Source organism: Mus musculus, chromosome 15, assembly GCF_000001635.26.
Source record: "Mus musculus strain C57BL/6J chromosome 15, GRCm38.p6 C57BL/6J".
In the NCBI taxonomy this organism is placed as follows: Eukaryota; Metazoa; Chordata; class Mammalia; order Rodentia; family Muridae; genus Mus; species Mus musculus.
The window spans coordinates 99,495,451-99,566,420 of NC_000081.6; the positions used below are offsets into that span (position 1 = coordinate 99,495,451).

At 50.8% G+C, this 70,970-nt stretch overlaps 1 protein-coding gene and 1 pseudogene across 3 annotated transcripts; both read right to left on the reverse strand.

Moving 5' to 3' along the window:
• Positions 1-1,554: 1,554 nt before the first annotated feature.
• Faim2 (Fas apoptotic inhibitory molecule 2) lies at positions 1,555-39,430 on the reverse strand. 3 transcript variants are annotated; one of them, XM_006521449.4, is made up of 13 exons: positions 39,176-39,430; positions 32,130-32,347; positions 29,251-29,449; positions 25,719-25,822; positions 25,259-25,323; positions 24,852-24,905; positions 18,950-19,000; positions 18,467-18,506; positions 17,899-17,936; positions 17,331-17,418; positions 17,046-17,141; positions 15,132-15,185; positions 1,560-4,847 (listed from the first exon to the last, which is right to left on the reverse strand). In XM_006521449.4, the coding sequence occupies exons 2-13, from the start codon at positions 32,142-32,144 to the stop codon at positions 4,698-4,700; spliced, it is 954 nt and encodes a 317-aa protein (XP_006521512.1). In that variant the 5' UTR covers positions 32,145-32,347; positions 39,176-39,430; the 3' UTR covers positions 1,560-4,697. The 3 variants fall into 3 exon arrangements, with proteins under 3 accessions (NP_001033747.1, NP_082500.2, XP_006521512.1); NM_001038658.2 differs by lacking the exon at positions 39,176-39,430 and having other exon boundaries at positions 1,555-4,847; positions 25,719-25,786; positions 32,130-32,715; NM_028224.4 differs by lacking the exon at positions 39,176-39,430 and having other exon boundaries at positions 1,555-4,847; positions 32,130-32,715.
• A 20,656-nt stretch (positions 39,431-60,086) lies between these two features.
• Gm5808 lies at positions 60,087-60,745 on the reverse strand (annotated as a pseudogene).
• Positions 60,746-70,970: the final 10,225 nt, after the last annotated feature.

Genomic DNA, 70,970 nt, shown 5'->3' on the forward strand with positions numbered 1-70,970 from the left:
GCTTCTTGGTCATGATGTTTTGTGCAGGAATAGAAACCCTGACTAAGACACCTCTCCTCAACTTAGACTCTTTATCCATTTCTTCTCTGCCAGAGGTCTTCTGGTCCCATGCCATAGCTCAGCACTGCCTCCTTCTCAGGTTCCATTAATGAACCAAGCAGGGTGGCACATGCATATAATCCTAGCTCAAGGCAAGACTGTGAGTTTGAAGCCAGCCTGGGCTACATGGGGAGTCTGTCTCAAACAAAACAAATAAGCAAAAAAATAGGGAGGAAAGAAGAGAGGGTGGAGCATCTACTTAGGCCCTGAGGCTAAATGTTCTTAGCTGCTGTTTCCTTCTGCTGCTTCGTGGCTGTGGCATGCTCCTATACACTGGGAGCTTTTGCTAAAATAATAATAAATAATAATAATAATCCCCTCCCGTGTGATCATGTCCCTTTCCTACACACCCACACACCAGGACACCCACATGTCTTAGGGTTACTATAGCTATGATAAAACACCATGACCATGTTGGGGAGGAAAGGGTTTATTTGGCTTACATTTCCACATTGCTGTTGATCATCGAAGGAAGTCAGGACAGGAACTCACACAGGGTAGGAACCTGGAGGCAGAAGCTGATGCAGATGCCATGGATGGGTGCTGCTTACTGACTTCCTCTGCATGGCCTGGTCAGCCTGCTTTTAAATAGAACCTAGGACCATCAGCCCTGAGGTGGAACCACCCACAATGGGCAGCGCCTTAAATGCCCTACAGGCTTGCCTACAGCATGATCTTTTGTTTTGTTTTCCAAGACAGAGTTTCTCTGTGTATCCCTGGCTATCCTGGAACTCACTCTGTAGACCAGGCTGGCCGTGAACTCAGAAATCTGCCTGCCTTTGCCTCCCAAGTGCTGGGACTAAAGGCGTGCGCCACCACTGCCCCGCCTCAGCTTGATTTTAAGGAGGCATTTTCTTAACTTCTCAGATGACTCCAGTTTGTGTCAAGTTGACATAAAACTACCCAGTACACCACGGAAATCTAATGACATCATCATTAACTGATTTGTCCTTTGATCCCATTCTGTCAGTAATTTATGCATAAGCTTGGACTGGTCGCTGAAACTTTTGCTTCTAAGTTTCCTCCTATGTAAAATAAAACAGTTGGAGTAGATCCCTCCCTCTCTCCACCCCCTCCCTTCCTCCCTCCTCTTAAATGATGCTTTTGCCCATGTGCTGTAAGTTTTGTAGCTCTGGGATGCACAAGATAGTCCCACGAAATTCTCATTGTATAGGTTCAAACCTACTGCTTTGCGAAATGTCCGGGCTCTCCATCTTAAGGAAACACCTTTGTTCAAAAAAGACTCTTCTGCCAGTAGGGCCCGGAAAAGAGCAGGTTCCCATGGACCAATAAGATTTGGTCAGTGTGAAGAATGCTCCCAGGCAAAGGTGTCCTGAGCAGGAGGACCCCTCACCTTTTCCCAGGAAAGCAAAGATGGGGATTTTACGTAGTTCCTGCAAGAAAGCCACCCTACAGCTCACTCCACAAAGCCAGTTGAGGCCACAAGCAAACAGTCCAGGTGTCTTCGTAATTGCTTTTATTATTTCCAATCAGTCACAGATCTTGGGCAGGTGAGGCCGGAGACAGGCACACGGAAGAGATAGGGAACTTGAAGAGCTGATGCCAAAAGGGCAGGCCCGTCTGGGTGTGTAGCAGGCAAGTCCTTGTGCCTGGTGCTATATCTCCATTCTCTGACACTCAGAGCAGGGGACTGAATAGAGATGGGTTTGTGCAAAGCCAGACTCTGCTTTTCCTCTAACAGCCAGAAGGGGGCAGCAAAGTCCTTGTGTAAAATTCCCAACTTGACACGCCCCCACCCCCCACCCTGGCCTATTGGAATAAGGGTACTTAAGGGATCCTGCAGGCTAACACAGAAGAAAGGGTATGGAATGGAAGAACCATACCACACCCAAGGATGTCTTGTGGCTTCCTTGGGCTATACTGAAAAAGCTGTGCATGGACCCAGGAATTGGTGTGGGGAGTGAGGGACTTAATGCCCCTACTTGGTCCCATCTTGAGCCTCGGAGGGGACATCCTGGTCTGTCACGGTTTCTCAGAGAGCTTTGAGCCTCACATCAGATATTCCTGGCTCCCTCAAGCCTTATGAAATCTAATCTACCCCGTCATAGGTCTGGCTACACCCAAGCTAAAAATGCGGGGGGCCAGGAGGCGTCAGTCCTTCCTCCTACACAGCTTGCCGCACCTGCCCAGTTTAGGTTTCTCATAATCCCGCATTCCTCATAATCCTGCATTCTTGTTTCTCCGCCCTTCCTCCTGCCAAGACCCACCCAGGTGTCCCTGGGACTCCTCACTGCCCCACCAGGGGTCAACATCAAGGCTTTCTCTGGCCCTGGAGCCAGTTCAGCCGCCGTGCCTCCCCACCGTCACCAGCCATCTTTGAGATCACTGTGACTTGTGCCCTGGTCACATTATTTATGGCTGAGGGCTTGCCCCTCCCCCAATGGTTTTTGGAACTTAGCCTTGGAAAATTTTTCTCAATCCTCGCTCTCTGCATAAATTGTCTCAGAAGAGGACTTGGACAAGTGGATTCTGGGAAACTGGCCAGTGTGAGGGTGACATGTCAGTGGGGGTGGGGGAGGGACTCTAAACCTTTCTAGAACTGAAGCTGGAGATTAGGAAAGGCACTCAAAGGGGAACAAGCAGAGGAGGAAGTCAGCCAAGTGTCTTGGTGCCTCTCTCCCTGCCCCACTGGCACCGGTTGGGGACTTCCATCTTGCAGATAGGAAAACAGAGTCACAGAGAGTAATAAGTCTGTTGGCAGTGGGGTCAGAACCAGAAGCCAAGAACCCTGCTTCCCAGCTGACCTCCAGGGAGGGAAAAGCTAAGAGTTTGGCATCCGCAGGCTGGGTGACAGTGGCAGGTGGGGGTGTCACAACTCCCCGGAGATGTCAGTGCTTGTCTACCCACACACCTATGGGCTACACAAGTCTCAATCCAGCCCAGACTCAGACTGGAGGAAGTAGCTGTGGGCTGTCCCTCAGGTTTATTAGACGACAGTGGGTTTATCCAAGCCTTCCGGAGCTACTTGGCTTTGCTTCTGAAATGGGGATATGCCGATAACCCTGCAGGACCAGTCTGGACTGCTGCAAGTAGGCTCATTTGAACCAGCACCCACCCCAACTGTCCCTCCATACCACCCTCCCTCCTCAAATATCCAAGATGGAACAAAATTTCAAATGCTTCTGTAATATTTCTCAAAGGCTGGAGTAGGCAGGGTGGGAAAGGGTAGGGGTGGGAATGGATGGGCTACCTAGTCCCCTTTCCTGGGGCAGACAGGGTCCCCTGCATCCACTCAGGGCCTTGTAGCCTTCACCCAGTAACTTTCCACTGGACTAGAGCTGGCCGGGTGCATGTGTCGCCCACATGCTGCCCCAGGTGTGGGCCCCTGGTCCCCTCTCCAACAGGCAGTCAGCCAGGGCAGGGTGGCTGACGCACACTCTGCCTGAGATCCCAGCAGCCTGGAGGTTGATAAGGAGCTCTGGCCTCATCGCAAGGGATAGGCTCAAGGGACTGGCCCTGGCTGTGACCATTAGCTGGACAGCTTCCAAATTACAGAGATGTGGAGATAAGGGGGCAAGGGCCCAGGGACTCTGGGCTGAGTGGCCAGGGAAGCTGGGGGGAGGGAAATGGATGCCTCTACTCTTCAGGCTGCAGGTAAGACAGAGTGCAGCAGAATACAGGGGAAGACCCAGGAAATGCATGTAGAAGCGCCTGAAGGACAGCCCCTGGTAAGGGCTAGTCCAGCAGACAGAACCACTTCCACACCAGGCCCTCTACCCCACCTCCCCTTCAGGCCTGTGGGAATGGCACTGAGTGGAAGAGAGAGAGAGAGAGAGAGAGAGAGAGAGAGAGAGAGAGAGAGAGAAAGAGAGAGAGAGAGATGGGGTTCTAGCCCTATGGTCATATGTGCCTTTCCAGTGGATGCAATTTGATTGACAGCCCCCAGTTCAGCCCTCCCAGCTTCCCCTGGGAGCTCAGGCTATGCTTAGCACATCTTGCCCCCACCCCCCTGTTCTATGACCTGGATGACCCAGGAGGGGAAACTGAGGCAAGTAACGAAACCAGTGGCTTCCTATTCTCATTCTATTCCCAGGTCCCTAGAACAAGCAACTGGCCTTCAGCTAAGCGAGTGACAGCTGGGGACAGCTTCACCCTACGCCACAGAGCCCTGACTTCATGCTCTAGCCATGCCCCCTTGGCTATTTTTTTCTTACGAAGCATGGTTGTTTGATCTGAAAGAGAAAATGGAGCCCTAGAAGACTTGGTGGGGGTCACAGTCACAGCCAGGTTTCCTGGGGTCTCCTCCCCACCTCTGAGATCCTGCCGGGCTCCTCCTGCTCATTCCTTGGGTCTGCAAACCCAGAGGTGCCCTCAGCCTTGACTGTGCCATTTGGAAGATGCAGTTGGGTGCCAGGGGCACCGCAGGGGATGGTATGGCCTCAGATCTGCAGGGCCCCAAGCATGGCATATGTACAAGCTGCAGAAGGACACCGTGAGGGCTGGCTGCAGGAGGGAGCAAGCGGCTGCTCACAAGCTGGCTGCAGCGAGTTTATGTCTGGTCTCACAGGAGCACGGAGAGGGTCACAGGACAGGGAAGGGACATTCTCTGGAGGAGGGGTGGGGGCGGGGATGGCTCCTCATTCCCGGTTGGTGCCAAAAAGCTGCAGGAAGAAGGTGAAGATATAGATAATGTCTAAGTAGATGTTGAGGGCTCCAAAAATATACTCCTCGGGGCTCAGCGAGTGTCGACGGTTACCCATCAGCAACTGGGTATCAAAGGCCAGGAACTGGAAAAGAGGGAAGAACGAGAGGTCAGATGTTCAGTCTGTGACACTGAGGGGCTAAGCTGCTGGTTTACTACCGGGCTGTCAAGCGTCCCTGCTGCAACAGCCAGATCTTTCCCAACACCTTCCTCCCCGATTACATCCACCCCACACCCACCCTGTTTACTGAGCACTTATTTTGTTCCGGACAGAAATACTGCAGAGAGGCAGGATCTCTCCGCTCTGGGGAGGGGGAGGTGGGGGAGGAGGTGTTAGTGACACAAGAGTAACCCCAGAGTGTTACAAAGTGCCCTCACCTCTCATCTCCACAGTGCTGAGGGTTAAGCCCTGGGTGGGTGTGGCTGCAGTTAGGGAGAGCTTCTGAGGCAGGGAGCTTTCTAGATGTAACAGTCTTTGTGCTGTTGTTCTGGGCCCTGCTACTTTTTTGGGGGGGGGCGGGGAGGGGGAATGCACGCCTCAGGTAACCCAGGGGCTGGGGGTTGTTATACGGTTATACACTTTATAGACACAAGCTCCTTGGACTAGAACTGTCAGCACTAGAGGAAACTGGGGCCAGAGATGTTCAACATTTATCTCAGTTTACTCACGTGGGGAAATAACAAATCCAGGCTTTGAGCAGGCTAGCCATGTCCACCCCACTCTGTCACCCTCTGTAGCACCCAGGGTCATCTGCTCTCCCAGGGGAACCTTCTGGGCCTAACAGATGACTCTTCAGAGATTCCCTTAGCCACAGTTCCTCTCTGTTCCCCTGCCACCCCTGTCAGCCCTTCCCTCTGGCCACAGACACCCCCCCCCACCCCAGCTTTCCTCTGGGTTCCAGGTCTTGGCTGCAGAAGCCCCTTGCATGCCACACATGCAATCAGGCAGGCAGGGGCATCCTTCAGAGGATGGCGGTCCCAGAGTCTCCCAGGGTTTACAAGGGGTGATCAACCTGCACACGTGAGATCTCTTCAGATTCATCCCCGTTTTATGCCTAGCTGCTCCACCACACGTATGCAGAAGGCCTGTGTCTCTGGGCCCCTCACACACATGTGGCAGGCCAGGGACTGAGTTGGAACCGATAAAGGACACAAGTCTGTGTGTTCGGCTAGGCCCACTGCCTAAGGGGGGAGGGAGAACTTTCAGACGATTATGAGAAAGCTGGGTCTATGTTATAATTAAGGCTGTGGAGTGGGAGCTCTTGATTGTTCAAGGGGAAGGTGTGCTTAGGAGGGGTGACATTTTTCCTGCGGTGTCAAGGAGGTGTGGGCCTTGGATAGACCAGGCAGCCCTTTGGAAGCCCTGGGGACCTGCTGGATCATTGCAAACAGTGAAGAATTACGTGCGTGGGAGAAAGGGGAGCATTGTGGGAAGGGAGGGGACAGAGGGACAAGGTCAGATAGCTGACCTTGAAGCTTCTGTTTGGCTGGAGCGAGGCTGAAGGATGCCCCAATCCCTTTCTCTCACCCCCTCCATGACTGAGGACCCAGACTCCCTGGAGTTGTGTTAGATGTAGCCCACTGAGAACCCCGGGAGGATCCCTGCCCTTTGTGCCAATGCCACAAAACATAGGGACCAGAGACTCCAACAAAGGGCGAGTCTAGCAGATGCTGCATGAGGAGGGTGACTCTGAGCTCAGCCTGATGCCACCTCACTTGGATACTCTGTCCTGCCACCCACGCAGCTGGGAGAATGAGCAAGGCTCGGACTCTCTTCTCGGCCTGTGACTCCCTGGCGCTGAGCGGAGATGAGGGTGCCTGTCTCCTGAGGCTGTTCCGAGACCGTGATAACCATACTGTGCACAGGACACCTGGCACGCAGCCGACGCCTAATGAATGGTGCTGTTACTGGGGTTTCACTGAGGCATCTGGGGGAGCTGTATCCTCCCAGGAATAGGCAGACACTGCTAATGAGACCCAGGTGGCTCCCACATCATGTCGGGGAGGCAGAGAGATTCTGAGGGGAATCTGCATGGCCATAACAGAAGGAAAATGGCGAGCTGTGGTAAGGGTTGAGGGGGCCTTGCATGCATGGATCAGGCCTCTGGTCTCAGCAACATTAAGGGCTGGACCCCCTGGAACACAGAAGGCCAAGGGTCAAGTTAACATAATCACGTGACCTCAGAGCCCTCGCTTCACAGAGCAGGAGAGCACTGACGGTCACACCATCCCTGGCCATCCCTGGCTCTCATTATTCTAGACTATCATTTTACTCCGTCGTACTCAGCAAAGAGATCTGGCTTTCTAAGTGAAATTTCCTCTGCAAAGAGAACAAGCACGCAGAGAGAGGGGCCGGCTCCAATGCTGCGGGCTGTTTAACAGGCGCAGCTGCCAAGCATAAGTTAATAAATTGCTGAGCTGGCTTATCAATCAGCAGTGCCTGGTTGCTTTCCCAGAGCCTGGTCACCCCTGGGTGAGCTCATGAAACCGAATCCTTCAACCTAGAAGGCTTGGAACTGATCGGGTCTGGGGGTGCCCCTCCAAGGAGCACCCACCCAGTGGCCTCCCAGAACAGCTAGCTGGCTGCAAACAAGAGTGGACCCACTGCGGCCCAGGCCCTTGGCTCCTGGCCCCGGATTCTCCTCCAAGTGCTGCTAGCTAGGGACGGCCATCCCAAAGGGGCTACCACCCACCGCTGCAGCCTCATTCCAGAGAGCCAGCTGGGAGCTTTCTACTTATTTGTGCGCACTCATATTTAATGAGCACCTACTGTGTGCTGCCCCCAAAGAACTGAGCACCTCCCGTGTTCCAGGGGACTTGACTGTGAAGAACTGACAGTTTAACGAGGGCCACAAACATCATCAGAATTCTATTATAAGGTCCAGCGGGGTGGCTGGGCAGATTGGGGTGCTACCAAGCCTGAGGGGCGGTGTGAATTTGATTCCCAGCACCTGCTCGATGGAGACAACTGACTTCTAGAAGTTGCCCTCTAATCTTCACGAGCACACACACACACACACACACACACACACACACACACACGAGCACAGCACAGTTAGATGTAAAATAAAATTTAAAACCCCACCGTAAACATGAATTGCAAGGGAAAAGCAACCGGCTAGTATCCCCCCCTAGGCAATGGAAAGCATTGAGGACATCCTGAGCTGACAGGAGATTATAGTTAACACGCTAGTTGCAGGCTAAGGGCAGCTGTTGACACCTGGAAGGGTGATCCTTGGCTGAGTTCGAGGCCAGCTGGACACAGGACTCTGCATGAGTGTGTGGGATGGGGTCAGAGGCAGTGCAGGACCAGAGCAGGAGTTACACATGCTGAATGTATAAACAGTCCTTGTGTGTGCTATCACGTCTTCCCAGCTCACTGTCTGTGTGCACCCTGAGGTTGGTATGCCACTTTTTAGCCTGTAAGGTCAGGGGTCTTAGAGAGGAAAGTGGCTTGCTGATGGTCTCTTATCTAGTGCTGGAACCTGACCCTTGCCCCTTATTTGGTGGGACAGGAGCAGAGTAGGCTTACAAGGGGACTAAGAGGGACCTGCACAGGGCAGAGAGCTGAGGGTGTCTGTTCTAGTCCACCACACAGTAGGGCTGCACCTATACCATTGGCTCTCAACCTTCCTAATGCTTCCACCCTTGAATACAGTTCCTTAAGTCATGGTTACCCCCAACCACAAAAATTATTTCGCTGTTACTTCATAGCTGTAAGTTTGCTGCTGCTATACATCATAATGTAAGCATCTGGTGTGCACGATACCTGATATGTGACCCCTGAGAAACGATCATCTGACCTCCCCCTGCCTCCCCAAATGGATTGCCACCCACAGGCTGAGAACTGGCAAGCTACATAGACTCTGGTCGAAGGGTTGGCCTGGCCTTGCTACACTGGGAATCAAGCTTGTATCTGTTGTGTGTCCCTCCCTCCAACTTGGCCTCAGAGATGAAGCTGAGGCACTGTGGGAGAGCCACAGTATGGAGAGGCCATGGGCAGACAAGGGTTGAATATAAAAAGCTGGGGCTGCAATGTGTGGAGCCACCATGGAAAGGAGCCTGTGATCTGAGTCCGTCCTACAGAAACAGCAGCGTGGTGCAGGAGCTGTGAGCCCTGGGCCGCTCTCTCTCACAGGGCAGGTTCTAACAGAGCTTTACCGGAAACCACCCAGCCTGTCAACAGGGGCCAGTTAGCTAAACTGATGCAGAACGGAGTCGGGAACCTGATATCTGCTACCAGGAGAAGAAAGCGACCTGCGGAAAGGACCTTATCACACACCTGCACGGAAGTGCTTTTGTGACTCAGGAGCCTATACACAAATGTGTCCATAGAACAGTCTAGGAAGACGGCAGCTGCCCATTACGGTCACCACGGGGACAGCCAAGGAGTGCGCTCAAAATGTTTGCTTCATCCATAGTTAAGATTCTTGAAAGCCAAGACCCACAAATAGATGTATTCATATATTACAAAGTACAACTTATAAACACAAGGATTAATGTAACAGAGTCTTGTGACTGTTTTTAAATACCCACTTTAGCCTCTGTGACAAATGTCACATTACTGTTCCCATCATTTGTTGATGTAACTAAGGCACAGACAGTATAATCAACTTGCCCTCATCACACAGCCAAGAGGATGGCTGTCCCCAGATGCCTAGAGAAGCAAGGTGGGGTGCATGTGTGATGGCATGTGTGTGTGTGTGTGCTATAAGAGTGAGATAAGAAGAAATGAAAACACAACACTTTGCTTAGAAAAAACACAGGCTTCCAAGTTGGTGGGAGCCCAGAACTGGGCCCATCTGGTGCCCTGTTCCCTCTTGTATAACTGGAGGGTGACTTTGGCCTTTGGGATGGCTCCTCCCACTTAGCCTTCTGTGGGTTAGCGACACAATGGGACCCTTTCTCTTCACTGCAGTCAGACAAAACACGGACACTCAGCACAGCCTTGACTTGACTACTCCCCATCAGCAATGTTCAAGGAAGGGATAACAGGAAGTGTTGGATGAGGCCCTGGACCCTCCCTGGCAAGTTCCCTATTCCCACCAGCCTGGGCTTTACAGACACCGAGAAGAATATCCAGAGCCTCTGTCCTAGAACTCTCAGCTCTAACCCCGAGAGCTTCTTCCATCTTTCAGGGTAGGGACCCCCGTCATGGAAGCCGAGGCCTCTTGGGGTGCTGATCCAGCCTTGAGAAGCAGCCCCCTCCTACGTCTGTCTCTCCCACACTCAGCCTTGGCGCAGTGTCAGGAAGCCTTGAGTTTGCAGCTTGACCCCTACCCCCTTGCTGGATGCCAGAACTGAAATGCTAGTAAGTGGGTGAGTCAGCTCAAAGGTGTCGGCTCCGAGCGGCTCTCCCCTCCTCTCCCCACTTGGGTGCTTTCTTGGGAGGTAAATTCACAGGCCAGGCTGTAGGGCTGGGCAGAAACTGTGCAGGGTGGTGCCAAGGGCCGGTCTACCTCTAGCAACACTTGAGGCTTTACGTTTCCTTGCCTGGGAACAATGCTTTAACCTTGCCGGACCTTCTTCGGAGTAGCTTAAGACACAGGGCTCTTACATGTGTCATGGCATGCAAGGGCCTGTCTTCCCATCTCTAAGCAAAAGGGCCCACCCATGGACGCTCTCAACTATTCTTTATGTAACTTTCAAGATGATCCCAACCAAGACTTTTTGGTGCACTAATTGAATGAGACATTTGGGGGTCACTGGGCACCAAAGTGCCTCCTCCCTGTGACTCACAGGAGGCAGCGGGGACAGTGCACACTCAGCTCTGAGACTGGCCATCCCAGCACCTCAGATCCCTGCCCCCACTCACTCCTCGGGCATCCATTCACCCCACAAGCCCCCAGGGGTGTCTGCTGTGTATGAGGTTGTTCTGGGAGCCGGGGCTACATCAACGCACAAGCCAGAGTGGTTGGTGAGCCTCGCCCTCAGGGAGTTAACTTCCCCTTGAGTCGGAAAACCAAACAGATCAGAAAAACCCAGAGGAAGAGATAGGGTCTCCAGAGCTAGGACTCCGGGGAGGAGGGAGCAGCCACTCAGCGGTGGGCGAAGGAAAACAAAGCACAGAAGGAAGAGAAGGAAAAGCTGGGAGGGTCTCAGGACGGAGGAGCAGATCCTTGCGTGATCCTGGGTGTGGAAGGAGCCACTCAGCCTAGGCAACAAGGGGTGCAGCAGAGTTGGAGAGAGGAGTTCAAAGGGGGTCTGTGGGGAGCAACCACCTGCTGGATGTGAAGCAGGGGATCCCCACCCCTGCCTGCTGTCTGGACCAGAGACAGGGGGCACAGCAGGGGAAGCTGCAGGGAGCATCACAACAAGCCAGGTGGCATGGGGAAAGAAGGGCCACAAAGCTTAGCAGGGCGCTTAGGCTCTAGAGCAGAGGTAGAGCCATGAGACCTGCTGCCGAATGAGTCTGACGTGTAGGGTGTCGGGAAGGGAGAGGCTGCCGAGGAATTTGCCTTGAGTGGGGAACTCCGAGAGAAGCCGTGGGAAGGACACAGAGTCAGAGGGACCCAGGCAAAAGAAGTGGCTTGCACGTTAGTGAGGGTAAAGGGTCAGTCAGATTTCAAATGGGCGCACTGACGACACAACTGGACATTCTAGTCTGGAACTCAGACACTAGGGCCGGAGACATAAATCCACAGTCATCAGCATGAAGCATAAAATCCAAAGCATTAGCCAGGCAGTGGTGGCGCAAGCCTTTAATCCTAGCACTTGGGAGGCAGAGGCAGGTGGATTTCTGAGTTCGAGGCCAGCCTGGTCTACAAAGTGAGTTCCAGGACAGCCAGGGCCACACAGAGAAACCCTGTCTCAAAAAACCAAAAACCAAACCAAACCAAACCAAACCAAAACAAACCAAAACAAAACAAAAAAAACCCCAAAGCATTGGGCCCGACTGGGGTCCTGAGGGAAGACGATGGAAAGACTCAGGGACCCAGGCAAGCCACCATGGGGCCGTCTAACCAAAACCCAGGAGCCAGAGGCCTAGGGGGTGCTTCTGCTGAGTTAGGCCAAGGAGGGCTCAGACTGCCTGCTGGGTTTGTCCCCATGGAGGTTACTGGTGAACTGAATAGCACTGCATTCTGCAGAGTTCTCGGTGGACTGGGGATGAAGCTCCATAGCAGAGCTCACACTCTGCGTGCACAGAGCCCTGGCTGCATGGAAAAGGCACACAAGAGAGTATGGGAACAGACAACTGGGGGGAGGGGGCACTGGGGTGGGGTGGGGCATTGTGGGAAATGAACAGAGATTCCTAAGGAAGTTTTTTGTTTTGTTTTTTTTTTTTTTTTTTTTTTTTTGCTATATCTGGGCAAGAGCTTTAGGGAGATGTGGGTTAAGAGTATTTTGTGGGCTTTATGTTCCTTTAGATGGGAGAAATCACAGTATGTTTCCATGCTGACACAAGAATCTAGCAGAGAAGTCAACACATGAAACACATGATGATGAAGATGGTGGTTGTTGGTGATGACGATGGTGGTGGTGGTGATGAAGAGGACAGAGGAGGTTTATCCTCTCCCCAGGTGACCACAGAGGCACTGGACACCAGTTTCAGGACACCTTGGCCCTGGGTCACCTGGGCCTGGACCTGTGCTTAACTGGCTGCGAGACTTTACCAAATTCACAATTTAACACCCAAGGCCTCGAGTGTGCAAGGCAGTTCTTAGAACAATGTCAGCCTTGCCTCCTTCCCTGTGTTGTAGTAAGACGTAACGAAGCAATAAGCATGAAAATGTTATACAGAGAGCTATGGGTGGGACAGGCGGCCGGGATTATTCTTATTATTCTAATAACACGAGGGATTATTGAACAGATTCAAAGGCTTAGCATCCAGCCAACCCTACCTGCCTTCACGCTTGCTGCAACCTGACCCTCAGGAAGCAAAGTGCACGCCCTGGTCCTCCACAGGCTGTCTTCCAACTCCACCGGCTTCCCTTGCTCGGGCCTGCCTCTTCTGCTCCCTGCCATGGCTGCTCTCTGCAGCCTCCTGATACTACTGCCCGGGGCTGGTGGCCCTGATTTCTGCTCTCTTCCTTTCTCCCATGCCGATCCCCCTCCAATTCTCTGAGATTGCTCTTTTGCTTGAGAAAATATGACGTGGAAGGAGGAACACTGGTCCAGGAGTCAGGAGAAGTGGGTATCCTGGGGTAAGTGGGTATCCTGGGGTAAACAGCCATCTCACTTTATTTAGGACGTAGGGTTCCCAAGAAGTGGGGTTCCCCACTGACACAGGGAATGTGTAACCTGGCAGCCGAGTCTTGAGCCATACTTGTTGACTTGCGGGGAACCTTACACCAGTGGTTCTCAGCCTTTCGAATGCTGCGGCCCTTTACTGCAGTTCCTTCTGTGATTGTAACCCCCTACCCCAACACAAAATTATTTCCATTGCTACTTCATAACTGTAACCTTGCTACTGTTTTGAATCATGATGTAAGTATCTGATACACAGGAAATCTCTTATAGTTGACCCTCATTAAAGGGTCGTTCAACCCCCAAAGGGCCCGTGACCCACAGGTTGAGAACCACTGTCTCAGCCTATTCGTCTGATCTATCTAGATGTTGGTTTTCACACCCGTAAGAGGGGGTTTGCTGTGTCTAGCTCTTCTGGTCCTTATGTTCCTTGACTAGGTGGCCTTGGGCCATTTAACAATATTCACCCAGTGCTTCTGGTAATCATGAAGAGACCCACAGGGAGCCGCCACAGACCTGACATATTCACCCAAACACTGTTCTTCCTCCACCCAAACAGGGCTCTTAGTTCTGACCAAGACTTCTGGGCAGGTAGCAAAGCACTTCACACATAGTAGATGCTCAATAAAGACCCATGAATGATGAGCCCCTAAGCCCAGCACAGCTCTACCCTGCCTTGACCCTTGTCTGACCTCACTTCTCTCACCTGTCATGTTCCCCTTGATACCTGACAGAGAGGATGACTGGATGGCTCTGCCCATCCTCTGCCCAAGTCCCAGCCAGGAGAAGTTCCTTCTCTCTTAGGGACCTCAGGGACTGGAAATGGCACCAAATAGGCACAGTGCAACTGAGGCTTGGTCCCAGATCTGACCGTTACTGACAACTCTGTAACCCTAGGGCTTCCGATGAAGAAGGTGCTTGGCTTTGCTTACTTTCAGACAGGGTCCCCTGTGGCCTCAAACTCTCTTAAGTAGCCAAGAATGACTCTGAACTTCTAATCCTCCTGCCTCCTCTTCCCAGATGCTAGTTTTATGGGTGAGTACCGCCATGGTGGGTGGGTGGAGAATGGATGAGGCAATTCTTACATCAGCGCTGTCTACCTCACGGGATACGTTGGACATTCTTTGAGTCTCTGGAATTTGTGATAAACCTGGGACTGTAGCTACTTAGTGTAGTTGAGCAAACGAAGAGAGAAAGAGAGAGAGAGAGAGAGAGAGAGAGAGAGAGAGAGAGAGAGAGAGATCCAGCCATTGATTCACTGGCAAGAGATATCTCTTTGCATGGCTTCCCATGATGTCATGGACACCTGGCGTGTCTCTTGGGTGTTCCTGAGGCACATATTCAGGTGCTTGGGGTCCACCTGACTCAAGGATATGTGGGGCTGCCTTGGGCAGGCATCTGTCCATCTTTGGCCACGTAGCCTGGGTATCTGCTTCTAGGCACTTTCCACCCGGCCTCTGGAACCAGATATCCAAGTTCCCAGCTTGATCCTACCATGTCCTAAAATGACCTCAATACGTTATCTGACATCTCTGGACTTCCTCTTCACTGTGATCGCAGAAGAGTGGGACCTATCTGCTAGGTGTGGTGTGTGAATTAAGAACAAAAGAGAGCCGGCTGAGGGACAGTGAGTGCTGGATAAATATTAGCTGAGCCCCAGGTGTGGTGCATGCCTATAATACCAGGCTCTAGACACTGAGGTGGGAGGATCGAAAGTTCAAGGCCACTTTGTTTATAAAAGACAAATAAGTATATACGTACGTAAAGAAGTGAATTAGCTATCACTGTTAACTGAATTTGGTAAGAACAGCAAAGAAAGAGGTCCTTCTGATGGAGACTTTCGCCAGGTATGGGAATCTTCCCAGACTGCTCTAGGATTTACTAATTTGGTCCCCACAGCCAGATATCCCTGTGCTCTGCCAGAATGACCCGTCTTCTTAGTCCTGGTCACCTAATCCCCTCTGGCCACCAGCTTCTACCCTGATGTTCTCCTGATGTTGCCCTGCTCAGAGAGTCTATCTTGGACACAAGACAGAATTCCCTGCCTGAGCACGGCACCAGCCCTACCCTAGGATGCTGCCGAAAGGTTCCATAGAGACCATAAGGAAGACACAGGGTGGAAGGGTCTGAGGAGAGAATCACAAAGCTGAGATGGTGGCCCCAGGAGCTGGGCCAAACTCACCAACGTGAACACACCCGCTCCCAGTACAGCATAGACCGCGTGGAGCCAGGGGACCTGTGGGAGAGGAAAGATTGGCTTAGCACACAGCTGGCTGGCGGAGGTGCCAGAAGTTGGGGCAGGGCTCAGTCCTGAGAATGGAAGAACAGGGGTAGCTCCTCTCTAAGAAGGCCGGGTCTGAGAGAGGCTGTGATTCTTGGGGAGCTCCCAGTGGTTCCCACAGGGGCTTCCCACAGACCTGACATGTCTTTCCTTGGAGCACAGCCCCAGGCTCAGGCTGGCCAAGTGCGACTCATCCTGTTTGCCAGTCATTCCCTCAGCCTGGGTCTGGCTCTAGGCTCCTCCTCAGGTTGCCAAATCATCCCTGCTCTATCTGGGGTCTGTCTGTTCCTCACAGAGAGCTCTCTGTCTCTGCCTTGGAAGCAAGAGCTCAGGTGGAGGGGCTGGAGAGACGGACGGCTCAGTGGTTGAGAGCACTGACTGCTCTTCCGAAGGTCCTGAGTTCAAATCCCAGCTCACAACCATCTGTAATGAGCTGTCTTCAGACACACCCCTCTTCTGGTGTGTCTGAAGACAGCTACAGTGTACTTACATAAAATAAATATATTATTTGTGTAATATAATATTTATAATATAATAAAACATTTGTATAATATAATAATAAATAAATCTTTGGCCCGGAGAGAGCAGGGCTGGAGTGAGCAGAGGTCCTGAATTCAATTCCCAGCAATCACATGATGGCTCACAATGGTATGCTCATAAACATAAAATAAAAATAAATTTTGGGAAAAAAAAAGAGCTCAGGTGGAAAAAGTCAGCCAGGGTGGGTATGGAAGTGGAGGCATCTGGAGTCTCTGCCAGAGGGCCATGATGGCCCTGCCTCTGGAGGCCAGAGCAGCACCTTTCCGGCCTGTGCTCACCCCCACTGTGAACGCAAACAGTCACAAGTATAAGGTGCATTACCCTTTGTGGATCCCTTCCAGAAACCTTTCTAGAAGGTTCCTGGAAACAAAGGCATCCCATCAGCTCAACGTGGGTCAATAAAGGGTGCTTTGAAGTTCTAGGACTCCTTCCTGTAGCCCCCTCCCATCCTAGAGACACAGAGGCCCCCAGGCCAGCTCTGGCCCCTCCCTTCGTCAACAGGATCCTGGGAAGAGCCAAGGAGTCAATCTAGACATCCTAGACTTGATGCCAACTGCCCAGAGGCTGGGGCTGGGCAGCATGGAAGTGTGTTAGAGGGGATAAGGAATACCCTCCAACCCTGGCAGACAAGAGGCCATGGGAGACCAGCTACCGGATGTGGCCGGAGAGAATATTGTTGAGTCCCTAATAGATCCAACTAGTTCTTTCCTGTGTTCTTAGGATTTGAACCACCTGTCACGTCTCCAATCTGTTCCCCAGCATTGGTGGCTTCAGCTCCTACCCAGTAGGCACTCCTTTGGGCAGGCAGGATGCCAATCGGAGTCCCTGGAAGAGCCCTCCGGTGGGTGGGCATTTGTGAGATGGGGTGGGGAATCTGCTCCTACGCCGCCGTGGTCAATTCCCCTCCTGCACGGCTAGCCAAATTCTGCCTCTTTGGACTTAGCTGGTCCCCCAGGAGTGCCCCTGAGCCTGCAGGACCCTGGAGCCACATTGTATCTTTCTCAGCTACAGTCCCCCTCCCCCATCCTCCACCTGCAGGAGATGGCCGGGAAAGTGAAGCCGGATGCGGCTCATGGAGCTGGGCAGGTGCCCAGGCCTGCCAAGAAAAGCCTCCTTGTTTGCTTGCCCATGCTGCTAACACACCCGGGGGCAGGTGCCAGGAGGGCCAGGGTGGCAGGCCATGAGGCTTTGGCCCTGGGTGGCCCTGCTGGGGTAGGAGAGCATGCACCTTGGGTTATCTCCACCTCCCTCAAGGACTGGTAGGCTGAGACTCACGTATTGGAAGGGCAGGAGGACAGCGAGGAGGAGTCCACTGAAGAAGAGGGTCATGAGCAGCACAAACAGCACACCCTGACAGGAGGTGAAGTCAAACTGCGGGGACACAGGGGATCGTCAGCACCGGGCCTCAGCAGAGACCCGCAAATTCTGCACTCACCCCCATAACCCAATGTAACCCCAATGTAGCATCCCCAGACCCAACTCAGGCCTCTGCCTCTCCTCGGCCCCACATAGACCCTCTGGCCCCCGTGCCCTTCCCTGCCTACAGGCTCCAGGGCTGACCTTGGTCTGGAAACTGAAGATGGTGACCGAGAGGCAGACGAGAGCCGTGATGACCAGGCACAGCAGCACAGATGTGGTGTTGTAGTAACTGGAGACAGGCAGGCGTTCATCAGTAGGATTCCTTCTCCCCATCCCTCCTTTCAGGGGACAGCCCTTTCCTGCCGGGAAGCTGACCTCATGACCCACGTTCCCAGGGCTTCCAGCTTCCAGGGCTTCTCTGTCACTCACTACTGGGGTGAAGCTCCCCAATAGGCAGAGCGGGATGAGTTTATGGTGGTGTATGAGGGCAGTCTACACCACAAGGAGCCCAGGGCTTTAAAGTCACTTCCTGGATGACATCATCTTCCTCGACACCATCCCTTACCCCAACCCCAACAGTCCGCTTGGGTCTCGGAGCCACTGGCCCTGTAGTGCCTAAGGAGGAGACATCGAAGCCAAGGCAGCCTGTCTATTTGGGTCCCTCCCCCATCCAAGAGCTCCCTGAAAAAATGGGGTTCATGGAGAGCTTCCCTTAGATGTGACCAGACCCTGGCCGCATGCCTACCTAGGCCACTCCTGTCCCATTTACCTGGACAGCATCCCAGTGAGGTAGGCCATGGACAGGGTCTGCAGGGAGATCAGGGGGCTCATGTTACCTCATGTGGACTCGGGGGCCCCAGGCACACTCAAGTTCTAGCCTGGGCCTCCCCCCCCATGCATATACATTATACATACACACACACACACACACACACACACACACACACACACACACACACACACACACATTCCCGACCGAGGCCAGCTAAGCAATGTCTCCCTAGCCAGCCTGCAGGCTCCTCAGGCTAGCTGTGCCTTTATCTCCTAGGCAGCCTTGTTCTCCCAGGGAGAGCCTTCTCTTCATTACCCTGCTTCTGGCTGAGACTCCCACACAACCTCCCAAGGACAAGAGACTGGAAACACAGGGTTGGGGGGGCTTCATCCCACTGAGGGAGGGAGGATAAGATGCTATGGCAGAAGAAGGGTCAACCCCCTGCTCCACAGGGGCCCTCACATTGAATGTCTCCTGTTTAGACTCTCTGGTCCTCAAAACCTGTGCTGCCTCTGTCCCGCCCCCTATCCCCGAGCAGAATCTGTCACCCTGGTCGGTCACTTACAAAGATGGTCAGCAGAATCAGGTTCCAAGGGAAATGTCTCCTGAAAGGCAAGCCACAGGCTTCAGAGAGGATAGATACTCCGTAGAGCCTCTCTCATCATTGAAAACCCTCTTATGTGCCCACCCGCCCATCTGCCTCAGGTGCAAAGTGAAGGGCAGACGAGCTGGCCCATTTGACTCCAGTTCAGAGAGGGATGAGGCCCTCTCAGGGCTGCACAGCACCCTGATGGAAGGCATGGCTCAGAGCAGATTTTTTTTTTTTTTTTTTTTTTTTGAGACAAGGTTTCTCTGTATAGCCCTGGCTGTCCTGGAACTCGCTTTGTAGACCAGGCTGGCCTCGAACTCAGAAATCTGCCTGCCTCTGCCTCCAGAGTGCTGGGATTAAAGGCATGCACCACCACGCCTGGCCAGAGAAGATTTTTAAGATCCTACTAATAGTCCCGGGGGCAGCCTACCCCCACCTCCCTCCAAGTCACGATCTTACCTGGGTCCAGAACAGCAAGCCAGAGTCAGGTAAGTTGCAAAGAACACGGCACTGTGAGAGAGATGGGTGGGCGAGTCAGAGGGTCTTTCCTGAGCCTGTCTACCTAGCAGCTGGTCCTATGCTGCCACCCCTACCCAAACTGCACCAGGCAGGATGCCAATAGGCAGGATGGTGGTCCAACTCCAAAAAACGGAAGGTGAGGTTGGGTGGGACAAGCATATTAAATCTTAGGAGCTACGGCTTCCTGATCTTATCACTCAACTCAAGCGGCCTCAGAGACCTGTGCTGTCATTAGTGTGTTTGGTTTGAGAAGCACCGTCTCACTACATAGTCCAGGCTAGCCTTGAATTCTCAGTGAGCTTCCCTCTTTAGCCTCCTGTGTCCTGAGACTGCAGACTTCATCACCCCACTCGGCTAAGAGACCTTAGTTAAAAAGCTCAGTCGCACCCACGGGCTCGGGATGTAACTCAGAGGGAGAAGCAAGTGGCCAACAAGGATGAGGGACCTGCCTTCAGTCCCCAGAACTCACGTGGAAAGCTGGGCATGGTGGCATGCTCTTGGAGACCCAGCTCTTAGAGAGTAATAGACAGGAAGAGGGCTCTTGGGGGAGGGGGCTCAGCTTGATGGCCAGCCCGCCTAGCCTCACCGGGGAGCTCCAGGCTAATGGGACACTGTTTCAAAGGAGGTGGGTGGCTTTCCTGCGGATGACGCCCCAAACTGGCCTCCATAGACACAGGCACACATGTACACCCACACGGATCCACACGAACATGTGTGTACACCCATACACATGCATTACAGAAATAAAAAATAAAATAAGCCCATGCTGGACTCCACGGTGTGGTGATGCAATTCAGCACACAGGAAGTACAGGTCAAAGAGCCAGGGACTCCGGGTCAGTTTTGATCTACTTATGGTGTCTGAGGCTAGCCTACTCCATGGGAGACCCTGCCTCAGAAATAGTAGATACTTGTTTATTTGTTATTTATATAGTTTTTGAGGCAAGATCTCTTCATGTACCTCTGTCTGGCCTGGAACTACCTACATAGGCCATGTCGAACTTGGCCAATGTTTGTTTTGGGTTGTGTTTAATAAATATTGACACAGTCCTCCCTTCTTTGTGGGCTGTGTTCTCCTTCACAGATGAGGTCAAGTGATTTGTCTAAGGTCTCGAAGCTACCCTATTGCGGAAGGGCTGAAACCAAGGTGCTGGCCAGTTGCAGGGAGCTGCCTTCCAACCACCGCTACACGATGCCTCTATCGTCTCTACCTATACCCAGCCCCTTAGCTGCTTTCATTATTGTTCTTCCCTACCTGGCTATGGACTCAGCACTGATGAGCTTACCCACACCGAGCAGAATGGGAAGCAGAGTCAATTTGTGGCTCAGGCAGCCGCCTCCAGTGGGAAGTGGCCAGCCGGTGGTTGACTGCTGAGAAGAGTATTTTGGAAAGCAAGGGTCAAAGGCAAGGTGATGGAAGATGGGGGGTGAGCTCCCAAGACAGACTTCCAACACATGATCTCCACCCTCAGCAGCCCCTTAGCGTGGCTTCGCAGTTCCTCAGCATGGCTTTGCAGTTCTTTCTCCATCTCCTCAGAATATCACCTGCCCTCCATGACAGCAATTCCAAACAGCCTCCTCCTTCCCTAAACCTCCCAGGCTGCCTCACTCTCTGCTATGTTCCAGAAAGATCTGAGATAATGAGGGAGGATCCTGTGGTTCCTGGGCCATCACCTGCAAACCTCACATAGCACTACCAGACTTTCTACCCCTCAGCCCCTTCCTAGGCTGATGCCCCCAGTCTGCGCTTTGGGTCCTAGACTCGTCTTCCCTGGTTCTAGCTCCAGCCTCTCAGAAGCTCTCTTGAGAAAGTCTACTCAGTGTCTCTTCATCTCTCCAACCCGCCCAACAACCTGGCTTCAGCCCCACGTAAGAAGAGCTGGGTTTGTCACAACAGGGTGACCCTGTTGAGTTCGGTTGTCACCTGGTCCTTACATTACCTGAGCTCAATGTCTGGTCACTCCTATTGTTTCCCCAGTTCCACAGTGACACACTTTTGGGTTCCCTCCTCCATTCCTGGCCACTCCTTCTCAGTCTCCTTTAAGGAGACTCTAAAAGAGCTGGATTCTTCAAGGCAGACTCTCCCCCCACCCCGTTTTTCCCTCTCAGCGCTAGACTGGAACATCTATTTGGCTGCCCAGGGAACAGAAGCTTTTCAGAAACGTATCAGATGTGGTGGGGTAGAACTGAGTTCTACATTCCCCCTGTCTCTGCACCCCCATGGCTGAGGATGCCATGAAACCATCCAGCCGCCCAGCCAGAGGTCGCAGCATCAGTCTTGGCGCTTGCTAGACCCAGCCACACCCAATTAATCACCTGCATCTGCTCAGCCTCCCACTCAGACCTCACTCTCCCCTCCATCTCCGTCATCTCCCTTTGAAGTTGGATCGCCCCTTTCTCTTTCCAATCTGGCTGAGACTACGGCCCTCCTACAGCCCAGTCTTCTGCCCTCCACACTACAGGCTGATCAGAACACAAGTTCCCCACCCCCGAAGACTTGGCCACGCCTACAGCACAGTCCACCCACCGCTGGCTCCTGACCTCTACTGTCACTGTACCCCACCCACCCTCCTGCTTCTCATCACAACCTGTTCTGCACCCTTGGAACATGCCCATCACTCCACTGGCAAGACTGAGACTCCCTCTTCAATAGGGTTTCCTCTGTAGCACAGACTGTAGTCTCAGCCAGCTCAGCTCGAATGGTCCCTGCTCCCCTATGGCACCCGGAGGCCAGCTTCTTTTCCTGCCATCTAACCTGGAGCCTGACACCAGCCAGTGCCCTTCAAATACAACCAAAACAGTAACAAAGCAGGCAGTGTTGGAATGTGAACCTTTTCCCACTGCAATCGGATGCCAGGTGCCAGAGAGCTGTGGCCATCCTGTACATGGGGGACAGCAGAACCCTCCTGTCCCTAGAGGAAGTACTCAGGGGCTGGAGAGATGGCTCAGTGATTAAGAGCACTGATTGCTCTTCCAGAGGTCCTGAGTTCAGTTCCCAGCAACCACATGGTGGCTCACAACCATCTGTAATGTGATCCTATGCCCTCTTCTGGAGTGTCTGAAGACAACAACAGTGTACTTACATAAAATAAATAACTAAAAAAGAAAGAAAGAAAAAAGAAAGTTCTCTGGCACTCTGTTCCATAGGGTCTCAGTCACTTCAACAACTATGAAAATAACAACACCTGGCTGTGTGTCTCTGTGTGTCTCTAGCCAGCCCAGAAGCTTCCTGGGACCAAGGGCCTCATGTCCTTTTCTCTGCACTCTCTTGGTTCCTCAACCCTTAAGACAGGCATCAGAGGGAAGGTCGGAGAGACTCAGGATTCCAAAGACCATGGTACAACTTTAGAGCCTGGTGCCAGAGGTCCTGTCCCAGGCCTGCCACGAGTCTTGGCCACAGACAAGGATTTAACAGCCAGCCGCAGTCCCCTGTACTGCAGAAGAGTAGGACCACCTGCCAGCTCCAGGAGGTCCAGCCTGAATGCAAGCACAGGCTGGGCGCTGCGCTGTGCTGCGCTGGACTCGTGGATGGGAGCTGCTTGCTGTCCTTAGAAGATGGCTCTCCTCAGCCATCCCCATCCCAGCCCTCCCCTCACACTCCTCCTCCTCTGCCTGCTGTTCTCTGGTCCCTCTGCTCTGCCACAGACACCCTGCTCAGTGGGAGCAATCAGGCAATTAGGAGAGAACCCAGTGGAGAGAGACGACAGGGACCTTGAGAAAGCCAGGGCTGCTGGGACTCAAAGAGAGGGGTTGTGTGTGAGCAAGAACAGTTGGTTTCCTGTCGAAGCCTCAGCCCCAGGGCCTGAGACAGTCTGTTTAGTGTCAGATGGGACTGAGACTGAGACTCGGGCAAAGACCAAGTACTAAACCCATTAGCCTTTCACAGGTGGGCAAGCGTGTGGCTGTCAGGAGGTTCTAGCTTTCTACCCTGGCTCTGATGCTCAGGGGGCTTCTCTCTGCCTCAGTTTCCTCATCTGTAAAATGGAGTTGTTAAAGCTATACAGGAAACACTTGGCATGGCGCCTCTCGCATTAAAAAGAGCTGTTTTATTCTCACTGTTGTGAATGCTGTCCCAACAGGAAGAGACAAGAAGGGAACCCTCAGGGAGCATTTGATACACGGGAGGTCAGGAGGCGAGACTCAGGGGCAGGATGGAGAGACTAAAGGGGTATGGAGGGCAGGGTAGACCCTCAGGTAGGCTTTCTGCAGGAAGAGGTGGCAGACTGGTGACAGCTTTGTGGTATCCCAGGGGAGCAGAGGCCACGCCCATTTTCTCCACCTCTCTCCACCTGCTCATCACTGCTTTTTCCTTGAATGTCACCCTTCCAAGGCCAGAATGTCCCTCCCTCCCCATCCCTAGGACTCTGCCCACCTCCCTAAGCTGTGCCTGTCATGAGGAACTCAGGACATGGAATCCTACAGACTGTGTCACAGAAGAGGAGCCAGGACACCATTCCCAAGGTTTGGGGAGAGGGGTGCGTCTGGAGCTACGCCTGCCAGACGGTGCTGACGTGCTAGGAGCCATGCCAACCTGTTGTGTGGGCTGGCCAAGATGGCCGTCCCTGGGGCCTCATTAGATGTGCGCACAGTTCCTCCCAACTCCCCAGGACTCAGCCCTCCCTCCTGGGCTGCTGACTGTCTCTCTGTCCTGGGCCCTAGGAATGACTCTGTGTATGACGTCTTCACTCCTGGGATCCTGGGATGGTCCTTCACTGTTACCCTCTGGCCCACTTGTGCTAACGAAAAGCCCACTCTAGGCTCTGGTGGCTCACAGGGACTTTGTGCTGGGCCCAGCTCCACATTGGATCCCTATTCAAGAACAGGCTGGGCCAGTTGGTGTGCCGGCTCCTCTGCCGTGCTATGTCTTGATGCTGAGCCCCAAGGGCCCTGCTGCTCTCTGGGATGTCCTTCTGTTCGTCTGTCAGTCTAGCCCCTTGCAGCGATGCTCCCAAATCCTGTCCACGTGGGAAGTCTACATCACCCATCCCTAATAACTGCGCAAGCTCCTTTGATTACACACCACCCACTGTTCTCTTATAGGCAGAGGCCTCCTGCCCAGTAGCCCCAGTACAGGGCTGGCTCACACTGGATGCCAATGGGGACCATGGAGAGAAGAGTTTTCTGAGTCTAGGATGGTTCTGGCCTGGAAATACCCCCAAATTATTCCTTAGTTACCAGGAAGGAGGGTCCGAGTCACCTACAGCCTCAAGATTCTTCTTGCAAATGGCCCGCCATGTTCCTTAACGAGTACAGGACTACTGTCAGCCAAGTGGCTGGCGGGCAGGAGAGACTGCCAGGCAGAGGGATTAAGAGCACAAGTCTTAACTTGAACCCAGCTCTGCCACCGAATAGCTGTGTGATCTTGGGCAAATTACCCAACCTATCTGAGTCTTTAGGTCTTCTGAGGTAATCATACGTAGTAGATTTAAGGATCAAATGCAATACTGGACACGGAACACACAAAACAATGCCCAGCCCTTAATTAGGCGCTCGTTAAGTGGTAGATCTTATGATTAATAATTTCATAAGCATTAATAACAATGTTAATAGGAGTAGCAACATTATCATTAGAGAAGGTTAAAATACTCCAGCCCCTTCCCTCCTGGGGTCAAGGTACCAGCTCTCTCCATCCCAGGGCCCTAGCCCCACCCCCCACCAGGCTGCCTCCTGCCCCCCAGCTGTCACCTCCAGCTGTCAGATCTGAGCAATCCAAAAGTTGCTTCTGGCCATGCTATGGGGTCTTTGAGGTCCTCCCCCCTCGGATGTGCAATCTGATGACTTGGATCTTTCAACGGAACACGGTGGGCATCTCTAGGAAGGAACCTGGGGTGGGGAATACTCACTAGGACGCCCAGTACCAGCCGGGGTTAGCCTGGACATAGTCCTTAACGACATCACTGTAGAAAAAGACGGGGCAGAGTCAGAGGCTAGCCCAGGTCTGTTTCTGCTCAATGTCTGTGCCTGCCCCACATGGACTCAGAGAAAGGAGGTGGGGCTAGGCTTATCTACATGGGCAGGCTGGAGGAGTGACTGGAGCCAAATGAGGCATCCCAGACAGTGACAGGACCCACCCCACACCGTTTGGGGAACTTCTTACAGGATGCACACCCACCCTTCTTCCCCAGCACGAGGATATCCATGGCCCCTCATCTCTCCAAGTGGGCGTTCCAGGAGAGGTCTGATGGAGTCCCCATGTCCCAGGCCTAGCCATGTCCCTCCTGGAAGGCATCAGTCCACATTGCTAACTCACCAGAAGGTAAAGAGAGCCACCACAGCCAAGGTCACCAGCAGCTGGACCAATAGGATGGTATAGACCTGAGAGAGGGAATGATCAGTGTGGAGAGCCCTGAACCCCAGCAAGCCTCTGAGAAGACCTCAGCTCCCAGGGACTCATTTGAATCCAGTCCTCCCTATTGGATACTTCCACCCTCCTTCACAGGGCCACCGGGCAGATTCAGACAAGTGGAGAGACAGGAAGGGTGCCAGACCCTCAGGTGGAGCAGCCTACAGAGCTCAGAAGACAAGGCACAAGGGCCCTGGGTGAGACCTCAGAAGCACAAGCCAAGGAAGCCGTAAGCTGGGATGGCGGGAGAGAGGGAAAGCCCTCTGCAAGCAGAGGCTGGGCCAAGGTCCTTCCGGGCGGATTCCGCACAAGGACCCAAACCCCTCACTGCCCTCTCTCCAGCCCAGAGCATGGGAGAAGTGGTTACCTTTCTGATGAAGAGCCGACGAACTTTCTGGTCATCCCAGCTGAAGGTGGTGAAATGCTCGTGATGTCCTGCGGGGAAACCACCTTCATAGCCGGAGCTGCCGCCTGGGTAGGTGGGTAGAGGCTCTGAGAGTTCGCTGCCAACCCAGCCTTCATGTCAACGCCATGACGTGACATGAGAATGTCAAAGGCTCTCTGGGCCTCTAAAGTCTTTCTCTCCAGTCCCACTGTCAAATACCCCTTTGACCATACCTGCCTACCCTATATCTGTCTTCCTGGTCACTTCTTGCTCTCTCTGATTCTAGGAATGAGCTATTTACCATTCTCTCCCTCCACAATGGTTGGGGCTCTGGGGACCAAGCTCTGTAATACAAATGTCCCTTCCCTCCTGTGTTCCCATCTCTCTCCCTGGACAATCAAGCTGCTTCAGATCAGCAAGAAACAGACAGTACTCCTGGCCAGACAATGTGTCCTAAGACCAAATATCCTGCCTGACTCCAGCTGCTCTAAGACCCATGGGCCAGGACAGAAGGCTGGGCCTGCTGATACTCAACTGTAAGCCAGGGGGCAACTGTGAAGGGGATTTAGAAAGAGGGAGAACACAGTGGGTGGGGTCCAGCCCCAGCCCCAGCCCCAAAGCTCTAGCTTTTGCAAGAGTAAAGACCTTATAGCCAAATGGACCCACAGGTGGATCTACCAACCTGAGGGACAAGCTGTGTGACCCAGAGCCTTCTGAGGTTCTTTTGGTTTGGGCAATGGGTCCACTTCACAGAGACCCAAAACAGAAATTCTGCATGTTCTGGGCCTAGTGAAGGATGCACTGTCTTTGCCCTGTGTCCCTCCTTAGGGCCATTCTCAAGCCCCGAATGTATCTACCCTGGTCCCCTCTACTATGCCCATCAGGTCCGGCTAATCTTTCCCTCTTCCCCAGCAACAGCCTGTGCCTTCGTCTCTCAGAGATGAGCATGGCGCTGCCCGGTTAGAGCTCTTCAATGGCTCCTCTCTTGCTCACCACTCAAGTTCAAGTTCTTTTTGTTTACTTTTCTGTGTCACGGTCTCAAGCAGACCAGGCCGGTCTTGAACTCACTACATGGCTGAGGATGACTTTGAATTTCTAATTCTCCTGTTTCCATCTCCAGAGTGCCAGGCGAGTTTAAGTTCCTTTAAGTATGCCAGGGTGAGCAGAGTTATCCAGCCACCCCTCATCCTGAGCAGTCCTCCATCCCATGCTCTCAGCCTGACTACATCTGCCATCTGCCTTCTTGCCCCTGGACCCAACCAACCAGGTGCTTTCTGAGGGACATTCATTGTTTCCTCCTTGCATGCTAACTTGAGACACACTTCAGAGCTCTACGTGGACACAGGAAATCTTCCCTGACTGACTGGCCAGACCTAAGTCACCAACATCTTCACCAGTAGTGACAGTTCCAAGATCCCAGCAGTGGCACCTCGGTTGTTGGGCTGAGCAGCCTGCCAGACCATTGCCACTGGCTGTGAGAAGGGACCCTTGAGTCCTCAGCCGCAGGCTGGTGAAATGGCTAAGCAGAGAGAACTCGTGTCCCTTACTGATTGGTCACGGGAGCTGGAGTGTCCAGGCAAGGAAATGGGGGCACAAGAGGGAAGGGACATTTATACAGCAAAGCTTGGTCCTTGGAGCCCCAACCATCATGGAGAGAGGATGGGAGATAGCTCATTCTTAGAAATAGAGTTGGGAGAGCAGTAAGTGACTGGGAAGATAGATGTCGGGTGGTAGGGGCGGCTCAAAGGGGTATTTGACAGTGGGGCTGGAGAGAAAGACTTCAGAAACCCAGAGAGCCCAATAGGTAGGTCAGGGAGCAGCTACCCAGCTCTCTGTTGCCACATCTGAGTCACTGAGGTAGACATGTGTGACAGTCAGCTCCAGAGAGCAGAGCCACAGACAGGACTCTGTATCCCCAGGACACTTCTCACGAGCAAATGTTTGTCACCTGCTGACTGTAAGGATCAGCCTCCTTTCCACCATAAGGGCTTAGAGGGTCGTCCTTAAATAAAGTAGCCATCCCAGCAACCAGCACAGGAGAGTCGAGAGGGTGAATAACTCCCCCACCTGCATTGGCCTTCCAGTAAGCCACACTCGAGTAAGGTGCCTGCGCTCTGGACCGAGGGATATTTTTGGAAGAGACACGGACCATGGTGGCCGCTCACTCCTTATGAGCAGGGGCTCTGTGAGGGGTATTGTCCTCAGATCCCTTCTAGAACTTTACGGGCAGTGAGAGAGAGAGAGAGAGAGAGAGAGAGAGAGAGAGAGAGAGAGAGACTCGCCGTGGGGGAGGGACAGTGGAAGAGCAGCAGAGAACCCCCCCCCCCCCGAAAGGTCTGAAAGTTTAAATAAAAAAAAAAGTTATGTTATTATTATATGCAAGTGCATGCGTGACCATGTATGCACACGTGTGCATGTGTTTACGATTTCGGTGCATGCATGCTATGAAGCACGTGCGGAGGCCAGAGGCTAATCTTCTGGGGTCTGGGGTCAGTTTTCTTCTTCCACCGTCTGCCCTGGAACCTGGGGATAGAACTTAGGCCTTCAGCCTTTTGTGGCAAGGTGCGAGCACCTGCTGAGCCATCTCACCAGCCTGCCGCTGAGGACTTAAGGGTCCCTCCTCACAGCCAGTGACAATGGTCTGGCAGGCTGCTCAGTCAGACAGCTAAGGTGCCACTGCTGGGATCCTGGAATGTCATATTGATAAAGATATTGGTGACACATGTCTGGCCAGCCATGTAGTTCCCACACACCTACCCCATTCTGTGCCTGCCCACCCCTGCAAAACCCAGAGGAAAGAGAGGAAATGATGAGAGAAACTGGGAGGGGAACCCCCAGTCTCTTACTCCCTCACAGAGGTCTGGTCCCACTAAGGTTTCAGCTCAATCACTGTATGAATGCTGTATCCCACCCGGAGGGCACCTGCACAGTCAAGATCACGGCTGCGTGGATTTTCACTAACCCTTCCTGACTGCTCTGATCTCTTCTAACCCCCTGGTCTGTGTCTCTTCCTTCTATGAGGGCTTATTTATTTATTTATTTATTTATTTACTACTTACGTATATGGGGTTTCTCTGTGTAACCCTGGCTGTCCTGGACTCACTCTGTAGACCAGGCTGGCCTCAAACTCACAGAGATCTGCCTGCCTCTAACTCCCAAATGCTGGGATTAAAGGCGTGCTCCACCACTGCCTGGCTCTACGAGGGCCTTCTTAGACTAGAACTTGGCTTTTTGTCCCTTAATCACCCCCTCCAGCTGGATTAGCTCAGTGATTTGTAAAGAGTCTCCCCCCCCCCTTGCTGAGAGCATCCCACAGTGCATCTCTCCTCTCTCTTCCCTTTTAGCATCCTCGTCCTCAGAACAACCCTCCAAAGCCACTGACTACTGTTCTGCACAACTGCACCAAGTACGTACGCTGTGTCTGCAACCTCCTCCTATAGACTTTCCATCTGTGCCCCGCCCCCCCCCCCCAGCTCCCTCTACGCCTCCAACCTCTGGTCACTGAGAGACTTACTGGGGTCCACGTAGGCCCAGCTTGGATGGAGTGGCACAGCTGTTGGGCCCTGGGGGAAGGTCCCTGCCTTCAGCCCCTCTCCAGAGGTGGCCTCCTCATAGGAGGGTGGCGCCGAGGGCACTGCCGGAGCATCCTTCTTCTCTCCATTTGCCTGGTGCTGCTGCCCCTCAGTCCCGGGGGCCTTGTTAGCCACAGAGAGCTGTAGAGTAGAGCCAGAGAGAGAGAAAGAGAGTTGCCAGGAGTAGAGACTTGCAAGTCCTCCCCGCCAGCCCCGTGATTCCTGGAATCTAGCTAGGTACTCTTCCAACCTGTGCGAGGGGATGGGACAGACAAGACCCACCCCTGGGTTCTGAGCTTGTAGAACTGAGCTCAGAGGGATGGGCCAGCCAAGGAAAAGATAGTTAAGACAGGAAATCCACCAGAGTGCCTATGGAGGCCATAGGGCCATCCGGGGAAGGGACTGGGCCTCTGTGGTCCTACAGTTGCCTGACCCATAGGAGACCTTATTACTATTTGTTTTGTTTTGTTTTGGTTTGGTTTTTGGTTTTTCGAGACAGGGTTTCTCTGTATAGCCCTGGCTGTCCTGGAACTTACTCTGTAGACCAGGCTATCCTCGAACTCAGAAATCTGCCTGCCTCTGCCTCCCAAGTGCTGGGACTAAAGTCATGTGCCACCACTGCTCTGCTGGAGATCCTATTACTAAACAAAAAGGTTCTCCCGTCTCATTGTCTTTCCAACTTGCTCACTATATTCAACCAATTATATTTTACATTGTCATTATTTTTTTGGTCATTTGTTTGTTGTTTTTGAGACAGAATTTCTCTGTGTAGCCCTGGCTGTCCTGGAACTTACTCTGTAGGCCAGGCTGGCCTCAAACTCACAGAGATCCTCCTGCCTCAGCCTCCCAAGTGCTGGGACTAAAGCTGTGTGTCACCATGCCCGGCCAAGTTTAAAAATGAGGAAACTCAGAATCAGAAAGGGTGTCGTCTAAAGTCCCAGGGCCACATGTGGCACCCAGGGCTGCAGGGCTCAGGCTCAGTCCCTGGGGACTGGCTGCTTTCTGCTGGGTTGGAAATGCAGGAGGGGAGTGGCATGGAACAGTGAGCTGGGAAGGAAAAGATGAGCCGGAGGGGCAGAGGGAGGGCAGCTCCTGCAGAGACAGCTTTCCTCAGCCAGACAGAACGTCAGAACGTCATTGCTGGAGGAGCTGGAGAAGACAGCTAGTTTAGGCCCTTCCTTCCTGTGAGACAAGGAACGGAGACCCAGTGGGGAACTGTACAGGGTGGGTTAAGAACTCCAGTCCACCTCCACTAATCTATGCCCCCCTGGCTGGGCACAGTGGACACAGCAGCTCAGTGAAACAGTGACATCTGTGAGTGACAGGGAAGGAAACATTGGACCAGAGAGTATGACAACAAGAAAAACCAAAGAAAGGCCAGGCTCAGACAGGGCAACTTCGGTCTGGCTGCAGGAGGTCCTGCTGAGGCTGACAGGCTGCTGAGGAAGACAGGTGGTCCTTGCAAGGGAGACAATCAAGGAGCCCCCGGACTTCACTCCCTTTACAGCCCAGAGGTGATTGGACCTCAGGAGGCTTATAGCACCTCGCTCCCCCCCAAAATAACACTGTGGGAGTGTGGAAGCAAGCAGCTGAGGAACTGAGGTACCTAACTAACAGAACAGAAAGAGGAGCTGGCTCCTAACCACTAGAACGGGGTGAGCGTGGAAGGGAAGGCTTCGATTTCCCGGGCTCAGCTCAGTGTCTCCTACCCCCTGGAAATGGGACCTGGAGCCCAGGCTCCTTGGCTCCCTTCATTACTTAGACTAAAGGGGGGCATGTCTAAGGAAGCTGCCATAGCCCCACCTTTCCACTCATCCCACCCCTGGACCTCTGGGACCCCACCACCCCTCACAGGAGGCATTCCCAAGTGGCCAGTGTCAGGAAGTAGTATCACCCAATGACATCATTTTGAGGCCTTTGAGAAGCTTGAACACAGAAGGGTCAGAGGATCTGAGCAGGGCTGCCATTAGTTCTGAGGTTGGTATCAAGGAAAAAAAAGCAAGGTTTAGGGAGGTCCTTCTTCTGCCTTCCCTGCTGAATCCAATCCCTAGCACCTCTAAACAGAGGGCTAGAGGACCCTCCCCCTTCGCCCTAGGCCCTGATGGTTGTGTAATTCCACAGGCTGTTGATGTTACATAAGCCATCTGCACCACCCGAGGCTACCCAGGCCCTTCCCTGTAGTTCAGACCTAAAATTGGTATATTGATGTGGGGAGGCAGGAGAATATGTTTTTATTCCAGCCAGTCCCATGTCTGGCCAAAACAAAAATCAAAGCATCCTTCTGCAGGGTTGCCATAGTAACTTCCAACCCTAGGAAATATATACTGATATCCAGAGTGGAATAGTGAAGGGAGTTGGTTAGGGGGTGTCTGGAAGGAGTGAAAGATCACCCTAACTAAGGTGGATGGGTCTGGCACTAAAGACACACTCACAAGCATTGCCCCTCAAGGCTCACCCTGCCCCCTAAGAAGGGCTCTCTCTCTTCCTCCCTCCCCCTGCCTTCCCCCACCCCCTTCCTTTTTCCTTCCTTCTTTCATCCAGCCTGGCTACTAACCAGGCCCAAGGCTCTGAGTTCTGTGATGCCACAACAAGGGGTGGGAGACAGAAGAGGGGAAGGGAGCCTTGGGGTTGGAAAAAGTCCTAAGCCTATTCCTTGAAATGGGCTGTTTGGTCCTCTTGACATCAGCAAAAGACCACAAGAACCTTTGCACTGGAGCCAGGGGAAGATGCTTAAAGAGGTTCAGAAAGCTTTCCCAGGGTGGCAGGGAAGTAGGGGTCCAGAGAGTGAAGGATGGTGCAGGTGGCGGGGACATGCCCCTACCTTTCCCTGGGTCATGATGTCTTCTCTCGAGGAAGGGGTCCCTGAAGCGGGGGTGGCCGCTTGGGTCACCGCAGCCTGCCTGCGTCTCTTCTTTCCTCCGCGTGGATTCTAGCAACATCCACTGCAACCCGGCCAGGCTTACCGGAGCGTACCATCCGCACACGGGGGGAGGGGGAGGGCCTGGGAAGATGCTGCTGCGGACGCAGGATGCTGCGGACCTGAGAGCAGGGCAAGACATGCGCTTTGGCCTCCTCTGCTTCTCCCACACACTTCAGCCATCCCAGGGGACCGGGGAGCTTTGCGCCGTGGAGCAGCAGGTGGATGGGTCCACAGGGGTGGGAGGAGGCACCAGGACTCCCTGACACCCGACCAGCTGATTCTGTCTGCCAGTGTACAGAGCTTGTATAAAGGCCTCATCTCAGCGCAAGCAGCCACCAGCTTCGGCCTTGTTCCCCCCTCCCTGTTCGAATGGCCTCAATTTGTCTCCATCTCCACAGCCCTCTCATCGTCTATTTCAGCGTTCACATAGACTGAGAAAGTTCTGGATGGCTTGCCTACTCTGCCTCCCACCAGGGCTCCCGGTCCAGCAGCCCCCAGCTCTCCCCTTGCTTTGGTTTACCCACTTGTAAAATGGAAGCAATAGCGCCCCCTCCCACACCCTGACGTGTCTGGGAGAATGCAGTTGCTGTCTCTTTCATCCTTGTTGAGACAGGTACTTCTGGAGGCATCGCTAGCTCTGCTTCAAAGCTCCTTCTTGCTCTCCTCTATCTGTTCCTTCTCAGCCTCCATCATTTTAATTCCATCCTCTCTTCATTCTATAGTCCACCTACCCTCTTCTTTAGCCTTATCCTAGGGGCTCAGTCAACCCCGATTCCTACTTTCTGAAGTTCCCACAGTGCCTCTGTGAGATTCAGATCTCACGAGCTGGGCTCAAGCCCCAGTTTAGTCAGCTACTGGCTGTGTGACTTTGGCAAGACTCTTACCCTCTCTGAGCTACAGCATCTCTCTATGAGAAGGAGGCTAAGAGCAGGACTGTGTTCTCCATTGGTTGCAAAGCCCTATGGGTAATAGTGGCAAGAGCACACTGAACACAAGTTCTGTCAGGGTGGGAGCTGTGTGAAGCCTGGAAGCAGAATGCACTGCCTCAGGTCTCCCAGAGGCCCAGGGCTAGCACTGAGAGCAGGATGGAGGGTCAAATCTCCTAGGAGAAGGTGGGAAATATATCCTGGAGAGGAGTGGCTGATAGCTTTCTGCCCTTTAGTCATGTAGTCCCCAGCCCCTGCATGTTAAGCCCTTCTTTGCCAGGTCGTCCCTGGCTCCTGGCACGGCTGTTCCTGCTGAGCCAATGCTCTCTCTCCCTCTCTACACTTGCCTCCTTGCCTCAGGAAGCCCCTGTGCCTGCTTTACTGCTCTTGTTACATAGTTTTGTCATCCCAAAGCAGCTCTCTGCTCTGTGGGAGTCTTTGTCTCAGCACTGAGCTTACTGTAGCAGGTTTTTTTTTTTTTTTTTTTTTTTTTTTCAGGTGCAGGTGTGTGAAAAGCATTCAAATGGATTGTTGCTAGTAACATTCTCAGATAGCTGGCACAGCAGCGCAGAGCCTGCAGTCAGAGGTGCAGGCTGTGCTCTTCCTGGATGAGAGAACACAGACCCAGCTTAGGGCCTGTTACCCAGGGCACAGTGAGTTTTGATTTCTCGCTTGCTTCATGGCTGCTGAGATATGGTCTTCGTGGAGAGCTCTCCCTCATCCTTTAGTCACAGTTCCGAACCGGGTACCTTGGACCCTTCTTTTAGTTCCCATCCATTCTTTTAGTTTCCAGTGGCAACTGTTATCTCAGATTCACATTGGTTTTGTTTAGTTCTCTCTCCCCCATCTCCACCCACTAGGGTATCAGCGGAGTGATTTGTGGGTGTTTTACATTGCTAGGTACCTGCAGGTTTAAAATGTGTATGGCACAGATATAGTACTCGAACATTTGGGGACTAAAGGCGAGTGACCTGAGAATGCTCAAGTGAGGGAGGAAATGTTATGAACATCATCATGTTTTCAGATGATGTGTTTCAGTACAAGTGGTGCTGCCATTGTGTGGACCCTGGTATCTGAAGGCAGTTAGATGTGGTGGTCAGAGCATAAGCCAAAGCAGATCCTGCCCTGTACTTCAAAGCTGCGTGACAAACTAGGTCCCCGCCCAGAGTCTCCGTGTCTTCAGTATTGAAAAATGGGCACAGTTTTAGAGTTGATCTCAGTGGCCCATAGAGAGATTCAATGACCGTGCGTGGAAAGAGTTTAATGCAGTGGTTCTCAACCTATGGGTCGTGACCCCCTTTGGGAGCGTCAATGACCCTTTCATGGGGTCGCCTAAGACCAGCAGAAAACACAGATGTTTACAGTATGACTCATAACAGTAGCAAAATTACAGTTGTGGAGTAGCAATGAAAATAATTTTGTGGTCGGAGTCACCACAACATGAGAAATTGTATTAAAAGGTCGCAGCATTAGGAAGGTTGAGAACCGCTGGCTTAACCAAAAGAACATCGGGGATGCCATTAGCCTTTGCTGTTAGCTGACTGCGATTCCTTAAGGCTTCCACAATGGTGTTTAGTGGACTCACTGGCTCCCACCCTCAGGCAGCTCGGCTGCACCTTATGCACCAGACACCCATGGTGTCCTCATGGCTCTGCCCTTTTCAGGGTGACCCACTCTGGAAGGGTCCCCATCAGCCTTTCTGCAAGAAGCCTTCTACCACATTCAGGTGTCTACCCTCCCTGAGCAGGAAGCATGCAGTACATGCGGGACAGGACAGCTAAGAGGAACCAGTGCTGGAAAGAACAGGGACCAGCAAGGGGAGCCCCAGCTAGGGCAGGCCTGAGGTCCCAACTTGTTGGAGGTGGGAAGGTAGGGGGCGTTGTGAGGTTTTTGATCTAGGTAATGATATGTTCAAAGACATCTTTCACAAAGACGAAACTGGTATAGCAGTTTGGTTGTTAGAGCATTGTCTTCTACAAGGACTGGGGCAGGTTTGGTCTGAAGCGGTGTATGGTAGAGTAAGGTGCAGGGTCAGACTTGCAGACATTGTAACGGAATTGGTAACAGGCTAAGAGCCTAGGGACAGGAGCAGCTTTCTGGGGCCCCGGGGCTGGCCCTGGACAAGATACACTCACTTGATCTTTGTTTCCTCATCTGTGCATGGAAGGTTGTGAGTACCAAGCTTGCTTGGATTGGTAAGGCACTTCAGATAGAGCCATGTGTCTAACACATCTCTGTAAGGTGTGGGGACTGAAAAATCAAGATTTCTAAGACTAGAAAGAGACTGAGCAGGGTTGTCAGGAGATTTGGTACACAATAAAGGAAGAGGGAACATCAGAGGTATGCAGAACCGGAAGCTGGGACCTGGGCCACCAGTAACAGAGAGCCTCACAGAGGTGGGAGAGCAGTCTTGGCAGGAACTTTCCTGTGCAGCCTGGGAGACACCATACTCTGTGTATGTGGAAGCCAACTGCTCCCTACTCTTAAGCCCAGACAGAAGAAGCATTGGGCTGCCAGCCTAGGATGGAAGTAAGGCTAAATAGTTTGTGGGCAGTAGCTGGATCTCAGAACACATGAGGACATCCTAGGAGAGGGTAAGCAGGCAGAGGCAGTGGCTGAGGCAGGAGAGTTCCCCTCCCCCCACATCTCCAGCAAGCTAACTGGGTGAGAGAGGGCAGGTGTGTTCTGGCTCCTGCTGGGGAGCAGGAGGTGTGAGCTTGGCCACTTCCTCTCGCCTCTTTTCAGCTCCACACCGTGGCGGCCCATCCCGCTTGCTAGCTTGCTAGCTGGCCCTGCTTTCTGCTCAGCTTGCTAACCAGGTCGTTTGAGGCCAGTGCCAGGGAGGGGAGGGGGATGAAGGTGTGGACAGAAGCCACAGTTTTACAGACGTGGAAGTTCCAGGCCAAGATGTTGAGTGACTAACCCAAATAACATGACTTGCTGGGGGCCAAGCCAGGGCGAGGAGAGCTCTCAGCCCAGTGACACCCAACCCAGGGCAGAGGCAGGGGGACACAGGTAGTCAGGGGCAGGCAGAGAGAGGTAGGAAGGCTTCAGATATTTTGGATGGCGTAGCTACTGAGCACCATACCTCCTCAAGCCTGCACACTCCCTGCTCCCTCACCATCCATGTGGGGGAGTGCCTTTTCTCTTTCTGTCCTCCTCTTCCTCTTCCTTCCTTCCTTCCTTCCTTCCTTCCTTCCTTCCTTCCTTCCTTCCTTCCTTTGATCTGTTTTTTTGAGGCAGGGTCTCTACAAACCCCACTCCCACCCAGCCTTTTGAGGCCAATGATGGTAACCAGGGGAGGAACAGAACCGAACAGGCCACAGACTGGAGCGGTCCAGGCAGTTCAGGCAGGATGTTGTACTGACAGCCCCCCCATATCCACAGCTGCTCCCCCAAAGCCTGTTATTCTTTGTAGCGTCTGCTCAGCATAGGGACCTCACCCCAGCATCCCTAATGAAAACCAAATCCTCCCGTGCAGTCTGCCAGCCAGAGTTTCCCTTTGGAGCACACAGCTCAGTGGTAAAGCATGTGACTACACAGCCCCCTCTTTGCTAGGGTGTCCACTGCTGTCTTCTCACCCCTCCTCTCAAGACACATGATACCAGATACAGGCTGTAAAACATGGGGTATGGCAAGCCTGGGCTTTAGCAGGCAGTGACCCCTCTGGCCACTGCAGGGGTTGCCTGCAGGATGTGAGCCCACACTCCTGTCCCTGCCTTTCTTAAGCTGTTGTTGTTTGGGGCAGGGTTTCTCTGTGTAGCCCTGACTGTCCCGGAACTCACTCTGTAGACCAGGCTGGCCTTGAACTCACAGAGATCTGCTTGTCTCTGTCTCCCAAGGGCTGGGATTAAAGGCGTTCACCACGACCCAGTCCAGGGAGTGTCCCTTCCCTTCTTTCTGCCCCATGCCTAGGCTCTACTGGGATCTAGGCAGGAGAAAGTCAACCAGCAGGTGGGACTGGACCATGTTCTTACTGAAGCAGAAGTAGGGACTACAGGCTCTGCCCACCCAGCTGGTGCCCATCCACTATGCTCCGCCCCCTTGTAGCCTAGTTCAGTTCCATTACAGTCCATTAGAATAATGGCACATATGAGGGTTTCCAGGAGCCCATGTCGTGGTCCAGACTTAGCCCTGACAAGTCATCTCTTTCCTCTGAGTCTTGGTTCCAGCCCCTCCAGTTCCTGGAATAGGCATTAGTTCCCTTCCCATCATGCATCCTGCTCTGTGTACCTTTCTGCTTATCCACCAGACAGAATGTGCCTTAAAGGTACAGGCTGTGTGTCTCGATCCTCCCATCTCTGCTCTGTCCCTGACACCTGATGGAGCATAGTACTGAAGATTATAGGTGTTGGTATCAGATCAACATGGGTGTGATCTCTTGTTCCCCACTAAGCCAATGGATGACCTTAGGTGACTGTCGAACCTCTCTGAGCTTGCTTCCTCCTCTGTAAAGTAGACGTACATCAACAAACATACCAATCCAATGACTTTTTTTCTGAGGAAAAATTTGGCAGCTTAGCCTAAGCTCAAACTCAAGGCAATCCTCCTGCATCAGCCTCCCAAGTGCTGAGATTAAAGGTAGGTACCACCACACACAGCTTTCAGTAACTTTTAAAAAAAGATTTATTTATTTAATTTATGTATATGAATGCACTGTAGCTGTCTTCAGACACACCAGAAGAGCACATTGGATCCCATTACAGATGGTTGTGAGCCACCATGTGGTTGCTGGGACTTGAACTCAGGACCTCTGGAAGAGCAGTCAAGTGCTCTTACCCTTTGAGCCATCTCTTCAGCTCAGCTTTCAGTAACTATTAATGAAGGTCCACTGAATATCAAGAATCAACGTATATGCAGAGATTCCAGCTTATAGGGCTCACTTGGTAAGACTCTGAGTGCCTGTCACGGGCACCGATTATAAGAATTATGAAGGTCTATAGATCAGGCATGGCACAGTGCTTGCAACTTAGTAAACCCAGCAAGCACTGATTCACAACCATCCACCCATCAAGGACCTACAGTGCTCTGGCACATTCCATGTGCCGAGGAGACAGAGGTGTGTAACATATCTGTTCACACCTTCAAGGGACCCACAGTCAAATGTCCTCATTATTCGTCAAGAAACCATCAGTATTCAGAAGTTTAGACCCAATACCAACTAGCACTTAACGCTACAAATAACCACAAAACTCTAGTGTGTCAGGTCTAGCAGAGATGTCTGTCTGTGCATGATTGGCACCTGCCAACGTGGTGATGTCAGGTGGCTCAGAAGAAAGAGCTGTTGTGACTGGTGGGGAGGTCAGAAAGATTCACAGACCATTACAAGATGACAAAACATTATTATTAAAGACACAACACACTTTGCTGGGCGATGGTGGCACATGCCTTTGATCCTAGCCGTTGGGAGGCAGAGGCAAGCAGATCTCTGTGAGTTCAAGGCCAAGCTGGTCTACAGAGTTCTAGGACAGCCAGGGCTACACAGAGAAACCTTGTCTGGAAAACAAAAACAAAAACAAAAACAAAAACGAAACAAAATAAAAGAAAAAGAAAACAGAGCTACACAGAGAAACTTTGTCTCGAAAAACTAAAAGAAAAAGACACAACATATTTTGGTTGCAGAACAGAGAAATCAATGGACAGTTGAGCTGAAAACTTAACAGAAGAAACCTGCAGGCTGTGGGGGGGGGGACGGGGGGGGGACGACACCTCTGCAGGCTGGTGTGGGGGAAGACCTCTGCAGGCTGGTGTGGGGGAAAGACATCAAAAGCACCACACAGCAGTGACCCTTGCATGGCGCAACTAACCTGCCAGGCAAGATGCGCCCACTGCTGCAATCCTGGCATGAAGGCTACTGAGGCAACCATCTCCTTTCTGTGTGGAGAGAATTTATACCCAGTACTGCACACCCAGTTAAAAGCCCATAGCTCAGGAGGTCATAGGACCTGGGGAGAACCCTCTACTCTTGTTTTGATAAACGGGTACATTGTCAAATAAACTTTTTAGTGTTTACGATTGTACCTGTAGGTTGGTGATGCTCTCAGCCTCCGTCACAGAAGCACTTTCCGCAGTGGGCAGCAGCTGGCATGGAGACTCTAACTCATCACAGCTCTGAGAATGGGTGGCTGATGAGAGTGCCCGGTGACAAATGGGACATCTGTATCCACCAAGGCGAGGGGACAGAAGGGAAGAGGGGATGAAAGGACCTAAGAACTGAAGAATAAGGGGCCAGAGGGAGCGTTGTGAAAGGCTGTCTTGTGGATATGATGTGGCCGCTGCGTTCATGAGTTCACTGCAGATATGGTCACCTGTACAAAACCTAACCAACAGCATCGGCCAACATTCCAGTTGGCAGAACCAATTGTACTCAGTAAGTTCCAAAAAAAAAGGGGGGCGGGGGGAGGAGAAGGAAGGAAGGCTTTCCATGTGTGACACACAAATAACGATAGGAGGAAGGAACCTTGAGGCACCAACTTTGTGTTTCATTCCTGAAGGAAGAAGATGTCTCTTCCTGCCCAGGGGGAGACAGGAGGCTTAACTCAGCGGCTATGTTCACCAGCACAAAGCGGTGGGATTTGAGGACCCATCCCAGCCTCTGCTCTACCAGGCTCAAAACCATACCGTCAGAATTCATCTTTTGGGTCAACAAAGTGGCTCAGCTGGGAAAGATACTTGCCCCCGAGTGCCTGATGATCTGAGTTCTATCCCCAGAGTCTCAGAAGTAAGTTGCCCTCTGGCCATCATAGCTGGGCTGTTCTCATCCAAAGGAAGGAGACCAGAATGAGTTCATTATGAACTAGAAGTTTTTATTAAGCCACACAGACCTGACCTAGGGCACGCACTCCCGTGACAAGTCTAGAGGCCCTGAGCTGAGTGAGCAGTGGATATAACCATAAATTCGGTGATGGCTGTTAGCAAGCATGAAAAAAAAGTGAGCTTTAATAAGAATAGGGCACAACTGTGTTACCAAGGTGTTTCTGTTTCATGGTGGAGCAGAAAGCCTTGTAGTTACTGAAGCAGAACAACACAGGTCAGCAAAAGTTTCCCAAGGACCGTACTTGAGGGTCAGGCTAACCTTAGTTTTAGCCTGAGGTCAGGTCAGAATTTAGCAAATATGTTTTTCTCACTTCATGGCCTCCTCAGCCCGTACAAGCATTTGCGCGAGCGCGCGCGCACACACACACACACACACACACACACACAAATAAGAATAAGAATAAGAAATTAATTTCCTTGGGTAAATATTTAGACTCCAAGAGGCACCCAGTAGGAAGAAAAAACACCTGCAGAGGAATAGGTGAGATGATGGTGCTGATTCAAGAAGGCAGGGGCTGGGGCTGGAGCTGGAGAGATGGCTCAGCAGTTAAGAGCACTGACTGCTTTTCCAGAGGTCCTGAGTTCAAATCCCAGCAACCACATGGTGGCTCACAACCATCTGTAATGAGATCTGATGCCCTCTTCTGAAGACAGCTACAGTGTACTTATATATTATAAATAAATAAATTTTGAAGAAGGAGGAGGAGGAGGAGGAGGAAGAAGGAGGAGGAAGAGGAAGAAGAGGAGGAGGAGGAGGAGGAAGGAGGAGGGGGAGGAGGAGGAGGCGGCAGGGGGTCTGAGATGAATGAAAATCCAGGCTAGGCCAAAAGGACTAAGAGCTCGCCCCTGCCAGATTTTGTGCATGCCCTTGATGGAAGAGCACCCGTAGCTGATGGAACGGCTTAGCTGAGAGGCTGGTCTGGTGTCTGGGAAGACATAGACAGGAGCTGGTGTGGTCTTCATGACACACACCCCTTTTCAGCAAGCTCTTTGGTTCTTCCCCTAAAATGTGGGAGATGTTGGGGCCCCTGGGCAAGGCTATTTCTCAGCATCACTTGGCCTAGCAGCACTGTGGGTTGCCTGAGAACTTGCGTAACTCATTCGAGTTAGTGTATCCAACCTGTGTGCCTTACAGTGAATTGGGACAGCACAAGTGAGCAAGACATTGGGGGAGCAGGGGAAGACTCTTGGCACAGAGACTCTGGGATAAGCAGACCCCTCCTGGGCCTGTAGACTGGAGAGGGCTTTGGATATTATAAGAAGGGTCTGAAAGGGGAGGTGGCCTCTGCCATGGGACAGAGATGATGCTGAGCTTAAGACCGAAGCCTGCAGGCCAGGGTCATTTACAGCCTGTGCTTGTGAAATGCAGTAAAGATAAGGGTGCACACGTTATTTCCCAAGGCCAGGACATGGTGAGGGAGGAGGCACCCCCCAGGCTTAAGCCCCAAAGAAACAGGAGGGAGACTAAGAGGTAGGTCCTATCCTGGAGCGCTTCCTTGTGGTGAGGGACTCAGTGTCTTCCCAAGCCCTTCCCATCCACCTGTACGATGGAGGTAACAGTACTGAGTGGTTCCGCATGAGCTTTACACCAAGTGCTGTATACTACAAGTCTCCCAGTCATCTCCCGACAGTGGAAAGCCTCTGCTAATCTCCACCTTAGACTGGAAGCTCAGCCTTACAGAGGAGGGTAAGTTGCCCAGGGCTTCTGCCTTCAGAAGGGACTGGAGCTAGGCTGGCAGTCAGAGGCAAGGGCTGTGAGTGCCACCCACTGTGCAGTCAGTCATACCTCAGTGTCTGGGGTTCTTGAGGTTAAGTGGAACTAATGACAGCTCCTTCACTGAGCTAAGAGGCTCTGTGTGTGATGTGACAGGCCTGAGGCACTGAGCAAGTACAGCAGCCCCCCCCCCCTCTTTCCCCGAGCTTAGAGCAGCCACGAGCCTCATAAATATTTCAGTGGTGTCTCTGTAGTGTGATGTTCGCTGGCAGTGTGAGACTGTGAAGCAGGGAGAGATCTCAGGGCCTGTCTCAGGTGTTTAAGCAGCGTGTTTAAAAAAAAAAAGAAGAAAAAGGAGAGGAAGAAGACCTCTGCGGCACAGCTGACAGTCACTGGTGTGAGATAGAGAGACAGATTTACAGAATTGTCCTGGTTCTAGGCCAGATGACTCAGCTCAGGGTCCAATTTTATGAATGAGGTCGCAGTCAATGCCCCTTCAACCCTGATTTTCCCCACCTGTTAGCGCACACTGAAGCAGTATGCCAAGCATTGCATTCTGTCATAGGAGAGCCATGGAGACCATGGTGTAGTGTGGTGTGCTGAGAGAGAGACAGAGACAGAGACAGAGAGAGACACAGAGAGAGACAGAGAGAGAGAGAGGACAGAGAACAGAGAAAAGGCAGAGAGAGACAGAGGTGACAGACAGAGAGACACAGAGAGACTGAGACACACAGAGAGAGACAGAGACACTGATAGACTTGAGGTAAAGTGAGCAGAGTGTGTGAGTCCAGTCTCCATAAGGTGGACACCATCCAATCCAGAGGCAAAGAGGGGTGTCAGGTGTACATGAAGGGAAGTGTGACCTCTAAAGGTGTCCATCCTCCTGTAAGAGGCGTCCTGGTTTTGGATATTTCAGAAGGGGAGTGGTTTGACCTAGTCAGCAAGAAACGTTTATATATATATATATATATCTGTTAAAAAATAAAATAAAATAAAACGAAGAGGCTGAGGAAATGGGTGAGTGGTTGAGAGCATAAGGACCTGAGATCGGGTCCCTGTCATTCACATAAAAAGCCAGATGTTGCTGCTCATGCCTGTGACCTAGCACTGAGGAGCAGAGACAAGAGGAATCTGAGAGCTCACCAGCCCGCCCGCCCGCCCGCCAGCCAGCCCGCCAGCCCGCCCGCCAGCCAGCCAGCCAGCCAGCCAGCCAGCCAGCCAACCAGCCTAGCCAAAAGAGTGGGCTTCCATGAAAGACCCCATCTAGGTAATAAGACAGAGTTCTATATAGACAAAGGCACTATAACCTGCTCTGGTCTCTGTTTGTGAGCCCACGAATACCTACATACCTTCATGCATACACCACATGTATCCACTATACACACAACACATGCAAAAACAAATAAATACACCTGAATTCAGTCCCGGAACCCACTTGAAAGAGGTGGGTAGTGGCTCCTGTCTGTAACCCAGCACTCCTACAGAGATGAGCGGTGGAGACAGGAGAATTAGCTGGGAAGCTCAACTCTATAGTGCAGCAGACATAAACAGTAGGAGAGACCCCGACTCAAAACAAGATGGAGGGAAAGAAGCTAACTCCCCAAAAGTTGTCCCCTGGCCTCAACATGTACTGTAGCATGGGTACACTCACCCACACACCAACCCCACACACAGACACAAACCACATACACACACCACACATACCACACACACACATCACACACATACCACATACACACACACCACACACTACACACACATCACACACATACCACACACACATACCATATACACACTACTCACACACACACACACATACACACACACTACACACACATCACACACACACACACACATACACACATCACACACACATACCATATATACACACACAACACACCTCACACACACACACACTACACACACATCACACACATACCACACACACATACCATATATACACACACCTCACACACACACTTGCCACACATACACACCTCACACACATACCACAAACACACATACACACACACACACACACACACACACACACATTAAACTACATTAAGAAAGAATCCTGGGAGGAAGTAAATAGGTCCACTCTCACTCAGCCTGGGCAGTTGAGAGTGAGCCACGGCAGGACAGAGGACGGAGCACACTAGACCCGGGAAGTCCTCCAAACTGAGCACTTTTATGGTCTTTGAAGGCGAGGCAGAATTGAACCAAATATGAATATGAATTACATTTTCCAATTAATAAGTAATGAATACATGCTCATAATTTTTTGTTGTTGTTTTTTTGTTGTTGTTGTTGTTTGTTTTTTCTGAGACAGGGTTTCTCTGTGTAGCCCTGGCTGTCCTGGAACTGACTTTGTGGACCAGGCTGGCCTTGAACTCAGATATCTGCCTGCCTCTGCCTCCCAATCTGCTGGGATTAAAGGCATGCACCACCACTGCCCGGCTGGAGGGTACATTAAAAAAAAATGTAGAAAACTAAAAAGAAGAAAATAGTTATTCAGTTCTAAAACCCAGAGTGAAGTCTGTTCAAACCAAGACATGTTCTCTTCCAGTTTCTTCTCTGTACTACAGCACTTTCTTTGCTCACTGAATTCTAGGGTGGACGCATTTGGGGGGCGGAGAGACAGCAGAAAAAGGGGAGTCACTAGGCACAGCTTCACAGGGAAGGCCCCAGGCAGAAGGGACCCTTGAGCTCCCTGGGTTCCCAGCCTCTCAGCTCTCTGATTGGTTGGTTAATGGGTCACACCTTTAGTGTTAAGAGCCTCTGGTTGGATAACCTAGGCCCATGTTCTGGCCTGGTGTTCTCTGACGTTCTGGGCAGGGATCAGAGGCTGTGTCACCCTCTTCTTCCTTGAAAAGTAGCCCAAGGAGAGAAACTATTTCTTGCACAGCGGAATTGAAAGCTGAGATACCACATGCAGATGTGGCTGCCCATGTTGACGTCCACCAGCCACGTGAGACAAGTGAGCACTTCACCTGTGACTGACCCCAATGGAGATGAGTCACAGACGCGAGCTGTGTGCTGAGATTTAAGGACGTTGAAAAACAAGCAGAAATCACTTTATTAATAACTTTTCATATTGATTGCGTGTTGACAGGGTAATATTTCAGGTATGTTGAGTAAAATAAAACACATTACCAAAATTGATTTTACTTTTTGTTTTTTAATATTTTTCAATGTAGTCGTTAAAAGTGTTTAAATTGTATGTGTGCATCTGGGTCTCATATTGTATTTCTCTCTATTGAACACAGCTGATATAAATTTCATCCCTCCTCTATTTCTCATTTATTTGAGGGTAAACTCACAGGGAGATGGGGCGAGACTCATAGCCTATCACACACTAGAATAGATTTGCCCAGACCAGGCCAGGGTCAGGGGGTACGGGATGAAAGCAGAGTCAAGCCTGAGGTGGCACCTGAGGTGGTAGGTGATGTGTTGGGCATGTTCTCTTCTGCCCTGACATTCTCTGTTCCCATGGCTGCCTCCCCGAGGCTGTGAGGAACCTGGAAACCAATGCTTCGTTCATATCTGAGGGGCCAAACATGGTTCCTGTCACAGGACTTAGAAACACTCATACAATCAACAATGAGGTGAGGGGTGAGAGGGAGAGAAAATGTGGACAGCAAAGACTGAGAGGCTGACAGGCCTCAGGGGCTGGGGTGGCTCTGCAACTCCTAGTATTTGGAGATTTTGGGGTGGATGGGTGGGGTTTTGAGATGGGGTTTCTCTGCTTAACAGTCCTGGCTGTCCTGGAACTCACTCTATAGGCTAGGGTGGCTCAAGATCACAGAGATTCATTTACTTATGCTGAGATTAAAGGCATGTGCCACCACTGCTGGGCCTATTTGGGGATTTTAATCCTTGAATTCTTCCAGTTATAATCATCCAGAAACAAGAAGACCATACTCTGTACCCACAAATACACCCAGGGTAGCTGGAAGACACTGAGGGTAGGCAGAGAGGAGCCCTGAGTTCCTAGCATCCAGCCTTTCCCTTTTCCCTGCTATCTGAGGAGAAGATCTGTATTCCTACAGATGGTCTTCAAGCACCAACCTGGCCTCTTGTGCCTGGGTCTTCCACAAATGCTCTGCACAGCAGCTGTCCCATAAACAGGTCAGGGAGGTAAAGACTGCTAGCAGCCAGGCAGGAGGAAACTTCAGGAACCCCCGCCTAGCATACTCAGTGCCCTCTTCAAGCCTGGGCTCCACCCTTGGCTGGTTCATAGGTCAGCAACTCTCAGGGGCAGTGTCCTTGAGTGCTTTGACTCTCGAGGTGGGGTCCTCCTGACAAGTTCCCATGGTCCCCACCCTCAGAAAGCCTCTTCTTGTCTTCAGCAACAGCCACCCACGAGCTGAGAAGTTCCCTTCCATCTTAGAGACTTCCACTCAGTTAAAGCCAGACACTTGACCATGCTGAGGAAAGAATTTTGGGAGTCATAGCAAACCACAGGCAATGGGTTTACTAAGTATCTAAAGGATTAAAACTGAGGGATGGAAAAGAAGTGTTGATATGGTAAACACTCGAGGTTACAAACATTGTATCAACCAAAAAGAAAGTGTATCCCAGCAAGGGTCTCTCTCCTTTCTCCTGTCCTTTTACCCTGCTTAGCCCAGGAGTTGACAAGACAGGCATGTGGAGGATCAGGAGGGCATGTAAGGATGGGTAGTCCACCAGAGTGACTCCCAAGGTGGGTAGATAACTCTACAGCCTGCTGTAGTATGGTAACCCAGGACTCTGAAGATGAACTGTCTGGCTTTAGATCTCAGCAATTCCACTAACCAGGCATGGACTGGGAAACTTAGTCGACTTCATCAGATTTCAGTTCCCTTAATTTAAAAATGGGTACAAGTAGGTTGAAGAGATGGCTCAGCAGTTAAGAGCACTGACTGCTTTTCCAGAGATCCTGAGTTCAATTCCTAGCAACCACATGGTGGCTCACAACCACCTATAATGGGATCTGGCGCTTTCTTCTGGTGTGCCTGGAGACAGCTACAGTGTACTCATATACAATAAATAAATAATTTTTTAAAAATGAACACAAGTGGCTCGTGGGGTAAAAGTGCTTCCTCTCCAAGCAGGAAGCATGGGACCCATGTAAAACAGTGGGGTTCAGTGGCATGTCTGTAGTCCCAACATTCCCACGGGATGTGAGACAGACAGGAGAATTGCCAGGGAAGCTTGGGGCCTAAAATGCCAATACAGCAGAAACAAGAGGCCCTTCCTCTGTAAGGGGGAAGAGAGAATGAGCTCTCAAAAGTCCCCCAACACACACCACTCACACACATTCCTAAAAAATTAAATAGGCATATGGCATAGGCCAAGTCTTCCACCCAGGGTGGTTAGGAAAATCAATGACTGAAAACAAGTTATATTTTTAATTTTAAAAAAAATTGTAGTTTTCTAGGTGTGGTGATGTGTATCTTTAATCCCAGCATTTGGGAGGCAGAGGCAGGCAGCTCTCTACAACTTGAAGCCAGCCTGGTCTACATAGAGAGTTCCAGGGCAGTCAGGGCGACCTTGAGAGACCTAGTCTCAAAATAGGTAAATAAGTAAACAAATCGATAATAAAACTATATGTATGTGTGTCCTTGTGTCTGTGTTTCTGTGTGTATTTATGTGAATGAAGGCGAGGTGTGTGGAACTGCTGTCTGAAGCCAGAAGAGAGAGTCTGATGCCCTGAAGTTTGAGTTACAGGCAGTTGTGACCCACCTGGTGTAAGTGATGAACTGAACTCAGGTCCCCTGGAGGAGACGCAGGCACTCAGCTACCGGGCCATGTCTCCAGCTCCCTCAGTTCTGACTTTGTGTGATTGTGAGTACAGGCGCACAGATGCCGGACAGTACATGCTTGGGGTCAGAGGATAACTTTCTGGAGTTAGCTCTTTCTCCCCTTCCATCCAGCTGTGGCAGAGCCTCTCTTGCCTTTCCTGCTTCTGCTGTGCACCCCAGACTTGGCCTCTGCATACCCAGCTTCTGCCTACCCACCCTATCCCCACCCCCACAGGCGTGCTGGCCTTACAGGTGTACCACCAAATCTTGCTGTTTACAAATACAGGGGGTCAAACTCACTGAGCCATCCCCCCAAGCCCCAAATCCGTGATTTTCATTAGACAATTTTAATCCCTTAGCCTCTGGAGAACTGAGCCTGAACACTTTGGACACGCTCACATAGAGGCACGGTTTTATGTCTGGGATTCCTTTTACGTTTCATTATTGAAATTTTTCAAATACGTACAACAGGGGAGGGAGTGATGTGATATTTACAGACAGTGCCCACCTCAGTGTTATCAGTCACAGGTACCTGAGCTTCATTCAACTGTACCATGTGCAAGTCACAGTGGCTGTGAGCCTTATCCCAGGTCACGAGCTAGAGTGGAAAACAGAGACTTGAGCCTAGGGTGACCTGACTCCAGAGCAGACAGTAGTTCCTGTGAGTATGACGTAAGAGAGGGATGGTGGCCACACATGCGCTTGCTGCATGCCCCGGCGCCATGTCTGACTCCACGGCCCACACTCTGCCTGCATCCTGGGAGCCCAGCTCTGGTGACTGCAGAAGGATGCACCATGGGAACCAGAGGCAGCCAGCACAGGGCAGGGGTTGACTCCTGCAGTCACAGCTTCCCTCCTCCTCTTCTCCCCCATCTCCCCATCACTTGTCACTTGCTCCTGCTCCATCCTCCAGCTCTGGCCACCATTATTGCTTCTGAATGCTGTTTCTATTGAGATTCGCTGCCTCTACCGATATGTTTGCATCCTACGGGCTGGTCCTTAGGACCAATGATAACATAGGAATTGTCTTGCTCTCTCAGAGGTGTTGATGAGCCCCTCAGGCAGCCGCAGAGGTGTCGGCTCCAGAGCTCTTCCATGCATGGTTTTGTTTTCCTCTCCATTTTGCTGAAGAGGAAACCGAGGCAGAGAACGTAAGCAACTTTGCCTTAGGTCACTGAGCCGGGAGGTGGCAGCCACAGGATCTAACCTGCTGCCCAACACCAATCAAGCACAGACAAGGAAGCGGGATGCTGCTGCTGTCTCAGGGCAGCAGGGTGGGGGACTCTCGTCCCTGGAACAGTCTGTGCAAAGGTGTGAGATGTGACACGGTGTCAGGCTCAAACTGGTGACTAACTCTGGCTGTGGGGAAGGGTGTGGGCAGAGGAGTGGCAGCAAGTACAGGAAAGAACTGGGGTCAGAAGGGAGGAGCTTGGGTTTCAGGCCCAGGAGCCAGAGCTTTGTCCTGCCATGTAGGGTCCTCCGGGCTGGACCACAGAGAGCCTCTACATTTGCCCCCAAACCTAGAAAGGGCTTCACTTGCACAAAACTCTCAGACTACTGGCTCAGCCCCTTATTAGACCATTGTGCAGGACCGACTCTGAGGGCACTTTACAAACCAAGTGCTCAGTGAGGGGTCTGTACGAGAGTGTAGTATCCGAGAACCTGGAGGGTGTCTCAAGCCAGTTCCGGAGGTCTAGGGAAGGCAACGTGGCTGGCGTGTCCTAACAAGTTCCGGTGGAAAGTCTTGTGAGCACACTGCTTAGAAATAAGATTTGCAAGATTCTTCCACATTCGGGAGGACGTTCAGTGCTTGTCAAGCATCCACTTGACCAGGTGCAGTTCTGCAGGCTTGGGGTATGATCAGCAACCAGGTGGGAAGACAAACAAGTGGAATCGCCAGTGGTTAGAGGAAAGAAGAAGCCGGCTGGGGCAGCATGGGGAGTCAAGGTGGCGAGACATGAAAGGCCAGGGCAGTAACAGGAGCCAAGGGATTCTTGGCTCTGGTGAGAGGAGGAGGAGGAGAGGAGATAGCGGAATGGACTCCCTCAGGAAGAGTGTTTCAGGAGATCAAAGGTGTCTTAGTCAGGGTTTCTATTCCTGCACAAAACATCACGACCAAGAAGCAAGTTGGGGAGGAAAGGGTTTATTCAGCTTACACTTCCGCATTGCTGTTGATCACCAAATGAAGTCAGGACTGGAACTCAAGCAGATCAATAAGCAGGAGCTGATGCAGAGGCCATGGAGGGATGCTACTGGCTTGCTTCCCCGGCTTGCTCAGCTTGCTTTCTTATAGAACCCAAGACTACCAGCCCAGAGATGGTTCCACCCACAAGGGGCCTTTCCCCCTTGATCACTAATTGAGAAAATGCTCCACAGCTGGATCCATGGAGGCATTTCCTCACCTGAAGCTCCTTTCTTTATGATAACTCCAGCTTATGTCAAATTGACACAAAATCAGCCAGTACAAAAGGCAGTAACAAATGTCCTGACAGGGAGGTATGTGTGCAAGGATAGCTGGTATGGCTAACACCAGATGTCCAGAGCTTGGGTGGGCTGTGCAGAGAGATAAGCCTCGGATTACGAGTCTACTAACTACAGCTGTTCCCAGGACCTTGGCTCTGATCTTGACTTACCCACCCCGCACACACTCCTTTCTGACCCCTCCGGGACTCACCTTCAATTTTAGGGGCCCGCCCATCACAGTAGGTGTCAGAACAGCCCTGGTCAAAACAATGTTATTTGTATAGGTTTGGATCTCTCATCCTTAATTCTTGGTGTCTTCAGCCTCTTTGGCTGCTATCCCACCCAAGCATTTGTCTTTCCTGAGTCCTTCCTTGGGCCCCAAGTATTTGTAACTCAGGGGAAAAGAAACAGGGCACCCAGAGCACATGTGACCAGCGTCTGCCCCAGTGAGGGGACACCCATGAGTAACCTTCACCAAAATAGGCTCCTCTTGAATTTCCTCCTGGGAATTCAAGGTGAACAAGACCATCCTTGGCCTGGGAGGTTGTGGGAGGAGCAGAGCCCAGTAGGCGAGGAGGTAAACTCAGACAAATATAAGGTCTTGTGTGGGATCTTCAGGCACTCACTGGTATTGGGAAGACCCACGTGTGCCCCTCCTCCCATCAAGGTTGCAGAGCTCAGTTTGAGGCTGTGGGTCAGCTGGTGACCTCATAGTTCACCTTCCTCTAGAGCTTTACAAAGCCCTGGCTAGGTTCTCTGCCAGAATTCTCTGGTGAATGGGTGCACATGTTAATAGGGGGTAATAATAATGGCATTGTCGACTGAGGGCTCCCCAGAACCAGAGTCCCACCAGATCCCAGCAAGGCTACCCCTACTCACCCTGATCCCAGCACTGCCCCAGTCAGCAGCACCACAATGCTCCTTCTGCCGTGCCAAATGTGCCACCAGGACACACCTGTCAAAAGGAGCATCGTGACATTGATGCTTCCAGTGTGACGTCCTCAGCAGAGCACACACACAGAGCTGATGTAATGGCCACTTAAAATGTTTCACAAACGCGCACTGGTGTGTGGATTGCGACAGCGATCCAACCTCGGCAAACAAACATCCAGGACTCAATTAAACTTGAATTTCAGACAAACAGGTTTTTTTTTTTTTAATTTATTTATGTTCTAGGAAATATTCGGTATATACGTATACTACAAAAGTGCTCAGCTGACATTCAAATTTAACCGTCAGAAATGTTATCTAGTACTTATTGATGGCGGTTGTAGATTGGCTGGGGATGGCACGGCTGCAGGGCTGGAAACGGCTCCTTGAAAGCTGGTGTCTAGACTCTAATCGAATGAACCAAGAGCGAGCGAGCGAGCTGTGGCAAGATTCCCGCTGGGGCTGTGGGATCATTACCACATGTGTTAAGCTAGTCTATCCAGCAGATGTAAGCCTTCTTCCCCCAGGGCTGAACACAAGGCATGCTTGTGTTCTGTTGAATGCTGCGGGGAGTCGGCTTCCTGGAACACCATGCATGTTTGGAGGACAGAGATTTCACTGAGTCTTGTGTGCCAACTGTACAGGGGTCATGCCAAGTGCCCTGAGCATAGGAAGGGATACAGTTATATGGCTGGGTTGCCAGCATGGGTAGGTTTGACCCCCAAACCAACATCTCTTTCCATTGCATCTTGCCCTAGCTTGCTTAAGTCCCAGCATCCAGGACAGTGAGTGTGAACATGGGGTATTCTCCTAGTCCCTCGGCATGCGTCCATTTGTCATAAAAATCTTCCCAACATCACTCACTGGAAAACTCTGAAAGCTAAGTGTCCTGCCAAAGTTGTTCAGGGTAAGAGGCAAGACAGAGATTCGAACCCAGGTCCAGCCACTTCAAAGCCTAATTTTGCCCTCTTTTGTGTATCTGCATGAAGCCAGGATCACACAAGTCACAGCCTTCTCCTAGCTATGGAGCAGAGCTGTCCAGTGCTCCCCAGGCCTTGCTCTCTTGGGTGGGTTTAGGACTCTGGAGTCAGTACTCAGACAGGGTTAGTGTTCTCAGGTGTGGAGTGGCATGCACGCTGTTCTGCAAGCAGCTTCCCTTGGACTTTGCCTTCTCTTCCTGGTGCAAAGGGATCTTGGGATAGCAGGCAGTTGGTCTGCAGACCCTTGGATCTGTAGGGTGGCCATGGTTAGGGCTAGGTCGGGGCTGGCTAGGCACTGATAACTGTCTTCCCTGACAGAGTCCTCGATCCTACAGGTGCTCTGTAATTTCTAGGACCAAACTGTGTACAGCTAGAAGGGCCTAAGGTAGTAGCATCTACCCTTGTCTTCATTTACACAGGAGGGACAAAAGCTCAGAAAGCAAAAAAGGACTGGAAAGCTCACTCCCTGGGAGGTGGGACTTTCTCCATCAACGGCAACTGTCTTTCAGTGGGTTGGCATCAAGTCTTACACATCGGAGCACAAAGACGTGGACAGGAAGTTATGTCAAGGGCTGGGGGACCTGAACAGAAAGATTCAAACCCATCCATTTAACTCAGTGAGCAAAGACAGCGGTCCACAATCCCTGGAGCCAAAACAAATTCCATGTGGATCAAAGACTTAAGTGTAATAAAACCACAGACGTTCTAAAAGCAAGTGTAGGCTAAGTGACTCATAATTCTGGACTGGGATGTCCTTCCAACCAGGATGGAGACTGTCTCCTAGCTGCTGGGACCACAGTCCTTTCCACGCACTTGTCTCAGATCATTTCCTGTAATTTCACGGTAAGGAGTCCAGGGGTAAGGACTACTATCCCCATTTTCTATGCAAGGGTGCTGATAAAATAAATAGTGATAGCCAATCTTTATGTAGGAAGGGCAGCTCTTGCTGTCCTTGCAGAGGACCCAGCACCATACTGTGGTTCGAGGCGTCCCTGAAACTCCATCTCCTGGGCACAGGACACCATCACTGACCCCCATGGGCACCCACACACCTGTGTAAAATTAAAAATAAATATTTTCAAAACTTTAGTTAGAACGAAGGAAAATGAAGAGCCAAGGTCTTAATAGGCTCTTCAAGAACACGGCTCAAATGACCTCACTGCCTTCCATCAGACACCATGGGACAAATGCATTCGCCAAGTGATGTTACATTTAGTGTTATAGCCTTGGCGTCTGTTGGTGGCTGGCAGGAGAAATAACCATAAATATGGTCAGGTGAACAATGTCGAGGTAGCGTCTCTGTTAGTTTTCTGTGAAGAATATCTGAGATAGATCAACTTAAAAAGACAGGTTTGTTTTAGCTTGGGATTTCAAAGGATACACACACACACACACACACACACACACACACACACACACATATATATATAAAATATATGTACATATGTACATATACACATGTACATATGTATATATACATATTATATAAAAAATATGTGTATGTGAGATACACACACACACTCCCTAGAAAAAAAGCTACCTTAAGGGCTAGAACACCTGCTGCACTTGCAGAGGATGGGGGTTCCATTACCAACACCCACATCTGGCAGCTCCTAAGTGCCTATAACTCCTGCTCCTGGGAATCTGACGTCCTCTTCTGGCCTCTGTGAGTACTACAGACAGCTTGGTGCATATACAAACAAGAAAGGAAAACACCCACGTGCACACACACACACAAAAAAATCTTTTTAGAAAATAAAAATGACCACACAGGGCATGATCCAGCATGGTAATCTATGCTATTTATGTGAAAGAGGACCCCTGGATGTGGCAGCATGTGCCTGTAACTCCAAGGTTTAGGTGGAAAACGCCACAATACCAGGAATTCAAGGTCACCCTCAGCTACATAGTTGCCTCAAGGTCACTCTGAGCTACTGGAGACCCTGTGCCCAAAAAATGGAACAAATTTTCTCTGGAAGACTTGATATATTTCATGTTGTCACATAATGGTAGCTATATAAACCAATCTGATTCCATTTCTCCTTGGCTGCCAGGAAGCTCAGAGCCATATCTGATGATCTACTTTAGTAGCAATATAATCAGGATGCTACTATCTGACTTGTCAACCTCCTGTATCCTCAGCCCTCTTTCTTCTTCTTCTCCTTCAACTAGTTTCTTTGTGTCTTTTTCTCCACACCCCCCCCCATTCTACTTTAACAAAAATTATTGTGTTTCCTTTGGAAATCATTGTTTAAAAAGTTTTTTGTAAGTAGGAGGATACAAGTTATATAAGTACACCATCAACCTTTACTTTATTGTTAAGGAAACTCAAGCCTGCTAGAAGTGAGAAGACTTGTGTCTGCCTGTTAATTAGTACTTGATCAGCACCCATGAGTGATCCCCACTCCTGTATAAGCTCCATAGAACCACATATCCTACAAGCCCCTAGTAGCGAACTCTGGTTGGGCATGTCGTAGGTGCTTAATAGATGTACAGTGTTTAGAACATTGTGACCTGTGAGGTGAGGGTCACTTTTGCATGAAACAAGGTCTGGCAGGCAGCAGGGCATGGCCTCAGTCTCTCAGACCACACCCTAGTACCACCATCACCCAGATTCTCAGGGCCAGGCCCAAATAGTCACTCTGCCTGTCTCCACCCTTCCGAATTGGCCCTCTTACTTAGCCCAATCAGTTTCCAAGTATTTTGGAGTTTCACCCTGGGTGGAGACTGCACACTTGCTCTCCTGGTCCTGAGGTGCCTGGGGGCTTGGGAATGGTGTCACCTTTTGACCCCTGAACAGCACCCAAAAATGGGCTGTTCATTAGTGGTAACTGATCCAGGGGTGGAGCTCGCTGGGCTGTCTCCTCCTCTAACCCTTTGACTGTGAGTGAGTGTGCTCCTGGCTGGGCAGGGCTAGCAGAGGCTGAGGGATCCACCCTCCATTAGTCTCCATCAACCTTCTGGGTTTTGAGATAGGGTCTTATTATGTAGCTCAGGCAGCTGTTACTGTCCGGACGACTTCAGTGCTGGGAGAGGAAAGAGCAAGGCAAAGCTAAGGTCAAGCCTGACACAGCAGTGCCCCACCCCCACCCCCATTCTTGCACCTCTTTCTGCAGCATCCTACAGTGACCTGCTTTCCACAGACTCTCTCACCCCTGCTCCCTGCACAAACTCTCTCCCTTGCCTCTCATCTTGCCTCTTAAAGGAGAGCTAGCATCTGGGCACGGCCCTTCTGACCTGCATTTGCTGGCCTTTTGGGCAACCTGAGTTGAGTAACTTACTGGGCAAGCCAAGCTCCATGACCACGCCTGCCAAACTAGGAGAACCACAGGCCTGGGGTTCTCCTGAGCCAGAGATAGCCAAAACGGAGGCTTTCTAAAAAGACGGGCTTAGCTGCCTCTCAGGATAATCCAGCGAGACTCCATGCCCTTCCTCCTCACCCAGGATTTCCAGGTCCACTGTGCAGCCTCAGAGGAAACGCTGTGGTACCATGGCAATGGTTCCGCGTGGGATCCAGCTCTGACCCCTGTGCGTGGGAAGTGTCTGCCTCGCAGATTGTGAGCGCCACAGGGTTCCCGTATGTCCGCATGGAGACTCTTCACGGAAGAGGCAAGAGAGTAATGTGAGTCAAACAGGGCAAGGATCACACCTTTGAGTTCCTGGGGGCAGAACTTGGGTCAAAAGCGCGAGGTCTAAACGATCTAGAACTAACTCATCGTGCTTCAGTGCGAAGTTGACTCTGTCGACAGTACCAGGCAGGCCCAGTGTTGACTCCTGCAGAACCTGGACCTACTGAGTACCAGCAGCCACACTAACAAAATATCCCCCTCGCCCGCTTTCTCAAGATGGGGTCTCATTGTATATATCTATCACCTGGTTGAACTGGAACTCATTATGTAGACCAGGCTGGCCTCGAATTCCCAGAGATCTGCCAGCCTCCACCTCTGCCTCTGCCTCCACAGTGCTGGGATTAAAGGCGCGCAAAGGTGTGCGCCATGACACTTTGCTCTCTCTCTCTCTCTCTCTCTCTCTCTCTCTCTCTCTCTCTTACTCTCTTTCTTTTTTTTCTTTCTTTTTTATTTATTTTTGGAGATAGGGTCTCACCATGTAGCCCAGATTATCTCAGAAGTTCCTCCTGCTTCAGCCTCCAGGATTTCGTTGAGCATCTTCATGCCTGGCTTGCTCGCTTGCTTTTCTTTCTTTCTTTCTTTCTTTCTTTCTTTCTTTCTTTCTTTCTTTCTTTCTTTCTTTCTTTCTTTCTTTCTTTCTTTGCAGTGCTGGCAATCAAACCTAGGGCCTTGTACTCACTAGGCAAGCACTCTGCCTCTGGGCTACCTTCCCTGCTCTGACAACATAGTTCCACAGGACGTAGCCTGAGAGTGTTTAGAGCCGGGGTCTGTGTGCAGCCTGGAGGCAGCAGACCTCCGAAAGACTACATTAACTTGCTATGGCCTGTGTTGGGCTGGCAATGATCACTTATAAATGCATACGAAATTCATAGACTATTATAAGTTTGTTATTCAATAAGATGTGTTCTTCTTGCCTTTGTCATAATAAAGTCACCAATTATTCCATTATAATAAAGATTTTTACATAATTTTATCCTGTTGGTCATCAAATTTGACAGCTCTTTTGAGTCATTATAGTTCTTGTGGTTTTATGGATTTCTATTTATTACTACATAATTATCAAAACAGTACAAGCATACAGAGTGAATTCCTGCATTTTGTGTATTATGTACGAACAAAATATTCAAGTGGTATTTGATGAATTATTGTTGTCATTTTTTAAAAGGTTGTAAAAATGCTCTTGTTCAGTGCTATGAACTCTTATCACTTAAAAGACACTAAAGAGTCTTTCTTAAAGCAATATCTAGACAGTAGATATTATACACATGTGGATGAGCGGTTCACATGTACACTGTGGATGAGCAGTAGACATGTACACTGTGGATGAGCAGTTCACGTGTACATGTGTGGATGAGCAGTAGACATGTACACTGTGGATGAGCAGTAGACATGTACACTGTGGATGAGCAGTTCACATGTACACGTGTGGATGAACAGTTCACATGTACACGTGTGGATGAGCAGTTCACATGTACACTGTGGATGAGCAGTAGACATGTACACTGTGGATGAGCAGTTCACATGTACACTGTGGATGAGCAGTTCACATGTACATGGTGGATGAGCAGTTCACATGTACACGTGTGGATGAACAGTTCACATGTACACTGTGGATGAGCAGTTCACATGTACACTGTGGATGAGCAGTTCACATGTACATGGTGGATGAGCAGTTCACATGTACACGTGTGGATGAACAGTTCACATGTACACGTGTGGATGAGCAGTTCACATGTACACTGTGGATGAGCAGTTCACATGTACATGTGTGGATGAGCAGTTCACATGTATACTGTGGATGAGCAGTTCACATGTACACTGTGGGTGAGCAGTTCACATGTACACTGTGGATGAGCAGTTCACATGTACACTGTGGGTGAGCAGTTCACATGTACACTGTGGATGAGCAGTTCACATGTACATGGTGGATGAGCAGTTCACATGTACACGTGTGGATGAACAGTTCACATGTACACTGTGGATGAGCAGTTCACATGTACACTGTGGATGAGCAGTTCACATGTACATGGTGGATGAACAGTTCACATGTACACGTGTGGATGAGCAGTTCACATGTACACTGTGGATGAGCAGTTCACATGTACATGTGTGGATGAGCAGTTCACATGTATACTGTGGATGAGCAGTTCACATGTACACTGTGGGTGAGCAGTTCACATGTACACTGTGGATGAGCAGTTCACATGTACACTGTGGGTGAGCAGTTCACATGTACACTGTGGATGAGCAGTTCACATGTACATGGTGGATGAGCAGTTCACATGTACACGTGTGGATGAACAGTTCACATGTACACTGTGGATGAGCAGTTCACATGTACACTGTGGATGAGCAGTTCACATGTACATGGTGGATGAGCAGTTCACATGTACACGTGTGGATGAACAGTTCACATGTACACTGTGGATGAGCAGTTCACATGTACACTGTGGATGAGCAGTTCACATGTACATGGTGGATGAGCAGTTCACATGTACACGTGTGGATGAACAGTTCACATGTACACTGTGGATGAGCAGTTCATATGTACACTGTGGATGAGCAGTTCACATGTACACTGTGGGTGAGCAGTTCACATGTACATTGTGGATGAGCAGTACTCACGTTTTTTGTAGTTTGAGCCACTTTTGACATCTAAAATTTATTGAGGTCTTCAAGGAGCATTATTGATCATCTGGGGACTAATGTAGCCCAGGCTGTCTCAAACTCCCTGTGTAGCTGAGGATGACCTTAACTTCCTGATCTGCCTGCTTCCACTTCCTGAGTTCTCAGATTGAGGGTGTGTGCCCCCACACCCAGTTTATACATCAATAGGGGTCAAAGCCAGGGCTTCATGCAAGCTAGGCAAATATTCTCACAATAAAACTACATCCCCACCTCAGACTGCACCCTTAAGGCACACAGGGGTCTGCTGGGTGTGGCTCAGAGAGCACATTCTTAGCATCGGCCAGGCCCTGAGTTCAATCCCTAGCATTGGAAATAAAACCACAGGCAAGCACATGCTCTCTTAGTCATCAGCGCTAAGCTGATGTCTCACGCCAAGCCACATCTGGAAAACTCCACTGCACATTCCTCGGCTGCCGTGGAAAGGGCAAACGCTATCCTGAGTTATTTGGAAAATGGTTTTGACTCTCAGATCCCTGTGGAAGGGCTGAGTAACTGCAAGATAAGTTAGACCACACTTAAAAAATGCCTCTGGGCACACAGTAAAGAGCTGCTAGGCTCGGAGGTAGGAACGTATAAATAACAGAACTAGAAGAATTTATCCTGAGCCAGGAGTGGTGAAAATACACCTGGAACCCCAGCGATTGGAAGGCTAAAGGCAGGGGGAGGGACTGTGAGTTTGAGGACCTCAAGAAGACAAACCTATCATCCTAAGACGATTCCTCCGCTGTCACACGCACCTTTCCTGAAAGCCGCTCTGACCCATCTCATGGCCAGAGCCTGTACGGAAGCAGGAAATGATATTACACTAGGAAGGAGTCTGACCCTGGTCCCCTTCTGGGAGGAAGACTCAGCAGGGTAAATAAATTAGACACACGCTCTTGTTTTTCAGGAATTTTTTTTTGAGTTAACATTACAACTATAAGACATCATTATGGCATTTTCAAATAAAGTGTGTTCCCTGCTTCTCCTCTGCACCCCATCCCCACCCCCAGTCTCTTCCCTTTCATGTCCTACATGTACTTTTGTACGCTTCCATCCTGCCTACAGTTTCATCATATATGATTAATACACACACACATACACACTAACCTGAGCATAACCTGTACAGTGTGTGTTACTTGCTTGTATGTTTTCAGGGCCTGACCATTTGATGCTAGATTAACCCCCACTGCTTGTGCTCCCTGAGGAGAGCAACTTCTTCCCCTCTCAGCATTCCTTGGCCACCTGTAACTCTCCCTGTAGTGCTGGGGCCTCGGGGTCTCTCTCCGTCCATTTTGTCCATCATTGCTGTCCTTGCTCGGCTTCTTGTTCAGCTTCTGTTTAGGCAGCCGTGTTGGTGAGACTGTTCGGGTGTAGCTTCTGACATTACGAGTAAACACAACCTCACAGCCAACGCCCTGGTCCTCTGGCTCCTATGGTCTTTCCACCCTGAGCCTTAGGTCCTCATTGTTTGGGTTTGCTCTCTTGGTCTTCTTAGATTTTTTAGATTTTAGCCACACTGTCCCTCTCCCTCTCTGATTCTGTCTCCGTCTCCCCCTCCCTCTCCCATCCCCCTCCCATCTCTTTCCCCTATCCCCCTCCTCCTCCCATCCCCCTCCCATCTCCATCCCCCTCCCATTCCCTTCCTCCTCCCCTTCTCACTCCCTCCCCCACCTGTGTGTGTGTGTTCACGCGCGCGCTCGAGTATGTTCACCAGCCTTGGAAATTGTTCCTCAGGCACCATCCCTCTTGTCCTTTGAGACAAGTTTTCTCACTGACCTAGAACTCCTTGCGCTCCTAAGCTGGCCTGCCAGCAAACCCTGGAGCCACCTCTCTCCAACTCCGCAGCACTGGAATGGTAAACACTTGCTATCTGCCTGGTTCTGTTTTGCTTTTTTTTTCCCAAGGCATTCAGGTGCTTTAATATTGGAGGCTGGGAAGATACAGTCAATGGGGAGATGGCTCTGGGAAATTCTGCAGGCCTTGTAGTTCTTTAAGTCCCTGTAAAAAGAGGACAACATATACTGAACCGAGGCTGGGTCCAGGTCCTGTCCCAGGTTTGCTCTGTTTTTCACTTCTTTGGTTTCAATTTAGAAGGAAAGATGACCCCTCCCTTCTTTGGCTTTCTCCTGTCTTTAGGTTATCACCCTAAATATATTTGAAGGGTGGAGTGAGCTGCTCTCACCTCTAGCATCATGAGGATATGGGCCTTGATATTCATGGAGTCCTTGGTGAGGCTGACGAGGCTCTGTGAGGAGAGAACTCTTTCGGTCAATGAACTTGAGTGCTTCAGCCAGTGTCAGTTCCAGGAAAAAAACATATCCCAGGGCCACATAGATGCGTGAAGTATCTGGGACCACTGTGTCAACAAAGAAGTTACAGCCCAAATCCACCTGCATATATAACTCTGAGTGATTAGTTTCCTGGAGTCGCTCAATGACATGTCTTAGTTGAAGATATACGGACAGCTGCTCATATACCTTGTCTCGATGATCCAGCACCTTTTGCAAGTCTCGCTGCAGTGCGTCACTGATAAAGGTCTCATACCGCAGCACTTTCTCCCCCACCGTATCCAAGGCCCACCGTTTCGGAGGCGTCGCCATGATGGGCTCCGGTACAGGAGTACGGCGTTTACCTCAGGGCCACCGGCAATAACTGTTAGTATGAGCCCCTGGTTCTGGTTTTGTTGTTGTTTTTACGTTGGATTCTGAGAATGCAACTCAGGCTTTTCTGCTTGTGTGCCAAATACTTGATTGATTGATTGATTGAACTATCTTCAGTCCCTCTATGTAGTTGTCACTGGCTGCTGCCTCCTCCTCTTCTTTAAGATAAAGTCTCACAGGTTGCACCCTGAGCCCCAAGTCTAAAGTTAAGCCTTCCTGTCTTAACTTCCCGAGGAGCTGGACCACAGGCGCATGTCACCACGCCCAGTAGAATGAGTATTTTTGTCAGAAAACCTCCCTGCTCCCCATATCTGCTTCCCCTGTACAAGACTCGCAGGCCTTCCCAGTGCTGGGAATTCTGTAGCTCCCTGCAGGGTGCTGGCTGATGTTGGCCGTGGGAATAGACACCCAAGTTCTAGGCCATGCTGTCTCCTGAACCTCAGCTCCCCCATTGGTCTGGAGAGTATGAGTGTTCTTGGGACAGAGCAGGGCACCGGTCAGAGTGGGAGCCAGTCTGACCTGGGTTTCAGAGCAGTGAGTGTTCCTGTAGGTGCCATGGAACACAGGTTGCTTTCCCCATCACAGAAGAGAGCTCAGAAGCAGTAGTCTTCTGTGTGACATACTCCTGGCTTATTGGGACTCTTCTAGGACCTTGAGGAGACCTTAGCCACATTCCCACAGCCATGGAGTTTTGTGAACCTTGCCATTGGCTGTTTGTGTCTGTGAGAGCTCTCCTCAGACGGTACAAACTTCAGACATGCACACTGGAAGGAGCACTGAATTTCTTAGACCAGCTGTGTAACCCCAGCCTTATTCATGTGGGCTGTCTGAAGCCCTGACATACTCCGTGCTGTAAACCTCAGGCTGTTGCACACATACCTCCCTGTCAGGACATTTGTTACTGCCTTTTGTACTGGCTGATTTTGTGTCAATTTGACATAAGCTGGAGTTGTCACAAAGAAAGGAGCTTCAGAGGAGGAAATGCCTCCATGAGATCCAGCTGTAAGGCATTTTCTCAATTAGTGATCAAGGGGGAAAGGCCCCTTGTGGGTGGGACCATCTCTGGGCTGGTAGTCTTGGGTTCTATAAGAGAGAAGGCTGAGCAAGCCAGGAGAAGCAAGCCAGTAAAGAACATCCCTCCATGGCTTCTGCATCAGCTCCTGCTTCCTGCCCTGCTTGAGTTCCAGTCCTGACTTCATTTGGTGATGAACAGCAGTATGGAAGTGTAAGCAGAATAAACCCTTTCCTCCCCAACTTGCTCCTTGGTCATGATGTTTGTGCAGGAATAGAAACCCTGACTAAGACACATGGTAATGCCTCCAGACAATGCCAGCTGGATCACTCCAGAACGCTTGCCTGCTCCTCCTGTCTTACCTGTGACCCAGGCTAGCCCCTAAGGCCCTCTGCAGGTTTACACATTACCCAACCCTGGCTACACTCACCCATCCTTCCTCCCACTAAGCATCCTCCAGGAACAAGCCTAAGGAATGCTTTCTCTTTTTTTTTTTTTTTTTTTAAGAAATTATTTCCAAACTGAACCTGCTAGACATGAATAATCTTTTTTTTTCTTTTAGCAAAATAAAATTCACACAATGTAAACATTGCCCTGTACTGTTCAAGGCTGTGTGGGGCAGCACATGGGTTTTAGAAGTAGAAACAGGAAGGTTAAGAGTTCATGGTTAGGCTCAGCTAGATAGCAAGTTTGAGGACAGCCTGGGCTACCAGAGCTCCCAACTCAACAAACAAATAAGCTATATAATTTAGAGGGTTTGGGTTTTTTTTATACAGCAGAGCAACCATCACTACACTCTCTTTCCAGAACATTCTTCATGACCCTTAAAAAACCCTCCATACATGCTGGCAGTCATAGCCTGGTCTCCCTTCCTCTGTCTCCTAGGAGTTACTTACTCACTGGGTTTGCCTGCCCAGGATTTTCCATATAAGTGGAATCGGTGTGCCTTTGTGATTGGCTTTGGCCTGCTGTCACCAGGTTCGTCTGCCTTGTAGCAGATCCAGAATTCCCTCCCTTTTTAAGGTGGAGTAGTCCACTGTGTGGGCTCAGCACTGTCTAGTCACCTGGTAATGGGCCCTGGCTATTTTGGCTACTATGAAGAATGATGTTCTGAACGTTGGCGCAATGTCCCTGTTTGCAGCTCCTTGAAGCATAAACCTAGGAGCCAAAGTGCCAGACCACATGACAAGGCTGTTTTGTTGTTGTTATGGTTGTTGTTGGTTGGTTGGCTTGTTGTTGTTGTTTGGTAGTTGTTGAGAGATCACTACACTCTCTAAACCACTTTGCTTGCCACCAGCAATGAACCATTTGTACTACACCTTGCCACCACTTGTCATAGGCAGGGTTGGTTAGTTGGTTTGTCTTTGGATTTTTAGCAGCCATTCGGGTGGGGGTAAAGCAGTATTGTCCTGAGGTTTGCTTTGCATTTTCCTGATGACTCATAATGCCTGAGTGGGCTTCCCTTAACCATTTGTATATGTATTTTAGAAAAACACCTATTCAAATCCTTTGTCTCCTTTTAAATTGAGTTGACTTAACTGTCAAGCTATAAATTTTCTTATACATTTTAATGTATTCAACATATGATTTGACAATGCTGCCTCTCATTCTTGAAGTTTTTGTTGTTTATTTTGTTTTTGATAAAATATCTCTTGTATTATAGGCTGGCTTCAAACTTGCTATGAGGCTGAGGCTGGCCTTGAACTCCTGATCCTCTGCCTCCACCTCCGAAAGTCCTGGGATTATGGGCATGTACCTTTCACACTTATTGCAAAAGTCTTCACTCTTTTAATAAAGAAAACTTACAATGATTTTTAGTTATGTACATGTCTTTGTGGGTATGTACATGTAAATGCAATGCCTTTGGAGGCCTGAAGAGGGAGTTGCATCCCCTGGAGCTGGAATTCCTGGTAGCTGTGAGCCATCCAATGTAGGCTCTGGCATAAGAAATATTAAGTGTAAGTCTTTTCTATCAAATACAATCAAACTTGTGTTTACAACAAGGAATTTAAGTATTCTTATCTTCCTCATCTCCTAAACACTTTATGCAAATGTTTCAACCATCACTACACACACACACACACACACACACACACACACACACCTGGTAAAAATCTTTGTTTACACAAAGCTCCTGTTAACCTCTAGGAATTTGATGGCCTGGGGCTGTGACAATTCTTTTTTATCAGGTCCTCTTTTTTGGGGGGGGCGGGGTTCAAAACAGGGTTTCTCTGTGTAGCCCTGGCTGTCTTGGAACTCACTCTGTAGACCAGGCTGGCCTCGAACTCAGAAATCTGCCTGCCTCTGCCTCCCAAGTGCTGGGATTAAAGGCGTGTGCCACCACTGCCTGTCTCATGACAATTCTTTTAAGAGTAACCAATCCAATAAGCCAGTAAAGTGGGACACCAGGTGTCTCTAGGAAAGACACAGTCACCACCGAGGAAAATCTGAGTGCTGGCTGTCCCACCTCCTTGATTAGGAGTCAACTTTCTCTCTTGCTGGCTTGGAGTGTCAGTCTCTTTCTCCATCGCCATGACTTATTTTCACACTGGGAACTGAATTGAGGTCCTCTGGACGAGCAGCAGCTTTAGATGTCTAAATAGCCCGATTTACCCAATACCCTGATTTGTCAGACTGATCCCACCGGGCTAAATTAAGCACGGCTGTTTTCATCCTACTGCCGTAGTCTGAGAGCTTGACACATAATCCTGCAGTTGATTTTAAAATCGGGAATCGTGACTCCTAGATCTTTGCTCATTTTCAAAATTGTTTTGGTGGTTCAGCAACCTTATTTTATGTATTTATTCATTTTTAGCAGCACTGAGGATAAACCCACGGCCACACACACTCGCCAGGCAAACAAGCACTCTACTATCGAGCTCCACTCTAAGTTGTCCTGTTGGCCACTCTGAAGTTTGAACTACTTTGATGGATAGGAAAAGTACAGGTACCTATTAACATAATGCTCCGTATCCCACTTAACCCCCAAGTGACAGCTCCTCTAGGAAGCACGACCTAGATGCTCTATGGCCCGCACATTTCTCTTGTCATCTCCAGTACTTGATTCACAAGGGCTCGTATGCACAAGAAGATGCTGGGATCACCCGTGTCACAGGAAGATGAGCTCGGCTAGGGAGGGACTGTTACTCATTTCCAAGTATTTCCCTGGCCCCTGGCGTGGAGCCTAGGGCTGCGGTGGGGCTGAGGATATGCCAAATGAATGAATGAGTGGATGGATGAATGAATGAATGGTCCTGAGTCACCCAGTTCATATTCTCATCAGAACCTGGGCAGACGTCCTTAACAAAGAAGGGTTTAGCAAACACGTTCATTAAAGTCCTGGCTACACCTCTATTGACAAGTGTAATGATACGTTGTTTCATCTGAGGTTTCCTTGGTTTATTACAGTCATTATAATGCCCATCAATAAGAGAAAAATGTGCCCAACTTACTTAAGGAATTATGCATGAATTGCACACTCAGGCATTCCACTGCCGGGGCCCACCCTCGATCAATACTGCAACACAATAAAGGCTCTTATCAAAGCATTGGATCTTGCTTAAGCCAAAAGATTATCAGCCTTCAAATTAGCACTGCAAACAGGACTCTCCATTAATCTACTAATGATTTCCTTTGTTTAGAGGGGAAGGGTCTAGTCACTTCTGACACTTGCTGAATGAATGCATGCACTTGTTTGTCCCTTAATCCCCTGCAGAGGGCTAGGGTCTCAGCTCTGCCATGGAGGGGATGGCCCAAAGCCTCTTGAGTCAGTGCTGGCAAAAGTTTGTCGGAGAAGGGTGGGGACAGGGAGGCTGGGAGGCAGGGAGGCAGGGTCATGTTGAACTGGGTCTTGAAGCCTGCCTAGTATTTATTGAGGACTGGAGGCTCTAGCCAGGGCTAGTGGGCAAGGTGTTCCCTGCAGAAGAACACCTAGAGCAAGCGACGTTCACAGGAACACACTGGACTCTCACGCCCATGCTTGGTACATCATCTGCTGAGGACCAGGCATTCGTTACGTTTGAAAGCTGCCAGCCTGTCTACCTCTGTCAGTGCCTCAGGATGCTCTCTTTCCTGGATCCTGTCATACTGGCTCCCTGGCTAGCATTTCCTTCAGGAGCCTTTTGCACCACAGACACACTGCAGCTCAAATCCCAGAAAGCCCAGCGAAGCAAGCCACAGGCCACTGATCGTGCGAAGCGTGGACACAGAATTTTCCACCTGCCTCATGGGACTTCCAAGGCCAAGAAGGCAGGAAGGGCCTCTCTCTGCTGTCCTGGATTTAATGCCTTGCTTACAAGCTGTGCTCTCTCCCATCAGCCAAGCCTTTATCGATCAACTTGGAATGTCAATTTGTAATTAAAGTATTCAAACATACATTAAAATGCGCATATCATTAGGGAGCAACTTGCTGCACTTTTACCAGCCAAATACAGAACTCCTGTCCAGACGCAGAACACGAGCAGCACCCTAGATTCTTGGTCCCCTTCCATTCACAGCCTCCCCCAAGGGCTCCTTCCAAGGGGCTTGTGACAGAATAGATTTCATGGAGGTATTTTATGTGTATTTACACATAAACTCTTTTGGAATTGACTTCTGTGGTGTGTATGTGTGTGTACTTGTGAGTGTGTGTGTGCTTGTGTGTGAGTCTGTGTGCTTGTGAGTCTGTGTGAGTGTGTGTGTATTCATGCATATATGAATGCATATGTCAGAGGAAACCTTAGATATGGTTCCTCGGGTCCATTTTTCCCGTCCCCCTCCCTTTCTCTCTCTTTGGAGGCAGGACAGTGGTTCTGGAATGTACACCAGTAGGCTGAACTAGCTGATGGGAGATCTTCCTTTCTCTGGAACATCACATCTGCCTTCTCATGACTTCCTTTGCAAGGGTTCTTGGGATAAACTCAACTCTCCATTTTCAAGGCAAGCATTTTATAGACTGACCTATGCCCCAGGCCTGACTTTTTACTTTTAAGACAAGGTCTTGCTGGCCTGGAACTTCTTCTGCCTCTATTAAGCACAGCCCGGTGCACAGTAGGTGTGCACTGCCTGCTCACCCCAGCTTAAGTACTTACTCTTTTTAAAAGATTTACTTATTATTTGTGTGTGTGTGTGTGAGGCTGTGTGCATATATATGTGCCATGTGCACGCACGCAGGTGCCCAAGGAGGCCAGAGGGCATTACAGGCAGTTGTGAGCACTTGATGTAGGTCCTAGGAAACAAACCCAGAGCCTCTGCAGAAGCAGTCAGCACCCTTAACCACTGAGCTGCCTCTCTGGCCACTGGACCAGCAGTTCTCAATGAGGCTCATTGCTATTTGATTACAGCTCTCCCAGGGGTTGAAGACACAGACACTTACATTACCACTCATAAGAGTAGCAAAATTACAGTTACAAAGTAGCAATGAGAAATAATTTTGTGGTTGGGGATCACCACAACACAAGGGTGGCCGCAGCATTAGGAAGGTTGAGAACCGCTGCTCTAGATCCAGTGTAAGTAATGATTGATTTGTTTCTCTATTTCTTGTCAAGTAGAAGACTATGGAGCTGATTCGGATCTCTGGCAGATAGCAAGCCGAGCCGCCGGACACTGAGAGAATTCTGGTCAGGAGCTGAGATTCAGGGTTACTGGACTGCAGCTGTTAAGTTAAAGCAACCTTCAGAGCCTGACGCTCTCTCCGGGAAATTGTGAGTGAATCCTCCCATAGCCTTGGAGCAGCCCAGCTGGACCGCTGGTGAGACAGACTATTTCTAACTTTCCTTGGATCCCTAAGAAACCCCAGAGCTTGGGGAGCCCTGGAACTGACTGCAGAGCCCTCCAGCAGGCTCCACCCCAGTCCCACCCCTACTCTACCTAGCAGTGTCCCTGTCCACACTGTTGGGCAGGTTCTCCAGGTGGAGGCTGCCTTGTGTCCGGGGACCATGGAACCTCTCAATAGGGCTATGATTTCTTGAACATGATCACTGTCTCCTGCAACTCAGGCTGCTCCCACCAGCCCAGAAAAAAACAAAAACAAAAACAAACAAAAAAAAAAAAACCTAGGGTGTCTAACATGACCTGGTGTGACTCCCAGAGCCCCCTACTTCCTGGCCCTGCCCCTATTTCCGCCCATGACCCAAATCAACTTGAGAGACATAGGGAGTCAAAATTAGAGAGGGCACAGGGAAGGAGGGAACTGGGGCAGACTTTGTCAGAGAAAGTGTTTGGGAAACACTAGATGCAGAAGGGGAGGAGACAGCCCCACCCCCCCAGGTGGTGCATCTTCGAATCTCGAATCTCAATGCAGCATTAGAGGCAGTACATGGCTGTGCAGAGACCCAGGAGTCTACACTGAAGGAATGCAGTAGCAAACGGGGTGATGGGGGTGGGGGAAGGGAGAGGATGTAGCAGTTGAGCACCTAGAGGGTGATGTCAAGGTGTACACACGCCAGGATAGGATAATTGCATCTGCGGGAGTCAGACAGCTGGGTGCACGGTGAACCCACAGCGTTGCAGTGAAGGATCAAGGTGACCTTCAGCAATCACCCTGGGATGACGTGTATCAGGCTGGATTAAATGAGATTGTGTGTGTGTGTGTGTGTGTGTGTGCGCGCGCGCGTGGTGTGGAGTTAAACAGAACTCTGAAGCCCAGCCCAGCCCCTCAGCAGCTTGGACTGAACACTCACATTAGGTGAGGTGTTTGTTAGAGACCCAAGATCCATGGCAGGAAGACAGAGCAGAGCAGAGCAGAGCTGAGCCCAGCCCAGGCCGTGGACTTGGAGTGAGCTCTAAGAACACACAGAAGGTGTGCTTGACTCCTCACGGAAGGCTTCCTGGAGGAAGAGAGGGCAGGGCTAGGAACAGGTCAGAGGAAGGAGGAGGCCCTTCTGGAGGAAGTGGCCACTGTATTCGGCCACCTCTCCCTGGAGGAAAGTACAGGCTGGGATAGAAGGGAACACAGTGGTTAAGTGTGGTCTGTGCATGAGATGCACCTGAGTTAGTGACTGCTGAAGGCAGAAAAGGTCCAGTTGGGGGGAGGTGGGGCACCTCCCTCGCTCTGGACACAGTCCAGTACACAAATGGGCTGGAAGGAGGTCCCTGTGGTCGGTCAGAGTGTGGATCCATCGTTCTGAAAACACATTGTTCTAACCACTCAAGGCTACAGTACAGTGACAACCATCACATTTAACAAGGGATGCCAATGGGTAGAAGCTTTCTCAAAAGAGCAGCCCCAGCTGTGGCTGCCCCGCCCCCCTCCACCCCCCACCCACCCCACCCCCGCCAGGCTGGGCTCTGCATCGGGGATTGTTCTGGAAACTTGTGTACAGCCACTGCCAGCCACGTGGAGGCACGCAGCCGTCAGCGTTTCCGGCTCTGCTTCCCGCAGCCCCCACCTCCACTCCTGGCCCAGCATCCTGGGACAAGCCTTCCCCTCCCTCAGCACAGTCCCAGAGTCTTCTCCATGTCCTACCTAGGCTCTCTCTACTGTCAGCTGGTGAGGGTCTAGCCTCTGCTTCATTGCAAAAGCTCTCCTTTGTCTGTGTCAGTCAGGTCCCCAGCCCACACTTGGGGGAGTCACCTGACCTGTGACCCTCAAAGCTCATTGTCTGTTCTTTAGCCACCCCATCTGTCTGTCTCTCAGTCTCACATCCCAAGACTTTCAGATTTCACCATGCATTCTCACCAGAAACTCTTACAGCCCTCCCCTGTCTGTCCAGTGCTCAACCACTTGGTGCCCTCTGGGCCCAGAAATCTGGCTGCCTTTCTGGATTCCCCTGGGACACTGAGCCCTACTGGAGGCCCATTCTGGCCTCTGGCTAGGCTCTCTGCACTGTCTCACTGCTGTCTGCCCTCTCCAGTGTCCCCCTCTCTGCCATCCCCCTTCTCTTGTTGGGGCAGGACAGCCATTCCCTACTGCTTGTGACACAGTGTGACCATGTGACCAGGCCAGTACAGCACACACTCTATTCAGCTGTAAAGCAGAGTCACCCAGAACCCATCACTTCAACCGTCTGAAAGAAGACGGCCCAGTGGTATTCATTAAGTCCACAGTGTGATGCAACTATTACTACTACCCAGTTCATCACCCCAAGAGGGAACCCTGCTCCCACTGAGCATGTACTGTCTGTCATCCCTCTGCCCGAGCCTCTGACAGCCACTATCTACTTTATGTCTCTGTGGCTTTGCCTGCTCCGGACAATTCATCTAAAGGTTCCACACAGCTGTGTCTTTCCCTGTCAGTTTCTTCCGCCCAACATGCTTCTTTTCATCATCTCCTATTTTTTGCTTCTAGGCAGCTAGGAGTAGGGTCTTAAAGCCCACATCCACGGTGACACACCTACTCCAACAGAGCCACACCTACTCCGACAGGGCCACACCTCCCAACAGTGCCACTCCCTGGACCAAGCATGTACAACTCTCACAACCTACCTGTGTTATGTATGTTTCTAATGCTGACTGACCATTTGGTATTGATTAACTAGTTGGTGTGTGCTTCTCTGGAAAGGCTATCTCTCCTGGTCTCCTCTGGCTCTTACATTCTTTCTGCCCCCTCTTCTGCAATTACCCCTGAGCCTTGGGTGAGGGAGTTTATACTGTAGATGCATTCATTGGAATGGGCTCCACAGCTCTGTGTTTTGATTGCCTGTGGTCTTCCGCAATGGGTCTCTACTCGTTGAAAAGAAAAGTTTCCTGGATGAGGGGTGAAGACTGTACTTATCCATGGGTATAAGGACAAATATTTAGAGAGTAGTTAGGGATTGTGTTGGTTTAGTCTCCTCCAAGGACTTCAGTAACACTGAGAAGTTGACCAGGTTTCCTGCACTGTGCATGGTGTCCCTTTTGTTGAGCAGCTATTGAGCCCCATTAGAGAGCTGTTGGTTACTGCCAATGTATGCGTGCCACTACAGCACCCTTGGGGCAATCATGCCATGCTGGTCATTGATGTGGCTCACAGGTATCACAGCTGGGCAGGAGTTGCTTCCCTCCTTTGGAAGTTTGCATGGTGCCTTCTGGTGCTGTGAAAGCTAGCCCTCAGGAGGAGGATTTCAGAACCCTTCCCGCTTAGGGGACTTTGGGCCGTGTGTGTGTGTGTGTGTGTGTGTGTGTGTGTGTGTGTGTGAAGTGCATGGCGTCTTCAGCAATAGGGGCTTACCTCCCGCCTCTGCAGGGGCAATAGCCATC

Coding starts and splice junctions, on each gene's coding strand:
- Faim2 (NM_028224.4), bottom strand. Junction 25,823..29,250: donor CTGGGCCTACGTGGACCCCA/GTAAGTCTCTCA, acceptor CCACCTACCCAG/GCGGCAGCTCCGGCTATGAA. Junction 18,507..18,949: donor GCTTGCTGTTCTGGACCCAG/GTAAGATCGTGA, acceptor CTTGCCTTTCAG/GAGACATTTCCCTTGGAACC.